This window comes from Diabrotica virgifera, chromosome 1 (genome assembly GCF_917563875.1).
Source record: "Diabrotica virgifera virgifera chromosome 1, PGI_DIABVI_V3a".
Classification (NCBI taxonomy): Eukaryota; Metazoa; Arthropoda; class Insecta; order Coleoptera; family Chrysomelidae; genus Diabrotica; species Diabrotica virgifera.
This window is the reverse complement of record NC_065443.1, coordinates 116,015,266-116,087,354: the sequence shown is the minus strand read 5'-3', so window position 1 is coordinate 116,087,354 and position 72,089 is coordinate 116,015,266. Positions and strand designations below refer to the sequence as shown.

Here is a 72,089-nt window from a genome sequence, read left to right as displayed (position 1 = left end):
CCCGTCCATAAGTGGTAAGTTTGGTGCGCCACTGTCGACGCATGTGCCACTGAAAAGTGACGGCACAGTGTTCAAACGTTTTCTTTTAGGTTCTACTATTTAAGTTATAGGGTCCCATCGTGCCTAAAATGATTAAGAAATTTCACCTATAGCGGCTCTTAGTCTATTATGATGATACTTTATGCAAAATTTAACCAGTGTTCTACCCAGATTCTAAAAATACAATTACCTATCTAAAATTAGTTTCATTTTTCCCGCTAATAACCTTGTATGGTTAACTCGAATAATTACCTACAAATAAAAAAAATGCAAGATTGATAAAGAGTTCCGGTATCACCGGAAGTGAGAGCGATCTGCAAATAAATATTTTAGTATTCAACCAGTTAGCTATAGTTAAAAATTTGCAAATTTTCAATTTATTTTCTACGATAAGTATAATCTGCAGTCTTTGTGAAACACCATTTATATAAATACATCGTCTGCTATTGTATTTTTTGCAAAAACCGACTTGTAGTGACATCTTTACGTGTTTTAGTCAAGTAACATGTATAAAACCGCTGAATACTGCTAGTTTCATCACCTCGAGTAGGTAACGCTAAAATTGGTATAGTAGTGTTTGTCAACAGAGTACGCCACCATCGCATACGGCGCCATTTTTGATGGTCATTTTATTTAAATTTTGATTTGATCCAAAATAACCTATTATAAATATCAGTGTTTATGTTTATTATCATAAATTTATGTATTATCATAATAAAACCGATATACAGGATGTGTGCAATTTACAGAATGCTCATCAATGCTCTTTACACAGAAATCGCAAATTGCCGAAATCGTTTAGTTTTGTCACAATGATGCGAATTTAGAAAAATAATGAGCTTGAGTAAAATAAAAATATAAATTAAATAAAGATAAAGAATATAAATAAAAATAAGGAGGTGTGAGTTAAAAAAGACTAATATTCACATACCTATTCTAATATTCACTTTAACTGCAACTGCAACTAAAAAATCAACATCATACATAATAATGTAGGATGTGACTTTCCCTAAATAAATTACAAAATACACTGCGCGCCAAAATTAACGCATAGGTAATTTTAAAAATTCTGAAAAATCAAATAATTTTAATGATTCGACTTTTGTGATATTTAATATTATTGTTAAGAGAAATGGCAATATAGAAAGATAACAGAAATGCAATAGAAAATTATTTTATTAAAAATAACCCCATAAATTGATAGAGAGACAAATTCTAAGCAAAATTTGTTATACGAAGATATTAAAATATATCAATATTTTTTTGAGTTGGGTATTAAAGACCAAAGATTTTAATTTTCGTGAAAAAAAGCATGTTTTAGGGAGGTTTTTCATAAACTCAAAAACTATAAGCTTTTACAAAACAGTTGTTATGTTATTACCAAAATTGAAGATAAAAACATCGAATAATTCCTTACTTGAAAAACGTTTTAACATTAATTTCAGGTGAGTTATAGATAATTAAATTTACCTATATTTTTTTCCGTGAGTACTCAAATCTAAGTATTCAAGTTTAAATACCGGGAAAACGATGCATTTTATAACATATTATACGCTATGAGCTCGTAGGTAGAGTAGTGACATGTCTGTAAGCTTTTACTGGAAATTTGACATAAAAATGTCAAAGTGATTAATTTAAAACATTGAAATAAAAAAACATTAATAGGAAACAAATTAGTTGATCAAAGCTGTGGTGTATATTTTTACCTTAAATATACTTACCTACGTTTTAAATACTGAATTTAAGTTTTTTTAATATTTCGTAATATGTAATTATAAATTAATCTAAGCGCCATCTACACGATAATTGTGAAAGTATCCGAAGTAAGAAATTAATATTTCATCAATAGAACCGTTGATTGAGGTATTGGAGAAGATATCTCATGTTACGAAAGAAAACGAAACCTCTGCTATATTCGCCTCATAGATGGCAGGCCAAAAGCCATCTAGTGAGCAGATATGTGAATCTCTAACCCTTAGAACGACAAAGAAATTTGTATAAAATTCTACTTGTATTATTTTTGGATTTGACCACAAAACGCTACAATCGACAGCGTTGCCATTTCTAAATGTTTTGGTAATATTCGGTATCGAAAATATTTATTAGTCCAAGCTGTATAGTCACCTCCGTTATGTAAATTATTCCTTTTCGATTATTTTGCACAAATTTACTCAAAAAGAGATCCTTATAACAAATCCACAGGGTACCGGGCGGTACCGCGGTCGGAAAATTGTTTAAAAATTTTTTTTAAACAAATTCACAAAAATATTTTTTTTCACTTCGAACAATTTTTTTTTAGATTCTTTGGGTCATTCTCAGCAAAAAAGGTCTCTTGTTATTTTTCTCTAAAATTGATTGTTGTTGAGTTATACGCGATTTAAAATTTGAAAAAGCTAAAATAACCATTTTCAAGGGTTAATAACTCGGTTAAAAGTAATCATTATGAAAGTCAGAAACTGACCAAATTACCCAAAGATTAAAGTCCCCTCTACAAGATCCTGAAGAAATGTTTGTCATTATTTCATTACTAAGATGTTATTTTTAATTATCAACAATGAGCTTTAAGCGTGTATTGAGGCGGCGCGGCCGTCAATGTGAGTGCGAGTGAGATGCTCCATTGGACGGCTGGAATGGTGCATCTCTTTCGCAATCACCATTGAAGGCCGCCTAATATGCGCTTAGCGCCCATTGTTAATAATTAAAAATGACAGCTTAGTAATAACATAATGACAAAAATTTCTTTATGATCTTGTAGAGGGGGTTTTAAACTTTGATTAGGTCACTTTCCGACTTTCATAATAATTATTAGAGAGCGGAATATATGCAAAGTGCATATAGATGCTATTTTCAGACAACAAACACAACATTGCATATTTAAGCTAAACACGATTTATTTTGCATATTTTAAAAATAAATTATATAAAAGTTTAAAATTTTTCTCTCTTAGTTGGAATTTTATAACTTCGATATGAACGAGCTCGTTATTTATCTATCTATGGCTCATTATTATCTATCTGGACTTTCCCATTACTACCTGAATTTAACAATTATGGGTGTTCCCAGAAAAATATTATTTTATTAGCGTAGCAAGTCGTAGGTACCTACCTGCTTTTAAGGGTCTAATATTTATTTTGTCAGTTTCCGGCCAACATTTGTTTAAAGTAAACGTTGTATCGTATTTAGTGTTTTTGAAGTGATTGGTATATATTAAATTTAAATATGTCTACCATTCAAAAAAGCGCTTAGATAAAGTGTTTTCCCGAGTTAAAGTTAAGTGGAGACAAAGTATTTTGCAAGGCCTGTTCCAAAATCGTAAGTTACATTCATTTTCACATTTCATTTTTTAAATATTGTCCTATAACATCAGTAGATGTAGAACGAACTTTTTCTGTGTCCAAACACGTTTTTAGTGATAGAAGGCAAAAGTTGCTAGTTGAAAATTTTGAAAAATATTTGATTATAAATTCATACTATAATTTAGATTCTTAATTTAATTATAATATCAGTTTTTGTGTCATTTCATTTGTTTTTATGTGAAAAATAAATATGTATTAAACATAGATGTAGGTTGAATTTTTTAAACATAAATGTTTATATTTAATATATTGTTTTATTTTTGAGTATTTTTAATATGCATTTGCATATTTAGACAAATTTAGAAAAAATACCTGCATATTTGTAGTTAAAGTAATGCATATATATGCGCATATTTTGGTAATGTTGTGTTACATATATTCCGCTCTCTAATAATTATATTTAACCGAGTTATTAAACATTGAAAATGGCCATTTTCGCATTTTTCAAATTTTAAATCGCGGATAACTCGACAACAATCAATTTTAGAGAAAAATCACAAGTTACTAGGTCTGGATCCCGCGTACCAAAAAAGTTGATTAATAGCAAGCTGAAAATGTGTGAATAGCTTAATGGTGTCTAGACGGACAAACTTTGATGTATGGGAACATTGGAACAGGAGAAGTTTTAATAGTGGTTCAGGTTAAAGATTTGGACCGTCAGGCTACGAAAACTGTATTTTGTCGGATAGAACTTTCAATTGATTTGTTACGTTTTCATTGAACTCTAATGCAAAAATCAGACTGCTATTTATCACCAACGTAATTCCTGTTATTTGACATATTCTACGTGTCGGACTTAAAATGCCCAGTTGGTGATAAATAGCAGTCTGATATTTGCATGAGAGTTTAATAAAAGGGTAACAAATCAATTGGAAGTTCTGTCCGACAAAATAGATGGGATGTTTTCGTAGTCTAACGCTCCAAATTTTTAACCTGTTCCACGATTAAAACTTCCCCTGTTCCAGTGTTCCCATGCATCAAAGTTTGTCCGACTAGACACTCTTAAGCTATGATCAAATTTCAGCTTGCTATTAATCAACTTTTTTTTGGTACGCGGGATCCAAAATTATACCTTTTTTGCTCAGAATGGCCCAAATGATCTAAAAAATTATTTTTGTGAATTTGTTTAACAAAAATTATTGTTTAAACAATTTTTCGATTATGGTACCGTCTCTCACCCTGTGGATTTGTTATAAGGACCTCTTTTTGAGTAAGTTTGTGCAAAAATTTCGAATTGGAATAATTTACCTAACGGGGGCGACAATACAAACTCGACTATGTCCTAGCAAACATCTTTCTTAAATACCGTTATATGAAGGGTAGTGGTCCTGGCTGGTGATTTATTGCCGGGCTGAGGTTCGCTTTAGAATTAAAATAAAACCAGATGTGCGAAAGACTTTGCTTTGGAAATATTTACCTATACAATATGTACTATATTTTCACAATAATGGATTTAAACTTAGATTATAGAAACGAATCTTCTTCTTTTTGTGCCTATTCGTTTAGAATATTGACGATCATTCTGGCTCTAATGATTTTATTAACTGATGCTTTAAATAGATTAGTTGTTGTGGAGAACCATTTCCTCAGGTTCTTTAACCATGATATTCTTCTTCTTCCAATTTCTCGTTTCCGAATACTTTGCCTTGAAGTATTACCGTCAGTAATCTGTATTTGGTGCCGTTTCTCATTATGTGTTATACTAACTTTCGAACTTTTTAACGATATATACTAACTTTCTCCTTTTAATGGTGTACATCACCTCTCTTTCTTTTCCCATTCTTCGTAATACGGTCTCGTTGGTTATCTTGTCCGTACATGATATCCTTATGATTCGTCTGTATAGTCACATCTCGAAGGTTTCAAGTTTTTTCTCCATCGCTTTAGTGAGTGTCCAGGATTCAACTCAGTAGTATAATATTAAAAAGATATAACATCGTAGGAGCCTTACTTTTATCTCCAGTTTAAGGTTGTGGATTTTAAAGAGTTTTGCCATGTTATTTAATGCATTCCGAGCCTTCTCTATTTTACATTTTATTTCTTGTGAGTGGTCCCATTGTTCGTTTACTATTGTTCCAAGATATGTATACTATACTGTATACTGGTATATTAACTCAGTCCCCTGGTGTATTCTTGATAACCAGTTGGGCGCCTCTAATTTTATTTTTGCTGATGACCATAAATTTAGTTTTTGATATATTTTCTTGTAGTCCAAATCTTTTACTTATACGCCAGGGAAATAAGGCAAAAATATGCCATGTTCGGAACACTTGAGCAGCCAGGTTACAAATGGTTTTTTTGGGTACTATATACTATACATATACCCAGGGCCGCGCCGTCCACGTGTGCAATGTGTGCGGCGCACACAGGCGCCAGCAATTAAGGGGCGCCACTAGAGTTGGTACAAAAATTTTACGCAGGTCACAACAACACTTACCCATTTACCGACCTTGCCACTCCGTATATCTCAACTTCAAAGGAAAGTAGGCCTTTGAAGTTTGCCTACATTACGTATTGATGTATACAATCTGCATAAACAAGAAAAATCCTAATTATTAACTATTTTTTACGGGAAATAAGCCACAATTTTACTAAAAAATATATTTTATTAATATTTTATTTTATTATTTTTTTAGTAAAATTTTGGCTTATTTACCATCAAAAATAGTTAATTACAAAAATGCCACAAGAAAATAGTTTCAGAACAACATTAAGAAAAATCCTGTAAAGACATGCAGCCACCGGTCCAGCAGAATTTATGCTTTAAAGCCATTGTACAACAATTTGACAGAAATAATGATGCTTTATGTGATATAACACATTCGGATTTTGATCTTGATTCAAAATATCAAGCTAGATGTTTAGGAGATAAAATACCAACATTTACATTTATATGCTCAGTCCACATTTATGGTATGAAGTTCTGATGAAAGTTAACTTCGTCAGCAAAAGTTTACGATCAAAAACAATGAATATGCTAAATGCTTTAGAAGAGTTAAGGGCGTAGGTAAAATTTCGCTCCAATGTGTTTTAAATTCATTAATTTTTTTCAAATCCTGAGAAAACTAATAGGTATTTTTGAAAAATTTAAACCCAGAATGAAAGATTGCATTATTACCAAGGGCCGAAAGTCCCTAAAAACTTATATGATGTTTATTTGTTTATTTTAATAAACGTCATAGAAGTGATTTTTAGTTTTAAATATCTCATTCAAATGAAACATTTCGGTTATTCTAATGGACTTTCGGCCCTCGGTAATAATGTAATCTTTCACTCAGCGTTTAAATTTTTCAAGAATACTTATTAGTTTTCTCAGGATTCGAAAAAAATTGTTAATTCATTTAAAACACATTGATGCGAAATTTTACGTCTACGCCCTTAAAACAATTCTCGCTCTAGTTTCGAATAGATAGCAAATTTAATGATGTTATTACTACAGCCAATGAAACTGTAGAGAAACTGGATGCGGAGCCATGGTACAATAACTTTCCCAAGCTTAATTGAAGCTTTATTGTACCATGATGCGGAGCCCAGTTTTCAACCAGCCACACAGTTACGGAGTCGGAATAAAAGCAGGCTGTTCGCTTACGAACGTAAAAACAGACGAACAGATGTTGGATCCTAAAATGTCATACAAAGTTCATTTCTTTTATTGTGTTCTCGACCAAGCATTAATTTCAGCAAATGAAAGATTTTCCATATTGGAGAATCATGTTGATTCTTTCAATTTTCTATATAATTTAAACGACATTACAGAAAACTCACAATTAAAACTGTTGTGTAGAAATTTGTAAAAAAAAATGAGATTCTATTCATAGATATAGGGGGAGTGGATTTGTTTGAAGAAATTATACAGCTTCAGCCTTTGTTAAAAGAATTAAAGAATGATGTTTGTAAAATTTTAAAATTTATATTTTTAAACGAATTTACTGCAGGTTACCCAAATTTAACAATAGCTCTTCGCAATTCTGCTCACTCTGCCCATATCTGATGCCACTACTGAACGATTTTTTCTAAACTGAAAAAATTATTTAAGATTGACCATCAGTCAAGAACGGTTGACAAATTGATCTATCATCCCTATAGAGTCGTCAGTATTAAATCAAATTGATATTCACCATATTATAAAAAGATTTTTCGAACTGAAGATGCGAAAATTAAATTTTTTATAAAATGCTAAATATTTCATGTTTACCTACCTATATCTTTAGTTTTTTAGGCTGTTACGCCAAAGATTTATTTTTATTTAATTATTTTAACTTACTTTATTTTCTTGTTGCATGTGTAAGAATTTTTAGTTTTTTTTGGTTACAATAAATAATTGTTCATTTTAGGCGCCATTAAATGTCTTGCACACAGGCGCTACCACATGCTGGCGCGGCACTGCATATACCTAATACATAATAAATACAAAAATGCCCGTCACCGTTCGGACGAGAATTTTAGTTATTAACAAATAAGGGTCAAAAATGGCAGTTTCTTCGTTTAAATCGGTACAGGTAAAAATATGGCCATTCAATATCTAATTTATAGTATTCTTATTTTAGTAGATAAGCAATTTGGAAGCCCAAATGTGGTGATTTTAATTGTTATTAACAAATTATGGTAAAATTAGGTGTTTTTCAGGAATTATTAGAAGTCCTGTAAATAAACTGATAGTGTTAAGGTCTTCTCTGGTGTACTTTTGGTCGCTGAATCGAATGTGACTAGTCGCGATTAGGTACTCAAAATATGTTCTTATTTTGTTAATAACAAAATAATAGTTTATTCGCCGAAAAGCTCGAAATGCGCTATCTACAGCAAGTTTGTAGTCTTCTTCATAGTATTTTTATACGCTAAATCAATTGCCGCTAGTCGTGATAGCTTAAACCACGTTTCGACTTTGTTATTAATAAATTATTGCAAAAATAACGGTTTATAATACGTTCACTCACGGTTTTTGCTATAAATTTTAAAAAACCACTTGGATTGACATGAAATTTGGCATACACTAGGCTAACATGTCAGATAAAACAAGCGATTTTGTGTCGATGTCTGCTTTTACCCTGGGGGTGAGTGTCACGCCTTTTCGGGGGTGAAAAAAGAAACCTTTTAAATAAGTCCGGAAGTGGTTAAACTGATTAATTTTAAGCAACTTTTGTTCCATACAGTTTTTTGACCAAGTCAATACTTTTGGAGTTATTTGTTTTTTTGTTGAAAAATGAACATATTCACTCACAAATAACTCGAAAAGTATTGAATTAGTGAAAAAACTGTATAGAACAAACGTTGCTTAGAATTTATCAGTTTATCCAATTCCGGACTATTTTAAAGGTGTCTTCTTTCACCCCCGAAACGGGACGAAACACACCCCCAGCGTAAAAGCACACATCGGCACAATATCATTTGTTTTGTTTGACATGTTAGCTACGTGCATGCCAAATTTCATGTCATTCCAAGTGGTTTTTTAGATGACTCCTAGTAGAGCAAAAACCGTGAGTAAACGTACTATAAACCGTTATTTTTGCAATAATTTATTAATAACAAAGTCGGAACCTGGTTTAAGCTATCACGACTAATGACAAGCGATTTAGCGTATATGATTCAATAAAATTGTGTTTTGACTGGGAAAGTTCTGATTTATTTCATTATATATGGCTTTTGGGCTGCTGAATCCGAATATGAGGTTTGCGGACAAAATTTCTGGCAGGAACATTGAAAAAATCGCGAAAAATGCGAAAAATTTCAGCTTTTTCCGCTTTTTTGCTCAAATCTCGAAAACTATTGACTTAGTAAATGGTCTGTTAACAGAAATTAAAGTACTTAAAATTATCTACAAACATCACTAATTACTTTTTTTTTAGACGAACTGTTCGGTCTAAAGTATAAGTTGAAAATTGCCAATTTTTAACGGTCTCGGCAAAACCCACTTTTTACATTCCAAAACTTTATTTTTTATTAGAATGCTGCCATTTGATAAATTTCTCCTAGTTTTCTGTACAAAGTAGTTGGTACAGTAGTGGTTAGTACACTGTAGTTTTCTGTGCACCTGAGATTTATGAAAGTCAGAGAGCTGTTCAACTAATAAATTTTGAAAGGACAAAACCTCAAGCTTTATCAGAAATCAAGATCCGAAGTGAATTTCGACACCAACTGAAACTGTGACTCCATCTGTGCCTGATCTTCTGGGCTCTAAGGTAAGGGAAAAGCAGAGATATTCTCGGTATTTTCGGATGGAATGGATTCATGGAAGCTATGAGAAGAGATATACCATATTCATATTATGAACTAACATTTATTATTTTTACAGAAAACTAGGAGAAATTTACCAAATGACAATATTCTAATAAAAACTAAAGTTTTGGAATGTAAAAAGTGGGTTTTGCCGAGACCGTTAAAAATTGGCAATTTTCAACTTGGCAAATCGCGGCGAACTAAAAGTGCCACGGGACCCCCTATGTTGCGACTAGACTAAATGCCGTTGTTATTTCAATCAACGTCAATATCCAATACGTAGGTATAAATTTATTAAATGTAAACCACGTACAGTACTTTTATTTTTTACTCCTTTTAAACTCCTTTGTATAATATTATATTTCAATCAAGGATGGCACCTAAAAACATTTTATTTAAAATACACGCTAATTATCCAGGTACAGTAAATTGGACTAAAGTTTAATGGCAATAAAGTTTAATATATTCTTCTAAAAGCTTTACAATAATATCACTTAGGTCTGGATCCCGCGTATGAAAAAAAAGTTGATTAATAGCAAGCTGAAAATTTGTTAATAGCTTAAGAGTGTCTAGTCGGACAAACTTTGATATATGGGAACACTGGAACAGAGGAAGTTTTAATTGTGAAACAGGTTAAAAATTTGGAACAGTCATACCACGAAAACGGCACATGTATTTTGTCCGAGAGAACAGACTTAAACTCTCCGAACAGAGATTAAACTCTCATGCAAAAATCAGACTGCTATTTATCACCAATATGGGCGTTTTAATGAGTAGAACATATAGAATATGTCAAATGAGAGGAATTATGACAGGTGATAAATAGCAGTCTGATTTTTGCATGAGAGTTTAATCTCTGTTCGGAGAGTTTAAGTCTGTTCTGTCGGACAAAATATATGTGCCGTTTTCGTGGTCTGACCGTTCCAAATTTGTAACCTGTTCCACAATTAAAACTGCCCCTGTTACAGTGTTTCCATATATCAAAGATTATCCGACTAGACACCCTTAAGCTTTTAACAAATTTTCAGCTTGCTATTAATAATCTTTTTTTTCATACGCGGGATCCAGACCTAACTGTGAATGTATCGGAAACAGGTGTTTGTCCAACGTTCATGTTTTTTTATGCGTATTTTGTTTCTATTGTTAATTTAACCTTGCCCTTCTTAAAAATAACGTTAACTAAAAATTGAAAAACTGAACTAAATTAATTAACAGATACATAATATGTTAATTAGAAACGGTGTCCCAACCGTCTTTATTGTCAAAGCCTTATATAAAATATGCCCTTAAATAAAGGTAGATATGACGACATATAACAAGAAAAGCCTTCTATAAGTGTAATGCAAAGCAACTAATAATAATTATTGTGGGCATATTATGTTTCGAAATTCGTTAAGAATTACAAGAAATATTTATTTATACAATATGTATTCTAATTCAATCAAGGATTTAAATGAATATACTCTTGAATAAAACGATAAACACAAAGTTGGAATCCGATCAATTCATGTAATACAATACATAGGTATTGAAAAAAATCAAATGACAGTAGTTACATTATATCAAACTACAAAAAAGTTGTTTCAAACAACGTAAATACCACCGTTCATTGAAATATTATATTTCAGACCTATAAATATTTACAAAGAAAGAATCATTTAAATTTTATGACTAACTAGAAATTTCTTAGATGTGGCAACAGAGCTGGTGTGTAAAAAGGCTGGCTGAGTCTCTTTCCTTGTCTAAGGTGTAACGGTAAACGAAATAAAACAGGAAACTACAGGCTAACAGTATAGTTTGCGATGAATCCACTGGGGCAGTACCTACCGAAGAATCTATTTTTCAATAATTTTCCAGTTTGTAAGAGACAGAAGATCGTATTCGCGTTTTTGAAAGAAGGATAGAGATACTCGGTGAATGTCGGTGATAGAATGCCTCAATTTTTAGTGAAGCATGAGAGATCTTCCCATATCAATATTTCAATCAACGATAGAACGTCAAAATGATAAGCAAAATCTTAAAAAAATCGATTACAATTCAATTACTTTTTTGCGTTGTTAATATTAAGCGATAACAATTAAATAATAAATTTAAAACTTACCGGTGAAAGTTGCATTAGTAATCCGCTAAGAGCGACACCAGCGAAACTCAGAGCGAATAAGTAATTACTAAACACTTGTCAAAGTCAAAGTACTCAGAAATATCTATCAAATGAGCTCCCGAAGAAGTTTAGGATTATACGCTGTGAGCTCGTACGCAGAGGGGATATTTATAAATTCGCGAGCGCCAGTAGTGGCAAGTCTGTAAACGTTTACCGGAAATTTGACATAAATGTCAAAGTGATTAATTTAAAATTAAAATTAAAAACATTAATTATAAAAAATATTACATTATATATAATATTAATTATAAAAAAATATATACCATAGCGTATACGCTCTGAGCTGCGCTGGTGTCGCTCCTAGCGGATTACTAATGCAACTTTCACCGGTAACAGGGCCCCCGTAACCGGGCATGCAACGCGTGCGACGCACGCGGGCGCAGCCCCAAAAGGGCGCCAAACCGAAGGTTTGGCAAATAAGAAATATTTATTTTAACGAGATACTCATTTTTTATACAATTTTAATTTTACATTTTTATCGAACATCTGTAGAAATGTCAAAAATAAAAAAAATATTATGTTATTAATAAAAAAATAATTAAAATCTTATTTTATATTTGGTGTTAATAATTTACTATTTTTTAAAACAGTATAATATCGGAATACCTATTTTGCAGTACTTATTCGTAAATAGTAAAAATTTGTTTACAGGTCAAAACTTGTTGGGTTGTAATATTCTGTCCAGATTTGAAACTTGCGTGGATTTGAAATTTGACATTGAGGTTTTTGAGACGAGGAATTCAAATTTTGAAAAATAAATTTTGACGGTGGATAGGTTGGATTTTGGGTTAAATAGATTTTTTAATAATTTAATAGAAACACCCAATTTGATAAATAATACATGTTATAAAAAGGCAAAAATTGTAATATAAAAATAATATTATGTACCTTTATATTTATTTCTAAACTACCGTTTTGAAGTACCTATGTATTTTGTATAACACCAGCAGCAAAAAGCTCATTTTGGTGCCCACCAAATAGGGGCGTCCGCCTGTAGTGCATCACTTGCAGGCCCGTTATCGCCGGCCCCTGTGTGGCTCAATGGTAAGAGAGCCGACCTTTGGATCCAAGGGTTCTGAGTTGTGAATCCCAGCTGAGTATAAAATGTTTCTTTATTAAAAATCAGTTAATAGAAATAATTTCTATCCTTGTGGGATATGTGAAGGGAGTGCAGACGTTCGGATCCAATTAGCGTCTCTTTGTAAAGACAATGAAGTCGACTTTACTGAAGTAACAAGACATTTACTTAACACACACATTACACTATAATCTGAATGTGAAATCAACTGTACCATGCCAATGGCCAAAAAAATTACGGAGATGAAAATGTTGTTGAAGGAATAATTACCCAAGCGGGAAAACTGGCCGCTGATGAACAAGGTTTTCCTTCGTTAAATATCGTGAGACGAAAATATAAACCAAAATTTTTCGATTATGAATATAGAAAAGAGACATTTCATGATCCAAAAACCGCATTTAAAATATTATTTTTTTTTAGAATAATTGGTCAAATTCATTAAATAGTAGTTTTGATACAATGTCTTATTATGATAATGGTTTTGGTTTTATCAGTGATATTTTTACATTAAGTGACCATGATATTTTAAAACATTGCCTTGCTCTTCAACAAAAGATTGATCAAGTAAAGATTAATGCAACTGATTTATTTAGCGAGATAAAAGCTTTATAATTAGGATCTTTAATTGCCCAACTCATCAGATTCACTTGATATTCTTCAATATATATTTGAAAATAATCTAACTTCATCTTTACCAAATATCACTGTTTCATGAAGAATCATCCTCACTTTCCCGGTGTCTGTTGCTTCTGGTGAGAGATCATTTTCAAAATTAAAGTTAATTAAAAATTGTTTGAGCTGTACTATGGTACAGGAAAGGTTATCTGGTTTGGTAATATTAACCATCGAGCAAGAGCTCGTCAATAAAATTGACTTTAAAGATATTATAAAAGAATTTGCTGCCGTCAAATTTAGAAAAACGCCCATTTAATTCAATTTAGAGTTAAGGGCGTTGGCGCAAAATATCGCGCCAATGTGTATTGTGCAATAATAGTGCAATAAATGCATTCTCTTTTTTCGGATCCTGAGAAAACTAATATGTAAGAAATTTTTGAAAAATCTAAACGCAGAATGAAAGAGGGCCGAAAGTCCTTGAAAACTTCTATATTGTTTATTTTAATAAATTACAGGAGTGAAAAAAAAAGAGAAAATTTAGTGTAGGTACTTTTTGGTCATTCTAAGGGACTTACGGCCTTCGGTAATAATGTAATCTTTCATTCTGTATTTAAATTTTTCAAAAATACTTACTAGTTTTTTTAGGATTCGAGAAAAATTAATGCATTTAAAACAAATCGGCCCGAAATTTTACGCCTACGTCCTTCACTAATATATCTACATATTAACGTTTTATTTGTTTTTAGCATTATCAGTAAATTAGTTACAAGAAAATAAAATTTGAGTTCTTACAATTTCTGTTGTTTTATTACGAGTAAAAAATACAAAATTATAGATTTATTTCATAATTGGATATAGGTAGATTTAAAGGGCGCCAAAATATATCCAGCACGCGGGCGCTGCTCAACCTTGCGGGGGCCCTGACCGGTAATTTTTAATTTATTATTTAATTGTTATCGCTTAATATTTACAACGCAAAAAAGTAATTAAATTGTAATTGATTTTTTAAAGATTTTTCTAATCATTTTAACGTTCTATTAATGAAATATTAATTTCTTACTTCGGATACTTTCACAATTATTATAAAACGTAAGTATATTTAAGGTAAAAATATACACCGCAGCTTTGACCAACTAATTTATTTCCTATTAATGTTTTTAATTTCAAAGCTTTAAATTAATCACTTTGACATTTGTGTCAAATTTCCAGTAAAAGCTTACAGACTTGTCACTACTGGCACTCGCGAATTTTTAATTATCCCCTCTACCTACGAGCTCATAGCGTATACTTATAAAAAATACTTATAGGAAGAAGTACAGGAAACCTGAGAGACTGAATAAGGAGTGACGTGATTAGAACAAAATGTAATTAGGTACAGGGTATAAACGAGTGGACACTAAATAGAAAACACAAATGGAACAATCACATCAGTAGAATGGCAAACACAAGAGTCGTTAAAATTGCAAGGGAAGAATCACCAAGTGGTAGAAGGAGTATTGATTGATCGCGCAAAATATGGAGTGCCAATCTTCCATAGAGACAACAACCTGCCAATGAACAAGCAAAATTGCGTATACCTATAAAGAAAAAAGAAAAAGAAGTTTGGTTTAATACAAGGCACATCAACAACAGATGTATAGCGGTACGCTTTAATTACTATTTTTGCTAATGTTATTTTCTTAATTTTTGATAACTTTTCTCAAAACGAAACGGCATTGGTCATTTAAAATCCACATGTGATATACAAACCATATGCGGTTGATTTCGAGAAACGAAAGGTTATCCCTTAAACAGATTGTGTAAGATTAATGTTTCTTTCAAGGAAACACTAATAGGTTACGATGCCCCAGATCGCCACACGCTTTATGTCAATGTCAACTTCTTAAAATACAGAAAAGCTTCTCATCTCTTAAAAGGCAGAGGCAGTAATTTATGGGCCATCTGGCCATTATAGCACAACCGCAAAACCAGTTGACATAAAAGTGGTGGTCCGGAGGCCAGTCACTACACAGCATGCAAACGATGCAGACAAACTCTCGGTTCGTTGACAATCAACCCTCGTTCGAGATATAAGCAAACAAACCGCTTGTTCACCCAAAATAAATAAATATATTACTGTTCGTCGTTACACTTATTTTATTATTTTTAATTAATTCCGTCAACTCACACCTACCGGAATAAATGCAATTTTCAATATAAGGCAGCTAATGGAAAATTACAGGAACTGGAACAAAGGAACATATATGCTTTTATTGTATTCATTGATCTTGAGAAAGAATATGATTGAGTTTCTCGAAGGATCCTGTGGTGGGTGCTTAATAAGAAAGGAGTTACCGGTGAATATGTCAAGATTGTGAGGAGGGACATGTAGGTATGAGATGAGGAAGTAACAACTAGTATTAGGACAGGTGTGGGAGAGACTGATAAATTTCATATGAAAGGAGGATTGCACCATGGCTCGGTAGTTCGTCCTTCGTACTATTTATTGTCATTAGTGTTGGCGACAGCAACAGTGATGTAAGATCTAGAGGAAAAAGGATTAAAACTATGTAGTAATACAAAAACATAGTAAGTATGTATATTACGAGGCATAAGTTAGGGATACATATAGGAAATTATGCTCATTTTCATAATTGATTTTTTTCGTGAACAGATGAACGGATTCCGCTAATTTTTTTTTATTATTTTAGATTTTTCTTTAGTATTTACACAATTATGCAAAGGTTTACTCAAACTTCTTTTTTGTAATTATACCGGGTGGAAGAAACGAAATGTTTTTCTTATGTTAAGTTTGTGACTTGACCCTATAGGAAGGACGAGGTACAAATGTTAGTATACATCAGAATCGTATTGTAGTCTTATGTTTTGTGAATATTTTGTTTTTTAAATGTCCCTGATATCTTTAGAAACGAAGAAAACAGGTGGTTTTATTCTTTAACGTGTGTTTTAACTAAAACAAGACTAAATTAACAATAAAAGATAACAGTTAACAAAACTTTAAAAACAGAAAGGCACATAACGTAAACAGTTCTTATCGACACCTATAAGAGTTATTTGTCGACCAGGTAAGCAGTATGCACAGCGCAACATACGAGAGACGGAGACGAGATTGTTTAATGGAGGTTCTGTGATGTTTAGGGGTGGAATTAGAATTTCCTTGAGAGTTAGTACGGATTTGGTGTCTACGTGAAAGCTCTTAAAATAATAGTGAGAGGAACATTACACAGATTCTTTTTAACACTCTTTTTCCTTTCGCACTATATATAGGAAATAATTTCATCGTAGTGGAATGATAAGACATATCCTCCTCACGTATCGCATGTCGTCAGTTAAAACACATATTAAAGAGTAAAACCGTCTAGTTTCTTTGTTATTAAAGATATCAGAGAAATTAAAAAATAAAATGATTACAAAATATGAGACTAGAACATAATTAATATCGATGTACACCCACATTTGTACCATTTCCTTCCTACCGGGTGTCTCAAACTTTTGTTTCGGTTAAAACACATGTTACACTACAACACCGTCTATTTTCTTTATTTCTAAAGATATCAGGGACATTCAAAAAACAAATGTTCACAAAACATAAGACTCACATTTGTAGCTCCTCCTCCCTACAGGGTGAACTTAACATAAGAAAAACATTTCTTTTCTTCCACCCAGTATAAGTACAAAATAGAAATTTGAGTAAACCTTTCCACAACTGTGTAAATAGGTACTAAAGAAAAATGTAAAATAATAAAAAAATAGCGGAATCCGTTAATCAGTTCACGAAAAGATCAACTATGAAAATAAGCATAATTTTCTATATCTATAACTTATGCCTCGCAGTATATAGTATATTTGGAATACCTAGTTATTTAAAGGTGGACATATAAATAAAATGATAACTTTGGTTGATGAAATAATGATCGTGTAAAGTAATAGTTATCAGTACCTAGTATCTAGTATTGTTATTACAGAGTAATGGGAAAATATATGGAGATGTACACACACAGATAGAAGTAGGATGGGATGGATGAAGTGAAAGGAAGTAAGAGTAGTATGTTGTGTCACAAAAAAATTCCGATGAAACTGCGATAAGACCAGCTATGCATGATGTACGGAACTGAATGTTAAGCAGTCAAACTGGAATGTGGCGGAGATGGGAGAGGTTTTTGATTAGCTGGATGAGTGGAGTGACGAAAAGGGATAAAATTAAAAATGAGTACACATATTAGGGGAAGTCTATGGTTAGTAATAGTTGACATCAAAATGAAAGAGCATATGTTGAGACGTTTTTTAACAAGGCAGGCCCGCCGAGAGGACGGTAGTACCGCCAGATTTTACCGGGTCCACTCATGCAAGGGGCCCGGCCTCGACCAAAGACGTTTATAAAGATAGTAAAATCATTTAACTTTTTTTTGTTCTTCATTTTTTGCCAGGTCCCGATCTTCACTTTTTTCAGGAACTCGGTCATCCATCTTAACAGCCCTGTGTCTAACCATCTCAACAGGTAGAAAGGAGAATTAATGATTTACATGTTATTGGAAGAAGTAGCAGAGGAAGACCAAAGAAGACCTGGAGGGAGATGCTGAGGGGACCCCACATAGGATATATTCATATTTACATAAATACCATATAATATAATCAAACATAAGTATTTACATATTCCTGTTTTTCATCTGGTAAGAAGCTATCTGGTAAGAAGCCGAGCCATCACCTCATCGTGAGCCCGTTATCATTCGCCATAATTAATACTCATCCATAGACAAATTTTTTACGCCCTCACTACCAATTCAAAGACGCAGATCTACTGAAGATTTTAACAGCTACGACCCGGATCCGAACCATAGACTCCATAAATCTACACACATCAAATGAACCTGCCAACCAATAGAACAATGAGATGGACGTGTATTATCTTTTAATAAAAATGAAAGACGTTATATTGATAATAGACAAAATCTATGATAAAAATATTTGATGTTAGAAAATACCTAATCCTAACGAAGGTTTGATATCACAATAAACATGGTATCATATCATATTCAAAGCAAAATAAGAATTAATATTATGTGTGCAAGCCAATAAATACACTCGAACTTTCAAATAACTTACCTGGTATCCTGGTAAGTATGAAATGGGGATGTATGAAACCATAAAACACCAAAATTCTGCAGATATACTAATACTTATCAACCGTAGACTCATATGTATATCTTGGAACAGTCGTCAACTCGAAATGGGATCAAACAACCGAAATACGATCCGAGTTCAAAAGGCCAGAGCAACATTTAAGAACATGAGAAATATATTCAACCATTGCGACATATTGTCTCCCACTAAAAATACGGTAACTAAAATGCTACGTAACTCCAGTCTTGCTGTATGGCGCAGAGGCCTGGACAATGGAAACACTAATGAAAAAGTTAGAGGCATTGGAAATTTGATGTACAGTCACAATCACTGAATAGTTTACACCTTTATTTTTATATTGTAATACTGTAAAATCCCAGTGTCGTACGGATTTATTAAATGTCAAATTGCTTGTCAAAAATTTTAGTGCGTATTGAAAAATAAAATAAGAAGCTATTAAAAGCGTCCAAAATGCTGTTTATATCACGCGCAAAACCAAAAGTAATTGCCAAAATCAATAATTTTAACTCAATTTTATTTTAAAAAAATGCCTTTATTCTATACTTTCCGTTTTGGTAAATTTTGTAAAATAGATTTATTTTATTTTGATTTTTTAATTTTAATCATCCTATTCTGGGTCCGCCACTGGCAACGTCACTTTGACGTAAAAGGTGCGTTTAAACGAGGTAAAAATTCAAAAATTGGCCACTGGATATTAAAGGGTGTAAACTATTCAGTGATTGTGACTGTACACTGTACCTACGTATCCTCAAAATATCCTGGAGGATTCACAATTCACACCACCAACGTAGAGGTATTTTGCGCCGAACGGGAAAACAGAAAGAAGAATCTCTTTCACAATTAAGAAACGGAAACTTGAATATCTCGGTCATGTTATGAGACATGCTAAATATCGTATACTGCAACTGATAATACAGGGTCGAGTGGAGAGCAAAACCCGGAAGCAGAAGACACTCATAGCTTCAAAACTTACGCCAGTGGTTTGGACTAAGCGCTGTTAGTAGATAAAGTTATTCAGAAACGCAGCAAACAAAATTAAAATTGTTCTGATGATAACCAGCGTCTGCAACGGATAAGGCACATGAAGAAGATTCGAATAAAAAACTTTAAGAATCATAGCAAATGCACCCTTGTATATTTCAAACCAAATATTACATGAGGACTTAAAAATATCATTCATAAAACACGCAATAGGAATAGGACCACATGCGACCAAACATGAAAAAAGAAGCTTTAATCATAACAACGAGCTGATTTCTGCGCTTGCCAATAGTCCATTACCAGGTCGAAGACTCAAGAGACAGTGGCCAGAAGACTTTGGGTGAATAAGGTGAACAGGCAGTGGCAACACCTACAAAGACATTACATAGTTCATCAATTTTACTTAAAATACTACTTTGTCACTACTATTTTGTACTCTAAATACTACTTCAAATAAAAAAAGACTTACCTGGTAGCACAGACCCACCAACACGTTCATCGTCTCACCATCCTTATAACTGAGGCGACAGAAAAATCACAATTATCACTGCGACTGCACACTAATGTCTGCATAACGGAGCCTGAGCAACTGAGCACTAATAACTGTATTTTAACTTAATTTAATTAATCACCAAAGGATTATTAAACACTTAAAAAATTAAACACTAGTTTTAGATTTTACCAATAGAGTTTTGGAAGCTAATCCATAACGTTTGAACAAAAGAGTCACCTTTATATATGCCATTTACCTTGTCCAGAAAAACAATAAAGCTCCGGGAGTTGACGAAATACCAGCAGAACTGTATAAGGTAGGTGGCGACCACCTAGCAAGTCACATCCACTCGCTCATCAAAGACATATGACAAGAAGAGAAAATACCCGACGACTGGAAGAACAGTATAGTATGCCCGATCTACAAAAAAGGAGACAAACTCCAGTGCAACAACTACCGTGGAATCTCTCTACTATGTACAGCATATAAAGTCCTCACGTATATTATAAACCAGCGGCGCGGCTCCAACCACTAGCAGAAAATATTATTGGAGAGTATCAGACGGGCTTCCGACGGGGAAGATCGACACTGGATCAAATATTTACAGTCAAACAGATCTTGAGCAAATCATGGGAACACGATATTGATGTTCACAACGTGTTTGTAGACTTCATACGACTTAGTCAAAAGGAACAAACTATACTATATTGGCTCAATTGGCAATACCACACAAGCTAATAAGACTCATTAAAGCCACAATGGATGAAACTCAGGCATGTGTACGAATACAAAACCACCGGACAGACTTTTTCAAAATTTCGCAGGGACTAAAGCAGGGAGATGGGTTGGCCCCAACATAGTTTAACCTGGCACTGGAGTATGCGGTTAGGCAAATGTAAACTGGATGAGGAAACCTACTGACCAACCGACCGGTTCAACTGGTCGCTTATGCCGATGATATTAATATTATGAGTAGAACATCAACAGGAGCACAGGAAACATGCTAGGTCTGGAAATTAACACAGAAAAAACAAAAATAATGACTCAGACGAGAAGAAGTATAGTCCCACAAAACATTATACATGAAGATGACATTGAAACGGTTGGAAAGTTGGAAAGAAGATGGAGAAATACGGAAGAGAATAACGCAGGAAAAGAGAGCTTATTTTGCCCTCTCCCATATATTTCGGTCTAAAAGTGTCCACCGAAATACAAAGATGAGAATACATAAAACCTTAATTCGACCAATAACATGCTATGGCAATAAAGCCTGGGTCCTGAAAGAAACATCCAAAAACAAACTCGACACATTTGAAAGGAAAGTACTGAGGAGATTACTAGGGATGAATGATGAAGAGAATACTGAGGAGAATACTAGGGAATACTAGGAATACCTGTGAGGGAAAACGGAATCTTCAGAAGTCGATACAACGAGGAATCAACAACGTTATCAACTTTATAAGGAAACACCCCTGTCAGACTTCATTAGAATACAAAGATTGCAATGGGCCGGATATGTGATAAGAATGGGAGAGGATAGGCTACCAAAAAGAGCACTGAATGGTAGAATGCAGGGAAAGAGACCGGCTGGAAAGCCAAGAAAGCGTTGGGAAGACACAGTAAACAGCGACGCACAAGCCCTTTTAGGAGTCCGTGTATGGAGAAGAGCAGCCACAAAAAAGCAAGGGTGGAGGCAAAAAATAAAGGAGGCTAATTCTCAATTTGGGCTGTAGTGCCGTAGAAGAAGAAGATTTACCTTGTCACGGGTAGTTTAATAAACATTAATAATTTTACCAAAAACGTGAAGCTATAAAAAAATCCTTCTATTAGACATGATTCAGCCTCTAGCCTAGCACATAACACATCTTTTATCAAAAACTTACAGCATTCCCTACAAAAACTAATACAAATAGATTATGACTCCAAAAATATGCTGGTCAGTATTGACATTACCAGTCTTTTTACCAATGCACCACTGGAGAGAACTTTAAATAATAAAAGCCAAACCAGAAAGGAATGATACATTGAAAACAAAAACAAAACTGAATTTATCAGCCATCATGGATCTAATAACACTTTGCACAGATGATACTTATAAGACCATGACTTCTATAAAGAAAATTTCGGATTAGCTATGGGCTCTTTCTTATTTCCATTATTAGCTCATATATTCGTGGAGAATTTCCAACACAACACAGTACATAAACAAGACAAACAACCCATAGCATGGTGGAGATATGTAGATAATGTATTCTCCATTTGGCCCCATAGATCAAAGGTATTGAACAAATTTCTGATGGACATCAACAATAAAAAGAATTCATCAAATTCACTAAGTAACAGGAAAACAATAACACACTTCCTTTTCTGGATGTGCTAATCACAAAAGAAGACACAGAAGATGCAACCAAAGTTTATAGAAAACCAACCCACACCAACAGATATTTAAATTACCACTTCAACCACAACGTAAATAGCAAGAAAGGAATAATCAAATCTCTATGTCTCTATATGATATACCCAAAGCGTCTGCTCCACTGAAAATGCATTCCAGGAAAAGGAAAACCTGCTAACAGAGGTTTTGACAAAAAATGACTATCCGTTGTCTCCTATAAACAAGGAATTCCACAAGATTGAAGAAAAGAAACAACGGAACACTACAAGCACTCCAGAGACATTCACAGGAAGTGATTCAAAAATGACAACAATACCATATGTAAAGAACTCATCAGAACAATTGAAAAGGATAGGAAACAAGTACGTCACAACAACATTCAAAACAACCAACACTCTTTTCTGTCCATCTATCCTGTCCAAAACCAAACTTACCAACACATAAGAAAGAACCAATAACTGCATCTACAAAATACCCTGTAGTGGTTTTACTTTGATTGATGATGCTACTAAAGACACTACATTAATTTGTTCACTACATTTTTATGGAGAAAGATGTCCAACAGAAACGAATCTAGATCCTTTAAGCTATCAATAATTTCAAGAAATTGATAAATCAATTAGTTAGGTAATGTATAATTATTATTTATATACAAAAGTAAGTTGTTTGGAGTTGGACCTCAAATATGTGTTCAAGCGATTAAAGTAAGGACTATGTAGTTGATTTGAAAAATACATTATTCCTGATTGCAATTTTGACCCTGAAAAAAAAATGAATTTATTTATAAACTTGTAATGCCATATCTACACTATTTTATTGATTATACAACATATTATAAATATTGGAAAATGAAATAGACTCACACAGGGAAATGGACTCACACAGGCAACATGTTCATTCAATAATAATAATATTTTTGTTAACTAATAAGCTCGAAAGAGTAAATAACCATATAAACCAGATTATAATATAAACCACGAGTAAAAAGGAAAGGAAAATGTAGAGCATGATAAGGCAAAGAACAATCGAAGAAAAAAGAAACAGGAAAACAAGTAAAAATGGGTTTTAGTAAGATAAACGATAGAAGGAGAGGTATGCAGGTGAAATAAAAAGAATGAAACATGTGAAACAGGTGAAATAAAGAGTTAGAAAGTATAAATAATAAACATAATAGACATAAGGAAAAAAAGAGAGTCGATAGGGGAGCTTAAAAAGAGAAAATTCACAAACAATATGATACTAGAGACCTGGAACATTAGAGGGTCCTTTTATGGGGAAGTGTTTTAAAGAGCTAGTCAATGAGATAGAGAAATACAAAATAGATGTTAAGGCTTTGCAAGAAACTAAACAAATGGGAAATAAAACAGTGGATGTTGAGGGCGTAGGGCAATTTAATAGTGCCGTGAAAGGTAGGATGCTGGGAACAGGTTTCTCATTTGCAAATTTGCAAAAAATGTTATAATAGAGAAATTTATATTTTTTTAATTTCAAAATTTTATGACCTCCCGACTTATCGCAGACAGAATGTACGTAATACGGATGAAGGATAAAAAAGAATAAAAGATCACGCCCCATCCGAGGAAAATGATGATTAAACAAAAGACCTATTCTACGAGCAACTAACGGACCAATGTGAGCAATGTGAGCATCTACCAAAACATGATATAAAAATAGAAACAGGTGATTGCAATGTGAAATGCGGAAAGAAGCTATGAATAACGTAGTAGGCCTGGATCGCGCGTACCAAAAAAAGTTGATTAATAGCAAGCTGAAAATTTGTTAATAGCTTAACGCTGTCTAGTCGGATAAACTTTGATGTACGGGAACACTGGAACAGGGGAAGATTTAATTGTGGAGCACAGCAATATAAAAAATTGGAACGTCAGATTACGAAAACGTCCCATGTATTTTGTCGGACAGAACATCCAATTGATTTGTTACCCTTTCATTAAACTCTCATGGAAAAATCGGACTGCTATTACTAACCAACATGATTCCGGTCATTTGACATGTTCTTCGTGTTCCACTCACTAAAATGCCCAGTTGGTGATAAACACCAGTCTGATTTTTGCATGAGAGTTTAATGAAATGGTAACAAATCAATTGGAAGTTCTGTCCGACAAAATACATTGAACATTTTCGTAGTCTGACGTTCCAAATTTTTAACCTGTTCCACAATTGAAACTTCCCCTATTTAAGTATTCCCGTACATCAAAGTTTGTCCGACTAGACACTGTTAAGCTATTAACAAATTTTCAGCTTACTATTAATCAACTTTTTTTTGGTACGCGGGATCCAGGTCTATAGTAGCTGAAACACATAGCAAGCATGAAGTGACCAAAGACAAATCAGTTAGAACAAAGAGAAATACATCAGGGAACCTACATGTTTCCTGATAGAAGAACAGTTAACCATATTGATCACGTATTGGTGAAAAAAAAACTACATAAACTTTATGATAAGATAAGAAGTATGAGAAGAGATGAAAAGGATTCGGACCATTTTTTGGTTAAAAAAACAAATTCAAAAAAGAGAAGAGCAGAAAGAGAATTTTAATAATTTGATGTACAAAAGCTCTAGCAGGGACGAAGAATGGGAAAGAAAGCAGACCAGAGGGAGTAACTACTGAACTAATAAAGAATGGCTCAGACAAATTACACAGAATGATCACTGGGATATTTCACGAATATATTAATGGACATTAAACATCAGATGAATGGAAAACAGCATATTATATGACTCCAATATATAAAAAAGGTGACAGGAGAAATTGTAAAAACTATAGAGGGATATCGGTCACAAGTTCAATGAGTCGGAATGGTCGAATACTACGGAACCTGATAGAGGACCAAATAAACAAATATACAAACAAACATACATTTGGAAAATGTACCGAAAGAAAGAGTTGATAAATACCTAGGATCCTGGATTTCAGACAATAATGATCAAACAACGGAAAAAAGGGCCAGGATAGAAATAGCAAGAAAGGCGTTTGTAAAAATGAATACAATTCTCTGCAACAGTAGTTGTACCTTAAATTAGAACTGCTTTTGATCAAAAATATCAAAAATATGAAATAATAAACAAAATAAAAATAAGTTACAATATCTGGGACACGTAATGAGGGGACAGCGATATGAAATACTAAGACTGATAATACAGGGAAAGATAAGAGGAGGAACGAGTATAGGAAGAAAGAGAGTGTCATGACTTAGATACCTTTACAATTATGGGCTTAAACCGAATTATAAATAAGTGAAGCACCATCAACGATTTTTTCTATTGATTAATTCAATTGTGTAGATGATATTATGTAATGTACTGCCCTTTCAACAATTCTTTAATCTAAACAGTACGAAACTATTGAATTGCCGCAGTTTCAACATGGCTGCTGAGCTTGCGCTCGTTACATGATGAAAAGATTTATCGATGACGTCATATTTTAACAGATGCAAATAAGAAAACTAAATCAATTTTGTCAAAATTTAGAACATGTAAGAGAAAAATAAATTGACATACTCATTGTCATTTTTATAAATTGACACGAAAAGATCACCAAATTATTAAGTGTACCTACCCCGTAATTTTTTCCACACTGTATAGGTATTAGAGAGCAGAAAGAAAGCAGAGACGTAAATAATAAAACAAATAAAAACTAACCAGGAGAACAAGCAGAGATGAACAAAATAATTTTAAAACTAAATAACCGAACGACATAATATTATCAAATACATAATATCAAAATCTTTAAAAGAATTACAATATAACAAAATAAAACAATTTCATAAAGACATCAACACAACTTTTATAATTAACAAGATACAAAATTAGCGCATATAATGAAGAAATTCAAGTTTTATCTTGTCTTATGAGTGGAAAATTTTAATACCCTTTGACGCTTCCTTTTTTAATATTATCCTAGTTTTCATTTTTTATAGTAGATTACTAGATATCTTTTTATTGCAAAATATTTAAATAAGTAAATAAGGTTTTTGACACGAACGGAATGTTCTAGAAAAAGATGCTTTATGTATTAAAACTGTATCGAATTGAATAACCAACCTGTATTTCAATACCTATATTAAATATTACACAATAGATGCAAATGAAAATCGTCCAATTCACTGTAATTTTGATAAAGAAAATGATCTTATAAAACAAATTTTGAAAATCCTGACACATTTATCGAAATGAGGCACTTATCATTCACCACTTTCACTTCACCGCTAATATGTATATTTATAAAATACCTGCAGTATAATCTTAAGTATGCACTTTTTTAACTGAAGTACCTGATCAATCGCAAAATCCGAATACACTGCACTATGACGTTTATGACTATGATTCATACTCGTACTCGTACTACCTCAGACGGTGACCAATGAAAAACTGTTCTGGACTGAAGTGACTGAAGCTGTGTCTAAAGTTACGTTGCGCGTGAGGTTTAAAATTTACTTATCATACAATCATACCTATATTATTAAATAATTATAATTAAATTAATTACGTTTACACTATCACACCGTTTCATAAATGTATAGTTTTTTGGCCCCCACAATTTATTTTTTAATCAGATCTATACATATTTATTTTTTGTACTGAAATGTAGGTACCTACTATGCTTTGTATTTAAACCAGGAGGAGTAAACTAAAAAGACAGATTCACACCCAAAAAAATCACTAGAAAAATCTAAATACTAATACGTCGCTGTAAAGGGCTCTAAAAACAACTATTTTTTATATAAAAGCAGACTAAAAATCTAAAAATTAAAGAAATAACGCAGAAGACACAAAGGCCTGCGGTTGGACCAAATGATTTTTGTGGTGTAAGAAACCAATGATATCTTTTGTTTGCCATACATACATACTTGTTTCTGTTACTATTTCACATTTTCTTGATGGTAAAAAAACCTCTGGTATTTCGTCTTTGTTCCTCTTGAGAGTAGGTACCAATACAGGTCAAGCCTTTTTGTTTTATGAGCTGCACCAAATCAATCGAAGTGAACCAATAGGGCTTTTCATTCACAGTCATTTGTTTCGAGCTTCTGTCATGTGTCGTTTAATCCGTGTATATTAATATTATACACAGATTATACAGCATATGACAGAAGCTCGAAACAAATGACAATCGATGAAAAGCCCTATTATCAAAAGTCACTGATCTAATTGAACCAAAAAGAGATAGACAAAGCGCATGACGGCCAGTGTTTGTTTCCTGAATCTCCTTTAATTTTTCATCATTTGGTAATCATAATTTTCAACCGAATTTTTGCCCGTACAGATGTATGCATTTAAAAGGTAATTGGTTCTGGCATTAGTTGAGTACATTATCTGTATACCACACTTCACAGAATTATTTGGGATATACATTTTAAAATTGCACTCACTTCAAAATCCCGCACGCATTTCTCCAATGCATGCTGACTTAACTTTGGTGTAACAATTTTGTCAACTTTTCATAAAAATATCGAAAATTTCTGACACTGGAGCGTCTGGGTAATACTGGGTATAAAGTTTTTCTGACTGTCCTGGTTTTTGGACCGTCCAACCTTAAATGTATTAAAAGGACAGCACATCTTTCTTTTGACATAATGCACCTTATTATCTCCCTTTCGGTTCCATTGGTGGTAAATATTGTATTTAGATTTTTATTATTTGATTTGAATAAGGACGTAAATGCTAAAAAGCCCATGAAAGCGTAAAATTCATGTCAATCTCGAGATCTCCAAGCTTTGCTGAATTTTGATTTTTATATTTAGCCCCCTCTCTTCCAATTCTAACGTTTGTTCATTTTACAACCATTTGGCAGACATCATCACTAAATAAGAATGTCCAACACGAGTTTGAATGTGTACCTATAATCTAGAGCAAAGTAAGCACGTTTTACGGTATAGAAAAAATAAACTTCCATATTCCTAATATTCTTCCATATCCTCAGTGCCGGTTTAACCTAACTTCGGGCCCTGGGCGCTGAATATTTAGGGGCCCCCTTAATTGCTACTCGTTGTCAGATTTTTTTACAAGAAAACACATTCATGTATTTATACCCGTAAAATCCATACACAATTTTTAGAAAACAAGAAGAATAGCCAACGTAAAAATATTCCAAAAAATACATTTAAAAATGTATAAAAAAAAATAGAAAGTTACACAAAACAACATATGGCAAACAAAAAAATATATTCTAAAAAATACATATGACAAAAATTAGATCACTTTTTTGCTTGATTAGGCATTAGCAATCTGTCAGATGATACTATCACAATTCAGTTGCTCTAGGTCTTCATTTTCTATAATACAATAGTGATATGCGTCTAGATTTTCTTGACCCAAATTTGGCGTTAAATATATGTTTATTCTTTTTAAAGCCGAAAAAGACCGCTCGCCTGATGCATTAGAAATGGTATCGTGAAACAAACTCGCAGTAAAGGTAAAATATTGGGAAATGTTACCTTTAGGTACAATATTTACATCCTGGATGATACCAAATTTTATAAATGTTTATTTAACTTTTGGCATAATGTTATAGAATGGGTAATTCCATTATGCAAGTTCTCTTTGGTTTCATCAACACATTTTTTTACATTTCACATATAAAGTATTAATTGACGTCTTGACTGCTTCTTTATCTAGCGTAGAAAATCATCTAACAGCTGATGTAACATCTTTGTAGCATATATCCTCGTCTTCGAAAAAAAAAAAAAATTTTTGGCTTCTAGTTCAATTTCACTTGACATATTTCTTACGTCTCCAACAAATCTCAAAATAGATTGTCATTAGTCATTATTTCTACTCCAATTGACCCGTTTAAGTCCACAGTTTCTTCACGTTCACGTATTGCTTTTGCATTAACTCGTTCCAAAGTTTTTGTCAAAATCAGTGTCAATAGAGCTGTCTCAAAGATTTTATTCTGCAGTGTCTTGGCTTCATTTTTAATTGCTAATTTTTCGTCTCTGTTATTGCTTAACTGGAAAAAATAGGTTTGATGGATCCCTAGTTTTTAACTAAAGCATTTACAGCGTCAAAAGTTTCTACAAGCTTTGATTTCATTACTTCCAAAAATTCATTGCAAATTTGGTGAGACAGATAGCTAACTGAACCTTTTCATTTATTCGCATTCCGTTGTAAATGCTCAGCTAAGAAGTAGTCAAATTTAGCCAAGTATACAAGACAACTGTAATTTCCTTTATGATAACTCGTTAAATCCTCATTGCATCAACGGAAAGCTAGTCCTTGAGAAGCAAGTCATTTAGTATTGACAACAACTCTTCTTAGGACGTTTATCCAATAGTTAGCTTCGCATTTTACTTGCTCTTTCAAGACAGCGTCTATAACTCCAATCAATGATGATCTTGATATTAATGTAACCATAGAGTTCAGATGAAATTTACTTTCTTCGTGAGATTTGAGCAAAATATTCAAATGTTTCCAGTGGGTCCATCCAAACTCAGTTAAACTATTTTTTCAATTGAAAATAATTTGCATGGGTAACAATAAACAGCTTTAACACTTGCGTCGTATATTAGCCAATCTCTCGTTTCTTTGCCTCCATTGGGTTTTCATCTATAAAAGTTGCTTTTATGTAATCTTCTATAATAAGCTTTTTCTACATCTTCAAACATGTTTTTATAACGTTCTAAGACATCACTTTTTGGTTTAAAAGTTTGCAGTTTTTATAAAGTCATCAGTCTTAAAATCAGACCATTTCTAAATCGCAGGTATTTCGTCGTTTTTTTTTCCATTTTGGAAAATACGTAGATTATTTAGCGGACTTTACTTTTTTTATTAATAAAAGGAAGGGGTCCGTACGGGCCCCTCCGGGGTCCGGGCCCCTGGGCGCCCGCCCCAAGCGCCCAGTGCATAAACCGGCACTGCATATCCTTCATATGCTTCTACCTTGTGTCATCAACTTCTTATTCCTTCCAGGGTTCAGCATCTTTTCCAATCTTTTTTGCCAACAAATGCCAAAAACACAGGACCGTCCTACACTGCTAGAATAGAAATATGCTTTATTGTCACTGAAAATTTTACAATTTTATGGACAAAGCTTACATACATAGTCCATTCTTTAACGGTAAAATATTGCAAAACCTCTAAATTTTAAAGAACCGCTTGGATTGACATGAAATTTGGTATACACATAGCTAACAAGTCAAAGAGAAAAAGTGATATTGTGCCGATATGTGCTTTTGTCCTGGGGGTGGTTTTCACCCCCTCTTCGGGGTGAAATAATATTCGTCCAAAGAAAGTCAGGAAATGAATAAACTGGCTAATTTTAAGTAACTTTTCTTCTAGATAGTCTTCTATCTTCTATATATTTCACTAAGTCAATACTTTTCGAGTTATTTGGCAGTGAATATGTTCATTTTTTCAACGAAATAACCACGCTTTTAGACGGTTTTTCGTAAATAACTCAAATAGTAAGTATTTTGTCGAAAAAACATTCTTAGGGAAAATATAGCCTGTAAAAAATTAAAAAAAATGGTGTATATATCACGTCTCTACACCTAGTAGAAGCAGAGTTATAGCTAATGAAAAATAGGTTCATATTCGTCAAATTCCAAATGGAATACTTTAACGTGAAATAATCAAAAATTAAGCACATTTCGGGGAAAATTCATTACAACTTATTTAAAGTGTTTAAAAAAAGCTTCATTTTTGTTTTATAAAAAAATTTCTAACATCAAAATTAAACAAGTTACGCTCAAAATAAAGTTAGTCCCTTTTGGTTTTGGTAAAAAAATCGAGAAAATCACCCCCTAATTAGTATCTTAAATGAACTTAATCGTTACGACTTCACAAGTTTTTTGACTCGTGTACAGTCGGAAAAATGAAAGAATACCCATGAACGAACATATAAAACACGCTGTATTTTCCTGTCACCGTGTCACAAAGAAAATTGTCCAGTGCAAGTATATGTAACAATAATTATTACATGTACTTACGCTGGCCAATTTTTTGTGTGACACGGTGACAGGAAAATACAGCGTGTTTTATATGTTCGTTCATGGGTATTCTTTTATTTTTCCTACTTTATATATTGTTTATACGATCTGTAAGTCTCATCGGCTCAAAGTCCTTATTATTGAAAGGGCTGTAGTTAAAAGGGGTTGAACAAGTCACTGATCACGAATGTATGCACATTTAGAAACACCAAATCTTAATCAATTTTTGTCTAAAAGAAAAACAAAAAAATACATGATATCCAGAAAAGCAAATCTGACTTTTTTGTTTTTCGAGATTTTTGGTATCTCTAACAATTTTTAAGTTATTTTGAAAAAAAGCATATTTTTCAAAATTTAAATTTTTAAAAATTTAACTTTGAAACCAAATTTTCAAAAATAAGCACTTTGAATCGATGAAACTTACAGATCATATAAACACAACATAAGTAAAATAATTTGTGGAGCGGTAACGCTTAATTTCATTTAAGTTGTTAATTAGGGGGTGGTCTTCCCGATTTTTTTTTGCAAAAACCAAAGGGACCAACTTTATTTTGAGCGTAACTTGCTTAAATTTAATGCTAGAAAGTTTTTGTGAAAACAGAAATAAAGCTTTTTTTAAACACTTTAAAAAAGTTATATTGGGTTTTCCCCAAAAAGTGCTTAATTTTTGGATATTTCACGTCTAATTATTCTATTTAAAATTTGGTGATTTATGAATCTATTTTTCATTGGCTATAACTCTGGTTCTACGAGATCCAGAGACCTAACGCGTACACCATTTTTTTTACTTTTTAATATTCAATATTTTTGCTAAGGACGTTTTTTTCGACAAAATACTTACTTCTTGAGTTATTTGCGAAAAATCGTCTAAAAATGTGGTTATTTTGTTGAAAAATGAACTTATTCACTCGCAAATAACTCGAAAAGTGTTGACTTGGCGAAAAAGCTCTATAGAACAAAAGTTACTTAAAATTAGTCAGTTTACCCATTTCCGGACTTATTTTGGACATATATTTTTTCACCACCAATAGGGGGTGAAAGTCACCCCCAGGGCAAAAGCACACATCGGCACAATATTACTTTTTTTCTTTGACGTGTAAGCTATACGTATGCCAAATTTCATGTCAATCCAAGCGGTTCTTTAAAATTTAGAGCAAAAACCGTGAAAGAATGGACTAACAGTCAATAAAAAAAAACAGTAACAAATACAATTTACTAAAATTAGATAAATCGTCAATATGCAGTATATAAGAGTATTAAAGTAATGCAAAAACAAAACAATATATTGCATAAATTGTTTCCTTTGGTTTTTTAATTTAATAATTTAATTCGTTTAATTAGTCGATTTTCTCCCATTTTATTTAGGTACACGCTGCTTTTATCTTGTTCTGCTCTTATTACATCTTAGTTTGGATTCTAGAGAGATTTCTCTACGTTATTATCCAGCTTTCATATTATATCAGCGTAGGTGTGACCAGTTTCTCATAAAATTATATCATTGCATCGAGTGGTTCCTCAGCTCTGAGCCTTCGAGGACGTGAGAGTAGGATTTGTTGACAAAGCTGAATTCTTTTACTAAAACCTCTCACTTATTCACTTAAACCTAAGTCTCGGGGATCATTGGAAGTTGCTGTTTTTCTCTACTAAAGTTATACTTTATAAAGTTATACTAAAACTAAAGTCATACTTTAAGTATTAATTTTCGTGATAGGCTCACCTAACTGCTCACAACCAGATTTTTCTCGCCTTCCTATAATATTGCTTTCAAGATTTTCTATATTATTTAATTCAACATTGATGAGAACAGACATTTCTCATTATCTATCATTTTTATATACTTATTGGTACCTCCTTCATTCCATACTCGTAAAAACATCTTGGGGTAAGTATTTGATAATACAAAAAAACAAACTTTATAATAAAATAATTTTATATATGTACAATAAAAAAACAAACAGGTACACTAATTTTTGTCCAAAATATTTTTGGTGTTACAATAAAAAAAAAAACTATACCATAAATATCTTTTTGGCTCAATTCGAGACATATACTAGGCTTACAATAAAATTCAGTCTTCAAATTTGTCAATAAATGATATTTTGAATACTATATCCTCACATCCTAATTACTGTCAGACTGAGTATAAAGATATTGGTAATTAGGAGGGTATAGTTCCCAACAAATTATTGCAGCCAACCATATTTCAATCCTATTAGAAAGTCATTTGTACTTGAGTGGTGTCTTTTCGAGAGGTAAATAAACTGAACAGTAGGTTATTCATAATAATAAATTAACATTTATTTCTTTCTACCTGTGCCGGAAACTTAAACACACTACTCAAATGCAAATGACTTTGTAATAAGCATAAGATTAAGGTTTTCTGCAATAATTTGATGGCAACTATACAGCTACAAAAACGATAAACAAACGCTCATTATTGTGAAGTCGCTCAAAGATTAAAAGAACCTTTTTAGCAGTTTTGGTGGTGAATAAGTAAGTTATTATTAGATAACAGTAAGTAACACTTGACAGATATGCCACACAACGAATGCTGAGTTTCCGATTGTTTCAGCGTAACAGAGGCAAATTTGCAAACTTCATAATAATTGGGGTACTTTGTAACATAATCAATAATTAAGTGTATATAATCTGCGTTTAGTTTATGGACTCAAGAGATGATTATCTATAATATAGATAAAGTTATTTTAATTAGTGTTTTTAATCATTTAAAAACTTTTTATACTATGAATTAGGAACTAGGAGTGAAGAAACAATTAAAGAATAAATAAAGCAAATAATATCACTGCTTAGAATCAAAACAAAAAATAAAATCGAGACAAATACAAAGAAAAAACAAACACACTGCGTGGATAAGAAAAGGAAACATATTAGAAAATACTATAAAGGACCTTCTCAATAGTCAAAGGATTAAAGCAAGGAGACTGGCTGACACTATTCAACCTAGCTCTCAGATATGTGATAAGACAGTTGAATATAGGAAGAGCTAATCTCCTAACAATTAAATCAATACAGATTATCGCCTATGCCGACGACATCAGAATTATGTCTCGCAGAACAAAGAAGGTGGCAGATATATTATCACAATTAAAAACAGGGGCAAAACAGACCGGAATAGGAATAAATATTCAACAGACAAAAAAACTAACACAGGCAAGAATAAGGGGACGCAGACGCACAGTTGACTAAAGGCCGATATTCAAATTTCAAAAAGTTTCACATATTTGGTAGTTGCATTAAACACGAATGGAACAAAGGAACCAGAAATTCAGACAAGGATAATAAAGCTTATTTTTTGCTCGCCCATGGATGCCGCTCTAAAAACACCCACTGGAGATCGAAAATAAGTCTTTGAAAGAAAAGTAATAAGGAAGATATTTGGATTAATGAAAACAGAATATGGTTATCCAGGTACAACCATGAACTCTACCAACTGTTCAAAGAAGCACTGATCTCAGAATTCGTTAAACTTCAAAGACTTCGATAGGCTGGTCATGTAGTGAGAATGTAGACAGAAAGATTGCCGAAAAGAGTCCTAGATAGCAGGGCTCAAGATCAAAAGGAAGGCCATGGAGATAAATGAAATTATTAAGAAAAACATAGAGGCACAAAACAAAATTCAGAAAGCTAAAGTGAAGAAACTCAATGAAAATAATTCAAACACAAAATGGGAAAATAAAATATCTTTATTGGGAATTGACCACAATCTTATTTAATTGATATTTAAGTGATATACAGAATATTTTATTTTTGTATAAAATAAAAGTTCTGCCATTGCCTGGACGAATAAAGGTTAAAGTTAGGGAACAGGTCAAGGTCTTGGTGGCAGTAGCCACCAAAGACGGGATGGGCGAAATCGAGTTCCCAGCAACGGCGTCACCAGGATAATCCTAAGGGGAGGGGGGTTACAACTACTCGAGGGTCGCTAGGGGGTATGGAATAGTAATGGTGTTAAGCGTATGGAGGTCAAAGTACATCCCAATGGAGAGGGGGGAGGTTACAACCCCCAAAACCTTCCTAGTTATACGCTACTGGTTTCCATCGGAGGTTCTGATAAAATTAAAACTGCGGGCTAAGGTATGGGAACTACAGGTATATAGGGAAATGGTTCCCTTGAAAAAATAGAATCTATCATGTATTAGATACAGCTGTATTGAATGCATAGTCAATACATAGATGGAGTGGCCTTGTAATTAATTTTAAAACCTACAGCCAACGAGCATGTACTTGCTTTGACTAAAAACCAAAGAAGACCACTGATCGAAGACTAAAAACAAATTAAGAGAAGACACAAGAACAAGTAATGATATTCAATTACCTAGGAGTAGAGATCACTACTGACAGGAATATTAGAACAGAGACCACAAGGCAAGTAGCAAAAGCAGCAGGAGTAAGTGGTTGCCTCAGAGAAACCATATTATGGAGAAACAAATATCTGACCACGGAAAGCAAAATGAAAGTATACAAGACAACAGTAAGACTATCCTAACATATGCAGAGAAGATATATTACCGATAATAGAACGACGAAACAACAAATCAACCATATCGAATTGAAAGTAATAAGATCAATACCGGGATAACATTAAGATAGAGACAAAGCAACAGAAGTATACGTGAACAATGCAAAATTTAAAATATTAACAGGTGGATAAAAACAAGAAAAAAAACTGGAACGAACATGTAAACCGAATGGGACCAGATAGATTAGCGAACATCTGTAAAACAACAAACTGTATAGCAGAAGACCCGTTGCAAGGCCGCCGAAAAGCTGGAAAGAGAATGTACAGTCAACAACAAGTGAATCAGAATAAGAGGCAGATAAACAGGAGTAATCCTAGTCACACGAAGAAGAAGAAGAAGAAGAGAACACAGAATCACCTTCTAGAACAAGTCTATAGATGTCCCCATTTAGCGACAATGGTTGCGATAATCCCTGTTTAACTTAATAGTGCAGCAGCACTAAACCTGATAGTCGCTATCAGAGAAGAAAAAAAGAAACACCTATTTTGAACATCCACAATGCAATCTGGATCTCCTGTGACGAAAAAAAAAAAACAAATCAATTGATCACATCAAAAAATATTTAAACACGGGTCAGAAGTAATGAATTGCAGTACCTACTCATAGCAACACAGACTCGGACCATTTCTTAGTGATCTCAAATTTGAGGCAGAAACAGTAAATATTGATCATGAATGAGAGAAAATGGTATATATTAGAAACCTACATTATTATAGAAAAGAAACCTACATCTTCTTATACTAGAAAAAACTTCGACAATCTGTTAGGAGATGCAATAGACAGATAAATTGGAAACTCATGGGAACACAAGAGAGAAAGAGAAAGTCTTTGGATCAGACGGGATGATAGTGCTGAAGAAAATGTTGGAACAAGGATGGATGAACGTATCAACTGCGTAGAGACCATTCAAAGAGACAAGGAGAGAGCTGTGTCCAAATATACATAAGATACAAAACAATATACAAAAACAGATATAAAACTGAAAATATTACAAATAATACAAAACCATGGTAAATACGATTACTTTAACATATACATGGTTTAATCTCGACTTCATAATTTTCTATACATTCAGTATTTTCTGGAAAATTAACAGCAATATATGTTCTAAACTAAGATATATTTAGTTTGAAAGTGGCTGTAGTTTATTACCTAAAAGTGTCTAAGTACCTGAAAAATCTAAAACAACCGACAAACTTGCGCACCCTTCTTAAAAAGAAGAATTTCTATGACACGACGCTTTTTAGAAAATAAATCATAAGGCTACTATTCTCCATTGCTGTGCATATAATTTAAAGACAAACCCATCGTTGGTATACTACTCACGACATTTGTGGTCCGTTTGTGAACTGAATCAAACACAGAGTTTCCATACTTCACTGTATTAGTCACAGCTCCTAGAATACCTTTCATGAGATTTTTCCTCGATCCCTCAAGGTCTTTATCGATTTTCAACTCACTTTTGTCAACTAAATATTTCAATATAGTCCTATTGAAACTACTAGGGTTTTCTTGGTGGGGAAAATGCCCAGCATTTTGTATTATTTTCATGAAGAACTTCTCACAGTACTCGGTAGAATCCACTATGCCTTCTAATTTTACCAAATGATCTTTTGCTCCAGTAATTAGTACAACTGTATTTGTTATCTCTGCGCCATTTTCTTGGACTTTAAGAAATGGAAGATTTCTGTAGTAGTTTATGGGCCCAGTCCAGTCTTCTTGCCGTGAAAAGACGTATTTATAAGCTTCTAGGTATATATCGTTTTGTGGAAGATGCTTGTGGTACTGATTGATAATCTTAACATCTTCTTTAAGAGCATCGATTTCTGGTAAATAGGGAATTTGGACAAAATTTAGCCATTGATAGGCCACCTTACTAGCACTAATCAAATTCTTCCAGTAGACGTTGGGATGAGGACAAGAAACCGCTATAAATTTCTTCACTAAACCTGGATGTTGGTGAACTAAATACCAACCTATTAAACCACCCAAATCGTGTCCAATCAAATCACATTCACTGACGCCTAGCGCGTGGATAAAATCCTTGATTTCCTCAAGGATTATTTGGATCCTGTAGCTGCTTCGCCATGCTGGTTTATCTGAATCTCCAAAGCCTTTGAGATCTAAGGCTACAACTCTGAAATGCTGGCTAAGAGCAGGTAGTTGGTAGCGCCAGCTGAGCCAGCAATCCGGGAAGCCATGTAACAGGAGTATCAGTGGTTGATCCCGTTGTCCTGCTTCCACATAATGTAGTTTTATTCCCTAAAAGATAAATAAATTAATAAAAAAGCGAATTAAATTAGAAGGTAAATAAATTAACAGTTAACAAGAATGACGATTACTACGATTAAAAGGGCACTGAAGTTCGAACAAAATCAAAGATCCGGTAGAAGAAGAGAAACCAATTGGATAATTATCCTGCCGTATATAAAGGGCATGATATATTATAAGACATAATAGAGACTATATTATTTAACAACGACATGAAAATCTCAACCATGTTACCATTCACAAAAACAAAAATTGTATTGGAAAATCAAGAAGTATACATGACCTCTTGTGAGGATTGTGACAAATTGTACATCGGACAGACCAATCAAAGAATATAGGTTACACGAGAAGAACAGAACGAAAGAAGAAGACGTCATCCCTAGTACATGTCATAGTCATAAACACAGGGCATAAAATTAACTTAAATGAAATAACGATGCTGAATAATATTGAAAATATGACCAAACGGACAAGGGCGGATCCAGGACAGATTTTGGGGAGGGGCCATGAACTTTTTTTTGAGAGGGATACCGGAGGGTCTGGGGGAAATTTTTAAAAATGAGGGTTATAATAATGAGTTTTAAGGCATTTTTTACAGACTTTTGAGTGCCATAAAGACATTCCAAACTTATAGTTATTAAAGTATTATTAAAGTCAGGACACATTTCTTCGGATCTAAGTGTAGTTCTTTCAACAAGTTTAATACTATTTTTTCCAGTGCTTCACCTGTCAGGCCTTGTTCTTTCCCTCTTTCTGATTTTCACTAATTATTTTTATGTTCTCATAAGCGTCAATGAACTTGAAGACAAAGTTTTCACGAATGTTGTTATTGTGTAAGTATCTCACATTTAGAGAAAGCTGTTCCACGTGGGATCCATCGGTCATTTCATCAAACATGACAGAGTAATAATTTGCAATTTGAACCTGATTCATTATTTGTTCAATTATTTCTTCACCACAACATGTTATATGTTATCATTGATTTTGACTGATGCTACTAATGTATGTTGCTCGGGAAAATGCGGTGGATAGGTGTTGTTTGAGTCTTATCTCCTGATGCGATTTTAAACCTTAACAATTTCCGTCATTGTTAGGTCCAGCCTCTTCGTCCAGAAGCAGAAGGCTATCATCACGATAGCCTCTTAGAGGAGTATTTTGTCGACTTAAGAACACTATAGAGTATAGACTCTACTATTAGTCGTAGTCTTTCTCTATTTTCTTGTACCTATTTAGACCTCTGAGAGTATATCTGGTTAATGACTGACTTTTGCAGGTTGCGATAACTTTATAGAAAATCCAGCCCAACCTGAACGCATTCCTTGTGGTATGATGTTTTTTCATGGGTTTGTATGGCTCCATCTTTGACGATGAGTTTGGTTAAACATGTTAAAGGTTTCGTGACAAGACTTTGAGCTGTCATTCCTTTATTGTGACCATGTTTTTCGTTAGAAAAATAAAACGCAATCTTGATAAACAATCTCTTTTGACTGTGCGAAAGTACCAATAAACTCCTTTGTTCTAAGTGCTGTTGACCGAAGTAATGCTTCATTTCTTTTCTATGTGTATACAAAATATGGAAATTGATACGAGTTTGATGGCTGCCAAGTGCCAAGGTCGTTCTAAAAATTGGCGGTTTGTAAAATTATCAACATTTTGATTTGCAAAACATCCTATGTCATTCTTGAAGCTTTCGTTACTGCTTTTGTTCAATTCTAGTCCAGACAACATATTTATCTCCTATTTTGTACATATACATGTGTTTGAAACTAAAAGCATTTGAACTACAAATATTTAAGTTTATATTTTTTTAAATTTTCGGAGGGGGCCATGGCTCCCTGGATCCGCCCTTGCAAACGGAAAAACCGAACAGAGCTCTGGAAGCTGGAATACCACAGAGGGTGACCTTTCCATTCCTTCTGTATAGCATATACACAGCAGATGTTCCAAGAACACCCGGAACACTACTCAGCATTGATGCAGACGACTCTGCAATCGCAGGAAAACACAGAAACCTGGATGTTATAAGGAGGAACCTGGATGAATGGAGTATCCAATGGAAAATAGCAATATGTATATCCAGTATCTTGCGCACATATAAGTCAAAGCAACAAAAAGAAGATACAAGCAGCACATAATTGTAAGAATGAAAGAAAAGCTAGAACAAAATTAGATGAGCTAGAAGACCACACTTTTACCGCGCTATACACGGTACAGGTGTAATATCGTTACTATGGAACAAATCTCATACTATTGCTGGAATATATGGCCTTGCACTATCCTGTATGTAACAAAAATTAGGAACTTAGGAAATTAGGAACACAGCATTGACAAACGAAAGGATAACAGGTTCTAAGATGTCGTCAATATATTGATTGACCGCATCTTAGCTAACTAAGGTTAATTAAAATAATTTGATAATTTGTCCAAAGAAGAACATTCTGAACACGTCTCCACAGTAGGACACTACACATATAAGCAGTCCCAAAAATTCATAAAGAAAGTGTATACTTGAAACCAATTTGTAGTAGCATGGGTTCACCTTGAAGCAAACTGTCTAAATTGTGCTAGCACACAATACAACAACATACATTAAAAACTCACAACAATTCCTGCAAAAAGTAGCAAAAATAAACTATAATCACTATAAGAATTAAACTAGAGAGGGACAATACATTGAGAACCAGAACCAAACTCAATGTATCAGCTATCGTGGAGCTACTAACATCATGCACAGACAATACCTGCTTCCAACTCAATAACGATTTCTATTAGCAAAGCTTATCGTTATCTCCATTATTAGCAGATATATTTATGGAGGATTTCGAACAGAACATACACAAACAACCCATAGTAAACAGTATGGTGGAGATATGTAGATGATATACATATGTTTTCCATTTGGCCTCACGGACCAGAAACATTGGACAAATTCCTGACCGGCATCAACAATAAAGAAGAATCAATCAAATTCACCATGGAAAACTACCTTTTCTGGATGTGCTAATCACCAAAGATGTTACAGGATATGCAACCAAAGTTTACAGAAAGCCATCACACACCAGCAGATATTTAAATTTCCACTCAAATCACAATGTAAACATTCAAAAAAAGGAATCATCAAATCATGATACGATGGAGTCCAAGACACATGTTCCAATGAAAAGGCATTTGAAGAATAAAAACCTGCAACAAATGTTTTAATAAAGAATGACTACCCATTGTCATTTAAAAACAAGGAGAGAAGAAAGAAAACCTGATAATAGAGAGTTATTATTATAATATAAAGGATCCTTTATTACAGGATACTTTAATAAAGGGCAAATACAGGACGGGTCTAAAAGAAGTGGTATTGCAAACGCAGTTAAGGAATCTTTTATTTTGACAAATGACATGAAATATTTTTGTAAATATAAAAATAACCTATAAAATTCCATTTGTTGATAAAAGTTAAAATAAGATAATTGAAAAGAGTAAAACGTTAAATTTAATTATTTTGTCATTTAAAGATGTTTAGACAACAACTTATATCCCATAATACTCATCGTTTAATAATATGGAAGTGCAATTGGAAATACCTACTATTTTAGGAGTTTTTAAATACTTTTGGATTATGAGTATATAAAATGGGGAATTTCTGCAGAATATATTATTAGGGAATAGTGGATATCCAGTCCTCAACTACAACTACCTATGACACCATTGCAGAATATTAAGACAGAAGTTGTGTTTTATAATCAATCACAAACCCCTTCAAGAATTGTTATTGAAAGAACATTTGGTATTTTGAGGAGATTTCCCATTTTAACATATATAATGAGATGCAAGTTACCTTTTGTTCAAAGAATAATATCAGCTTGTTCAGTTTTACATAATATTGCAGTAGATAATAGAAAAAACGTTGAAATACTGGCAAATGAGTGCTATTGATATTGATATAGAAGCTGTGGCAGTATATTTTCAACCAGGAGCTAATCTAATGCAACTAAATTGTGCGTGTGTTTGTTTAACCCTTAACTGGTGACCATGCGTCTCACAGACTCTGCACGTTTATTAACGCGTCTGCGTTTCTCGCCACAAGTACGTAGCAAATTCGGTGTACCTTCCTAGCTTTTAGAGTATATTCGAATGTGTTAATGAGGGGTACCTCGCTTGTCCCGTTTTCGAAATATTTACGTCACGGAGTCTACTAGACGCAAGGTCACCAAGTGTTATTTTAATATGGATAGTTTTCGTAAAGCTGTAAGAGTATTAGACGATGATTTCGAACAAGTATGCACAAAATGGTATAATGAGGCGAACAGTGACATTACTGATGATGATGTGGAAGAAGAATATTATATAGAAAGTGATGAAATTTGTATAAATTGTACCGGGGTAGAATAGATTTTTAACGTTTTTTTGTGATTTGCAGGTTTTGTGCAGAATTGCAATTATGTTGTTTTTAACAATTTTTTATATAAAATGTACCTATTGTTAAACATACATAATATACTATATTTGTTTGTATATGTTTAATTTTTTTTTTGGATATGACTTTAAAAATTTTGTGTTATAAAACATGTTACCATTTTTTCTGTTTTTGTTATAAGTCCTACAGCTTGATTTTTTTCTTTTTGGCTAAATAAAAACGACATTACAATATTGTTTTATTATTAAAAACTGTTTTATTGCATTTTTTAAGTGCCAGCTTGACAAAAACAGCTTTTTTTAGCCAGGAGTCTGTTAGACTCATGGTCACCATTTATGTAATTAAAAATAGGGTCACCAGTTAAGGGTTAAAAATATTGTTTGACATTAAACTAATTTTATTTTTATTGGACTGCAGTTTGTTAATAAATTTATAAATAAATATTATATTGGTGACTGATTTTAAGTATTGTAGCGTGACTAGTGTAATTACTTCTAATTACAATAAAACTAGCGGTTCGTAATTTATATACGACTTTATTTATATAAGTTACAGACGAATTTATCTTATACACTAAACTTATTCACAAAATATGCCCGTATTTATACCCAGTTGTTATTCTGGAACAATCGACTCCCATCTCGAGCTATCGGCTTGTTCCGCCTACGTGACGTACCTTCCAGAATTCTCCGGCGAGGCCTAGCACATCCGATTACGTCATTCTCGAGGTGTTTACTGTTATACGGGGATCGGCCAAGATTTCTCTTCCGCTACACTGCTCCCCTCTTAAGATCTGAGCGTCTCGATCAGCAACTCTAAATGAAGGCCCAGGATGGCGGAATCTACACGACTCTCCAGCTCTGCATACACCCTTCAAGAAGAAATAACAGTCTACTGTCTTTGAAGGGTACGACATCTTCGGGTTCATGCAACACACAGTGATTTGTACACCAGTTCCTCTGAAGACCACTTCAAGCATGCTTCTCACAATCTTCAAATCCAGATTTTCTACTGCATGGCCTATTTTTGGTAAAGCCAAATTTTTGATGTCATAATTACACACGATTTTCTTCAAATTAGTTAGAGCACGCCATATGTTCTCGTAGCTTGGCGTGTCCGTATAAGACTTTCTGGTCACCATATACAGCAAAGATCGAGGACCATCTTCCAATCGCAGTACTCTTCCAATTTTAGGCTGCTGATTTCTTAACTCGTCCAGGCGGCCGAACTTTCTATTGAATACGGACGATATTCCTTTAGTCATCTCGAGGTCTTGGGCAACACAGTGGGCCAGAGAGACGTTTTCTGGAACACCAAACAGATCTTGCTGAACTTCTGTGGTCACGCCGAATCTAGCACTCTTTCTCGCTGCGTAATTTGACATAAATTGATTAAAACTTGGCTGTGCGACATCTTTCATCTCCTGTTGGAGGACTCGTGCTTCTTCTGTTTCATTTGAGCCAGCATATGGTGCAAGACGATTTATGTGAATAACTTTTGGTTTACCGTTTGGCAACTTCTTAATTCTATATATTACGTCATTTATTTTCTTCTTAACTTCATATGGACCTTCCCATTGTCTTTGCAGTTTAGGACATAAGCCTCGACGACGTTGCGGATTATAAAGCCAGACAAGATCACCTACTTCGAAGCTTTCATTCTTGCATCGAGAATCATATTGATCTTAATATATCTGCAGCATCACCTCGCAAAGCAGCAGTCAAGGAAACAGCCTTTTCTTGTTCGGTCCAATGGTTGGCGGTCGCAATAGCTTCGAATTGTCTAAGGTATATGGACCAAGAGGACTTCCCATCGAATGGTGGTAATTTAAATCTCATATGATGCGATGTTTCGTCTCTCGGTGTTTCATCCTTCACTACAAGATCTAAAGCTACTGCATTAACTGATGGTTGTACTTTTGTATCAGTTATCATGCTCTCTAGTTGTTTGATCTTCTCTTCTAGCATTTCTTTATTGTCGTCTACACTTTTCTGTATCTTATCGAATGTTCTGGAAACTTCTTCAAATTTCTCGTCGGTCTGTCTACAAACGTCTTTTATTACTTGAGAAACACTTTCAAATTTCTCATCGCTTTTTCTAGAAGTTTCATCGATCTTTTGAGAAACACTTTCAAATTTCTCGTTGTTCTGTCTAGAAGTTTCATCGATCTTTTGAGAAACACTTTCAAATTTCTCGTTGTTCTGTCTAGAAGTTTCATCGATCTTTTGATAAACACTTTCAAATTTCTCGTTGCTTATCTTAGAAGTATCATCAATCGTTTCAGAAACAGTTTTTAATTTCGATAAGATTGCTTGTTCTGCTGACTGGAAGTGGAACGTCTCTGGATCATCTCCGTTCTTCGTTAGGACTTCCTCGAGTCGTGCTTGTAGGACTATCTTGAGCCCACTGCTGTCCAGATCCCGTTCCTCTAGCTGTACACGGAGCTGTTTTACTGTAAGTTCTCGTAGCAACATCTTTGGTCGGCACACACGTACTTTCCAAAATGTCTTTTAAAAGTCTTTCCGAATACCGAACAATCAACGCACTTTAACTATTCCCGACGAATAAAGTCCAAAAGTCTTTTAAAGTCTTTCCGAATACCGAACAATTAACGCACTCCGGTTATTCCCGACGAATAAAGTTCAAAAGTCTTTTAAAGTCTCTCTGTAATTCACTTATTTATATCGCACTAAGTTTACCGAACACCGACACCAACTGTAGCGTGACTAGTGTAATTACTTCTAATTACAATAAAACTAGCGGTTCGTAATTTATATACGACTTTATTTATATAAGTTACAGACGAATTTATCTTATACACTAAACTTATTCACAAAATATGCCCGTATTTATACCCAGTTGTTATTCTGGAACAATCGACTCCCATCTCGAGCTATCGGCTTGTTCCGCCTACGTGACGTACCTTCCAGAATTCTCCGGCGAGGCCTAGCACATCCGATTACGTCATTCTCGAGGTGTTTACTGTTATACGGGGATCGGCCAAGATTTCTCTTCCGCTACAGTATTTTATGATCATTAGCAGGTTTTAAATAATAAATTTAAAAATATATACATGCTATTGGCATTTGATCTTTTATCGTTTAAAATATGTTCAATTGTTCATTAAGATCCATTATGGCCCTCTCTTTTCACCTCTGGATAACTAGTTATCAGGAAGTTTATCTGACAAGATACTAATAGATATCTGGCAGAGAAAAACTAACTAGTTAGAAAAACTAACTAGAAAAGTTAACTAGTTATCCGGAGCTGAAAAGACAGATACTAAGGATACTGTTATATAAACTTCCCAATAATTAGTTATCTGGAAATGAAAACACCTCTAATATCTAATCTGTCAAATAAACTTTCTGATAGACAAAAATATAATAGAAGAATTGAGCTTTATGGTGGTTTTTTATTAATTTTTTTGGCAGTGTCTCTAAATAAACAAACACTGATGGCATGAAATGGATCACAAATAAGGAGGTTCTAGGAGGAATGAAGAAAGAATTGGAGATTGTGTTTACCATTAAACGCATAAAACTGCAGTATCTGGGACACATATGAGAAATCAGCACCGTTACTCCCTGCTGCAGTACATATTGCAAGGTACAGTCAAAGGTAAGAGAAGACCCAGTAGAGGGAGAATATCAATGGAACTGTTTTGAATTGCTGCTAGCAAGGTTATGATTGCTAATATGATTTCCAACATTTGAAACGGATAGGAACCAAAAGAAGAAGATGGCATGAAAATGAAAGTATATTAATACTTTTGATTAAAAACTTTATAGATTCTAATCTATAAAAGACTAAATTTTCAAAAATAAATAAGTACTTAAACCTTTGTTTTATTTTGTTAACCTAACCTGTTATAGGTATATCTGTTGAATTGAAGAATTTTGAATCTAGAATTTTAACAAATCCTAACCTTCTTTAAAATATATTGAAATTACCTCTTATATCTATAATAAATATTTATTTCTATACAACAATGTAAAATATATTGAGTTTAAATGAGTTAATGATAATCTATGTCTGATCGTTGTATTTAATAACACTTTAAATTTATTTACATAATATTCCTTTTTACAACTTTTTGTAATCACTCAAGCTTCAATAAAATGTTCTTTTTTATATTCCTGTGGGTCAAAACATCAATAATCTATATCTGAGAATATTACTTAGAGTTCTTTTTAATAAATAAAACCCAACATACAACTTTAATGATGAAAGTTAATCAAATACAGTCGGAAAAATGAAAGAATACCCATGAACGAACATATAAAACATGCTGTATTTTCCTGTCACCGTGTCACAAAGAAAATTGTCCAGTGCAAGTACATGTAACAATAATTATTACATGTACTTGTGCTGGCCAATTTTTTGTGTGACATGGTGACAGGAAAATACAGCGTGTTTTACATGTTCGTTCATGGGTATTCTTTCATTTTTCCTACTGTATCAATCGCACAATAAAATTATCAATCAAAAGAAACGACAAGATAAATTCAAAATACAAGTGAAGTTAGACTTTTCTTCACATTTTTGACACGTTATGTCAAAATAAAGGAACTTTTATTAAAAGAAGGGTGTCCTCTAATTTTCCTTAAATACAGGCGGCCTGTATTTTATTAAAGGACAAAAATAAAAGACGCAATACTGCACATGCTTATATGTCAAAATAAAGGATCTTTTATTACAGGCCGACTTAAAAGACGTTGGCAATAGAGAGATATCGAAACTGTGAGTTAAAAGTTCCTTTATTACAGGATCTTTTAATAAAGGACAAATACAGGACATGTGACATGTGTAATGAGAGTTATCGAAAAGCAGTTTTAAGGAATCTTTTATTTTGACAAATGACATTAAATATTTTTGTAAATATAAAAATAACCTATAAAATTCTATTTGTAATCTCTTATAAAAAATAAGATCTTATTATATTATAGAGATAAAAATTAAAATAAGAGTAAGAACAAGACAATTAAGAATAAGATCATTGAAAAGAGTAAAACGTTGAATTTAATTATTTTGTCATTTAAAGAACAGCATAACCCATAATACTCACTGTCTCACTGTACAACATGAAAGTGAAAATAGAAATACTATGTTATAACTATAAGGGAGTTATAGGAGTTGTTAAATACTTTTGCATATTATGGGTATACGAAATGGAGATTTATGGACAATGTATCTGTTAGGGAGCAATTGAAGTGCTGTGTAATTAATCACAAATTGCTTCAAGAGCTGTTATTGAAAGAACATTTTGTATTTTGAAGAGAAGATTTCCAATATTAATATGTGAAATAAGATGCAAGTTATATTTAAAGAATAATATGAGTTTGTTCAGTTTTACAGTTTCATTGAAATTTGTACTAACAAATATGAAGGTGGTGCGATTTAATCGAACAAGCTTTGTTGTTTATTTGGGTTTATATGACTGCGGACACTAAATCCATTCGCCAAATCGAACAAGCTGTGGCAGTACATTTTCTAACAGGAGCAAATCTAGTGCAACTACATTTTGTGTGTGTTTGTGTTAAAATTATTCGCAATTTAAGGCAAGTTTAAATGGTTAATGTTGATAATTTTATTTTTATTGGACAAAAAGTTATAAATAAATAGGTATAGTATATATAGTTTAATATTGGTGTCTGATTTTAAGTATTTTATTATTAGCAGTTTTTTAATAAATTTATAAATACATATTGGTGTTTGATTTTACGTATCCTTTAAAATATGTTATATCACTTTCCGTTAAAAGGACTTCCACAACTAGCAAAAATGTATGAACAAATTGTTTTATCGGGTTTTGTAGAACCGTTGATACACAGATGCGTTGCAGAGCACATATAGAAAATTAAACAAATTGTGGATGAGTGGAATGCCCTATACAAAGCTTGAACGCCACAAAAGCGACTAAAATCCAGGAAAAGCTTCCTTGGAACAGTGCAGGATGAGTATTTTCCTCTTCCCTAGGTTCAATGGACCAGACAATCTCTAGACCTAGACTTTAAAACACGGAAAACTATAAATAGGATATGACCAGGGGTCGCTCCAGTAAAATCAAACATTATAAAATGGGGGAAAATAGACCAAGATGATGTGAACTGTGACTATGGAAAAATACAGAATATGGAACATCTTCTTACATGCAGAAACTATCCTTGTACCCTCGAAGATTTGTGGCTCGGCAACAAAGATGGAGCCGACATAGCCCAAAACTAAAGTAAGTGTTTTAAAGGACAAAAATAATAGATGAATAGCTTTATGGTGGATGAATTATTTTGACAGTATATTTAAATAAACAAAAGCTGATGGCACGAAAATGAAAGTGTAATACTTTTGGTTCAAAACGATATAAATCAAGGACAAAAAATTTCAAAAATAAATACTTAAATCTTTGTTTTATTGTATGAACCCGTTTATATTTTAATACCATTTATGTTATATATCTGTTGAATTGAACTCTACCTTTGAATGCAGAATTTGAACAAATCCTAAACTTTTCTACAATGTCTCAAGTATGATACTTGTGCATTCAAATTAATTGAAATTAGGTAGGTACATCTTATACATCTGTAATAAAAATATTTATTTCTATACAAAAATGTCTGGAGTTTAAATGAGTTGTAAAGAAATTCTATGTCTGATTATTGTACCTAATTATTAAAAACTAAAATTATTTACAAAAATTATATTTAATTTCCTGTTTACAAACTTTTTCTAATAACTCAATGTTCTTAAATATTCTTTTTTATATTGATTTGGGTCAAAACATTAATAATCTATATCTGAGAATAAACTGTTATTCCTTTATTTAGGAGTTCTTTTTAATAAATAAAACTTCAACTTAGATCAAAAATATCCAGATGTGATAAAAACATAAATATAAGTGAAGTTAGACGCCTTTCTTTTCTTGTTTCTTCACATAATTTGACAAATATGTCACATTTTTGACACGTTACGTCAAAATACAGGATCCTTTATTAAAAGATTTTTGTCCTTTATTTTTCCTTAAATACAGGCGGCCTGTATTTTATTACAGGACAAAAATAAAGGATGTGATACTGCGCTTGCGTATATGTCAAAATAAAGGATCTTTTATTAAAGGACGATGTTAAATGGGGTTTCGATATCTCTCTAATAACTCTCTAGTTACTCTTACTTTTATTACTAAAAGTTTTTTCTTTCTTCTTTGTTATGAATCTAAAATATTTATAAATGATAGGTTTTAGTTTTGTTTATTGCAAAATATTACGACCAGAAATATATTCGGAAAATTTTTAATTATTATAAGGGACGAACATTTTGGATTTAAAAAGTTGTGTTGTTAGAAAACCGAGACCGAGCTAAAATCTAATCTATCAACCAAATAACCAATGCTACAATGTACAATGCACAAGTACTGTTGCAAATGTTTCTATGAATGTTTTTTTGCGGAGCAGATACAGACTGAAAATAATTTAAAATTTACTTATATTTGGATAGAATATGACGCCAGAGGTGTAACCAGGATGATCCTAAGGGGGAAGGTTACATCTACTTGAAGGTCTCTGGGGGTATGGAATAATAATGGTGTTAAGCTTATAGAGCTCAATGTGCATCAAAAAGGGGGGAGTTATAACCCCCAAAACCACCCCCTGGTTACGCCTATGTATGACGCAGGTCTTATTGACAGTTTGATTAGTATAGCACAAGACTTTTGGAGTGAAAATATTTTCCCCCATCTATTTGGCTCTGCTAATTATTAAAAATAAATGGAATAAAACTTTGATAAAATATAGTCCAGGAACCAAAGCTTTTCACCACGCAATTTTTACAGAGTGGATCAATTTCCTTGAAAATTTGAGAATAAGTAGTGGATAGTCCATGGATCAAAATCTATATGATGCCGACAGGCGCTTTTACCATGGGGGTGGAAATTTTTTATTATATTTTGACCGCAAAAGTTAATAGAAACGTTCATTCTAAGCAAAAAATATTCTATACATGTTTTTGATAAAGTTAATAGTTTTTGATTTATTCGCTATCGAAAGTGTTAATTTTATATCTAAAAAATCAATGTTTTTCGATGGTATACTCATTTACGATTCACCCAAGTTTTGCCGTAGAACAAATTTTATCAAACCAAGTTCCTGAGAATTAAATTACCTACAATTTCATATTTAAACATTTTTTCGTATCTCTGACGCTAATCTTTCTATTCTGAAGAAAATTGCATTTTTTACCAAATTGCAAACATTCGTTATTCGCTTTAAATTTCAGTTTTTTAAAAACTAATCATTCTAAGCCAGTCAAACTTCTAGAATCTATGAATAATACATAAATAAAGAAGAATAAATAAGGCCAATGACTAAAAACACCGCCAACTTACAATATTATGCTTCCAATTGGATTTCTCCTTTTTTTTTTCAAAAAAAATTGATTTTTTAACCGTAACTTTTTATTTTTTTTTATCTTGGAAAGTTCGTTGAAAAAGAATTTTGTAGGTTTTTACAAGATCTATAAGGCTAATAATATTAAATTCTTTTAAAATTCTCAGTCACAAAAGAGGTAGCATTGAAAGGGTTGGTTTTTGCATGATATTACAAGATTTAGTTGTCAATAGATAACTCAATTTTTGCCGCAAAATAAAATTTTTGCAAACCAAATTCTTGAAAATTAGATTAGCTACAATTCCATATTTAAATATTTTTTCGTATCTCTGATGCTAATCTTTCTGTTCTGAAGAAAAAGGCATTTTTTACCAAACTACAAAAACTCGTTATTCGATTTTCATTTCATTTTTTTAAAAACTAATCATTCTAAGCCCATCAAACTTTTAGAACCTATTATTAACAATACATAAATCAAGAAAATTGAATGACAAATTTTAATTAGGGTGGCGATTAGGCGGTTGCTTACGATCACTTTTTTGCTGAATAAAATAGGGACTGACATTCTTTTCATATAAGTCACTTAATTTTTTTAGCTAGAGATTTTTTTTATTTTTTGAGATACATATTTTTAAATACTTTTAATTAGTTTCAACAAGTTATCCTTGAAAAATGCATAGTTTTCCCGTCCTTTGACTTTGAAACTACAATATTTAGCATTTGACGAAGAGGAGCCAACATACAGGGTGTTTCATTAATAATTGTCCATATAGTAACTGGAGAAACCTTAGCACAAAATACGAAGATTTAACCTAAAACATTTAAATAAAATGTGGTTCCTTACTGAGTTACAGGGTGTTTTATCTAAAAATTTAAAAACTATTTTTGCTCAGCATTTTAAAACTATACGACGTATCATTTTCATAATTGGCAGAAAGTGCGACTACTAGACATCCTACTAAATAATGATAAACAAACGTTTCTAGCTACTACCAGAGGCGTACGACAGGGGATGGTGAATGGTTGACCCTTCTCAAATTCTACGCCACTGGAGGAATTACTATTTTAGTGCCATTTTTATATTCTCTAATACTTTATACGTAAATAATATACTCTTCATTGGTAACGATAAAGTCATGAGTTTTCGAGATATTTGAAGTTAAATATGAAACGGCACAGTTATTTTGATTAATTTATATTATTCATAATGATTAAAATTTAAAAATTATTTGTACCCAGTACTTTAAGACTATTTGGCGTATCCTTATCATACTTGGCGGAAAGTGTAGGTACTGTACACCCTACTAAATTAAGATAAATAAACGTTTCTAGCTACTACCAGAGGCGTACGACAGGGGATAGTGGCTGGTTGACCCTTCCCAAATTCTACACCACTGACAAAATTGCTATTTTAGTGTAATTTTTTGATTTTGCAATAATTTTTATGTAAATAATATACCCTTCATTCGTAACGATAAAATGATTAGTTTTCGAGATATTTGAAATTAAAAATGAAGCGACACAATACATTAATCAAAATAAACGTGTCGTTTCATTTTAAACTTCAAAGATCTCGAAAACTAATGACTTTATCGTTGCGAATGAAGAGTATATTATTTTCATAGAAAGTATTGGAGAATCCAAAAATTGAATTAAAATAGCAATTTCGCCAGTGGCGTAGAATTTGGAAAGGGTCAACCATTCACTTTCCTCCGTCGTACGCCTCTGGTAATAGCCAGAAACGTTTCTTTAACATAATTTAGTAGTTTGTCCAGTACCTATACTTCCTGCCAAGTATGAAAAGGATACGTCGAATAGTTTTAAAATTCTGAGCAAAAATAGATTTTAACTTTTTAGATAAAACACCCTGTAACTCAGTAAGGAATCACATTTTATTTAAGTGTTTTAGGTTAAATCTTCGTATTTTGTGCTAAGGTTTCCCCAGTTACTATATGGACAATTATTAATGAAACACCCTGTATAATGAATAGTTCGATTACTATTGGTTTTAAAGAAAATAAAAAAAACGGTTTTGTTTATTTTTTCAAAAGGTACATTTTTGTTAAGTAACGTTGTTTTGATAAAACGAAAACTTTTTGAGTTATTAGCAGAAAACTGATTAGAAACATTGATTTTTTCGAGATAAAACTAACACTTTCGATAGCGAATAAATCGAAAACTATTAATTTTACCAAAAAAATATGTAGAACGTTTTTTGCTTATAATGAATGTTTTTACTAACTCTTTCGGTCAAAATATAATAAAAATCGCCACCCCGAGATGGGGTGTCAACCACCCCCATGGTAAAAACGCCTTTTGGCATGATATAGATTTTGATCCTTGGACTATCCACTACTTATTCTCAAATTTTCAAGCAAATTGATCCATTCTGTAAAAATTGAGAGGTTTTGTCCTATTTTAAGCTTCATTACTTGGACTAATAAAGTTTTATCCATAAATTATTTTTTATTTCTTTATCTGAGAATGAAATTCAAATTTTAAACTAGATATTTTATATATTTTAATAAAACATCCTTTCTTTTTATTAGTAATTTTTTAGTAATATCTATGTACATAGTTACACAGCCTTGTAATATAGTTTGGCATTTTACACCAGTTAATAGGGAAAAAAATCATCGATTTCACGTAAAAATGTTAAGCAGGGTTTTCAAGGTTTTAAACGATAGATGAGGGATAAATGATGATAATTCCGTGAAGACGTACAGCTAATTTTTCTTCTTCTTTTTTTTAAACAGTTACAAAGAATGAAAAATCAGTTTTTTTACCAGAAAAATGTTTCAAATAAATATTAAAGACCCTAAAAAGTTTTTTAATTTGGTGGGACCCATATTGAAATATATAAACAATTGACCGAGATAATTGTAAAAAACTCTCATTTCTGCACTAATTTATAAATATTAATAACTGTATTTTTTGCACAACGATATTTAATTTAACTACTTTAAATTATGCCAATTAATGGGTTATTTCAATGTGCTAAATTTCAAACAGATCGACCAAATAGTTTATAAGTTATTCAATTTGTTTATCCCAGAGAGCAATTGTTTAAACAACTGTTCTTGCCCTAACAGAGGCTGTAGAGGTATTCTACAAATCGCAATCGATTATTTGCGACTTTAGTTTTAAGAAGTATTGAAAATGTTTTAAGATTTTACCAAAATTGTTATTAAAAAAACCGTCTGAAATAGACCCTACTTTTTAGGTTATAAACAATTAGAATAACTTAGACAGTTTTTATGTTACACTCTTGTATGTAGGCTCACTAAAAAGCTGGTGAAAAAATACACATTAAAATAGTAAAAAGGATTTGTTTATAAACATTAAGAGCTGAAAATTAAATGAGTTGTTTAAGAAAATCTATATTTTATGATCCACTTCATAGATTGTATATGCAGTGAAAAAATAAAAAGTCATGACCCGTTAAACTGATGGTGCCCAATTTGAAACACTTTAAAAAAATTGGCATTTTGCTATTACTTACTTTAATTTTACAATAATTTCATAAGAATTACTTATATTTATTTATGACTAAAAGCTGTGAAAGAATAAGACGCAATGTAGAAGCTAGCTCAGGCACAGAAATTAAATTGGTTGAAAACACGATCTTTTCCATAAAACAAAAAATACTTTTAGCAGTTAGTAAAAATAAAAAGCAATCGATTGAACTTTTATGAGCAGATCTCAACAAATCTAGGTACCGAACTAAAGTAGCAGATGAAGATGCAAACGTATTAATAATGCAGACAGCTCTTTACGAACATACATACTATAGTATTATGAACCTGACAAAACCGTTGTAATAATTGGTAATGATACCGATATACTCATAATATTGACGCAACTCTCTGCTCCGGACGATAACATATATTTTGAAAAAACAAAGGCGAAAAAGGAACATATATCTATTATAGTTGTAATAGTTTTAAACATTCTCATCTAAGAAAATACGTTGGGTTCTTATATATTTTTACTGGATGTGATACAACGTCTTCTTTATTTAATCAAGAAAAATTCAATTTATTAACTGCATCGTCAGAAATTTTAGATCTGATAAATATTTTTTATGACGAGAATGCTAACAAGGAGGACATTATGAAAAACGGATGCGATATCATTGTTGCTTTATATTCCGCTGCAATTGATGTTACATATAAAAAACATCACAATAACATTGACATTAAATGAGTTACGTTTTTTACAATTTGTAAGAAATAAAGGGAAAAAATCTTCTAAATTTAAAAATTTGCCCACAACAGAAGGTGCAGGCTATCAGCATTTAGTTCGCGTTTATCATCAATTACAACACTGGTTAGGTAAAAAACTGGATGCTACCCAATATGGATGGAAAAAAACTGATATGGGTTTTAAACCTATTTACACCTTAGATTGTTTGATTCCTGAAGAGATATTAAAACAAATAACATGTAAATGTTCAACGGGTTGCAAAAGTACAAGATGTGGCTGTAAAAAATATGGTATAAACTGTACGGATCTTTGTACAAACTGTGCAGTGGAAGAAGAGGAGAAAAAATGTTGCAATCTGTTGCAATCAAATGTTGCGCTGCAGTGGTTCTTGACGATGTCGAGTCAGATTTTGTAGAGGATGAACTGTAACTACAACTTGCCGATAAGAGATTTAGAAGTTATAGACGTTCACTAGAATAATCAAATTAAAATTCATAAACAATGTTTTATTCTTTATTTTTATACTTAATTATATGAATTTATTAAAATAATATATTACTATCAAAACAAATATTCAACTTTAATTCTAATTATTGAACTTAAACATGCATCATTAAATAGTGCAAAAATATTATTTCTACTTATTAGATGCCTACCTAGACAAATATTAATAGCTTCATTAAATTAAATCGTAATAAAACAAAAATTAGTTTTTTAAAAACTATTAAGGGATTTTAATACTTTTTAATTGTTTCAAATAAAAAACTAAATAAAAATAATGTATTGTAATTTAAATTATTTTATATTTATATAAAAATATACTTTATTTAATAAAATTTAAAGAATTTTTACGAAATACTTGTAAAATTCAATAACTTTTATAGTAAAATTGAATCAATTTATTTTAACAGGATTTTCGAATTTTTCCAGAAGGTGAAATTTGCATAATTTTTATTATTTTCTTGACCTACCCCAGTTAAAAAAAGAAGGTTGCGCGCGCTATGGAATGTGACATTAGGTTTGTTCTTGCATCAGTTTCAAACGGTTTGAAACCATCAGCGAATAGCGGACCAGTAGAGGGGATAGCACTGGTGACTGTATTATGTTCTCTCACTGACCAACTGTTTGCTGACGGTTTCTGACTAGTTTGACTGTTTGCTAGAACAAACCTAATATATTGAAGTTTTTTCCAAAAAAGGAAGCGAAGCTCGAACAGTTCCCACCTTCACTTTCGTTGGTGGTGTTTCACGAGTACCATCTATTTAACGGGTCATAAGTTTTTATTATTTCACTGCATATGCAATCTATAAAATGGATCATAAAAATAAAGATTACCATATATACAATATTATGTTCAATTTTCAGCTCTTAATGTTTATAAACAATGCAAAGTTTGATTTACTAAAAAAAACTTGATTCCTATTTTGGTCATATAAAATAATTTTTTCTTTTTTAATATGTATTTTTTCACCAGCTTTTCAGTGAGCCTATGTGCAAGCGTTTGACATAAAAACTGTCAAAGTTATTCTAATTGTTTATAACCTAAAAAGTAGGGTCTTTTTCAAACGGTTTTTTAATAACAATTTTAATAAAATGTTAAATTTTTTTAACATATCTTAAAAATAGAGTCCCGAATAATTGACTGCGATTTGCTAAATATCTCTAGAGGCACTGTTAGGGCAAGAACAGTTGTATAAACAATTGCTCTCTGGGATAAACAAATTGAATAACTTATAAACTATTTGGTCGATCTGGTTGAAATTTAGCACACTTGAATAACCCATTAAATGGCACAATTTAAAGTACTTAAATTATATATCATTATACAAAAAGTGAAGTTATTAATATTAATAAATTAGTGCAAAAATGAGGGTTTTTTGCAATTATCTAGGTCAATTGTTTATGTATATTAATATGAGTACTATCAAATGAAAGATCTTTTTAAGATCTATAACACTTATTTAAAACATTTTTCTCTAAAATGAACAAGAAACCTTTTATAGTCAAAATACTGAGATTTTCATTCTTTGTAACTGTTTAAAAAAAAGAAGAAGAAAAATTAGCTGTACGTCTTCACGGAATTATCATCAGTTATCTCTCATCTACCGTTTAGCACCTTCAAAACGCTGTTTAACATTTTTTCATGTTTTTTTTTCCATTAACTGGGGTATTTGAGATAGGTTGTAAAATAAAAATATATTTCCGTAAACTAAAAACAATATAATAAATGAATGAAAATATTTAATATTTTAAAATATTGTCTAAAAGGGAAGTTCCCTAGGTTGGCTGTAAACCAGGGGTGGGCAAATACTTTTCAGCGCGGGCCAAAATGAAATTTCCAAAATGTCTCCCGGGCCGGAGGACTGTAACGCGTAAGTACACTGCACCCGCGAATGCTTTGGTGGAGTTTTTTTCCTGTTTTCGATCAAATAGAGAGCAATCAAGATTAGCTTTTTTGAAGATGTAACCAAAGAGTAACCTTGAGTAACCAAAGACTCGATCTGCAAATCCGTTATCGGATGGTAAAATCTTATATCCCCTCTATCCTTCTTTATAGTGCCGAAGCTTTAACTGTCTATGTGGACTTAATGAGAAAGCTGGAAGATTTTGCGACGTGGTTTTTTAGGAGAATTTTGAAAATACCACGGACCGATCATATTATGAACTATATGGTGTTGTACAGAATAGGAAGAGATAGAGAACTTTTGACCACCATTAAAAGGAGAAAGACAGCATATTGGGGACATATACTTAAAAATCATTAGTACGAGTTGTTGCAGCTGATTATGAGGGGTATAATAGAAGGAAAAACCGGTCCTGGTAGTCGACAAATGATATCCTGATTGAAAAACATACGCGACTGGACCGGGTTAAACACACAGACGCTTTTAAGAACAGCAGAAGATAGAGACAAATTCGCAATGGTTATAGCCAACCTTCATTAGTGGAGTCGGCACTAAAAGAAGAAGAATATTAAAATAATGGTCATTAAATCAGTCAGTTAATGAAAGATTTTATTTTACTATTTCTTTATAGCTTAACGATTTCTACAAATTAATTTAAAATGATGTTATACGCACACTAATACTAAGAGAAAAACAATAATTGCCTGTTGGATTTTTCAATGGGCCGGATAAAATAAACAAAAGGGCCGGATACGGCCCGCGGGCCGGCTTTTGCCCACCCCTGGTAAACCATATAGTTAAAAAACTCTAACATGAAGTAAAACACTTCTATGTAATTGGTATATTTATTAAAATTTAAAAAATCCCAATGGATTGAGTAAAATATGTCCAATTCAGAACGTTTTTAGACCTATCGGTCCATCATCAGTGAATGTGCATACTTGCTAAATAGCCCCAGAACCAAACAATGGTTGAATTTTTAATTCGATTTACATTATTTAAAAATAATGTTAAACAGGCTAAACGCCGATGTTACAGGATAGAACCTAAGGGAACATGGTGAAACCCTACCACAAACTCAATCAACCATCTTAGGCCAAAGTTGACTATAAAGTGGACTTGAATAATGCATAATTTTCCCGTCCTTTGACTTTGAAACTACATATTTAGCATTTGACGAAGAGGAGCCAACATATAATGAATAGCTCGATTACTATTGGTTTTAAAGAAAATAAAAAAAACGGTTTTGTTTATTTTTTCAAAAGGTACATTTTTGTTAAGTAACGTTGTTTTGATAAAACGAAAACTTTTTGAGTTATTAGCAGAAAACTGATTAAAAACATTGATTTTTTCGAGATAAAACTAACACTTTCGATAGCGAATAAATCGAAAACTATTAATTTTACCAAAAAAATAAATAGAAAGTTTTTTGCTTATAATGAATGTTTTTACTAACTCTTACGGTCAAAATATAATAAAAATTGCCATTCCGAGATGGGGTGTCAACCACCCCCATGGTAAAAACGCCTTTTGGCATGATATAGATTTTGATCCTTGGACTATCCACTACTTATTCTCAAATTTTCAAGCAAATTGATCCATTCTGTAAAAATTGAGAGGTTTTGTCCTATTTTAAGCTTCATTACTTGGACTAATAAAGTTTTATCCATAAATTATTTTTTATTTCTTTATCTGAGAATGAAATTCAAATTTTAAACTAGATATTTCATATATTTTAATAGAACATCCTTTCTTTTTATTAGTAATTTTTTAGTAATATCTATTATTGTGTTTTCAATTTAACAATCAAAAGCAAAATGAAAATTATATTAAATTTTTTTTTAATAACGCGGGCACATAAATTTGATACACCCTGTATATTGAGCTGTAAATATTTATTAGAATTTAGTTTGGATGTAAGTGGATTTCTCTTTTAATGAGCTTTCCGATGAACCATTAAAGACTTTTGTGAATAATTAAAGTGAAAAGGACGATGTATTTAGATTTAAAATGGAAATAGATTGTTCATTACGCGAACTATAGAATCCACAGGTAGAGGTAATTATCAATTTCTAGAAAAGGTGGTTATAAAAGAAAGTTTGGAATTTTAATATTTGTTTCAACCCGAGTAAATGTTGTAGAGTTTCCCCGAAAGTAATTAAGGATGGTCGGAATAATTTTGAAAATGAATGTTTGTTTGTCGAATGGAAAAGATTGTTTCTGATTCTTGGCAAGTTGGAAGGGGAAAGGTAGTTTGAATGATTGAGAGAGTTTGAAAAAGAAGTCAGTATGTTATTTGGCAGCGCTGAGGAGCGGTCGACGTTTTGGTGGATAAGTAGTTAGCAAATACCAGTGGTTGTGTGATAGTGGAGAATAGTGTTGAAAAGTGGAACGAGAGACAGATCAAATTGAGACGAAATACCTCTTTGATTCTGTATTATTGTGAGAAGGAGAGCAGAGAATTTTTGGAGTTTTGTTTGAATCGAGTACGTGTCAAAAGAGGCCCGGCTTGTTGGAGAATTGGTGCTGGTACGCTGATAGTTTTGAAGCTGGAGAACGGAGAAGGCTTTGATGAGTAGCCTTTAACATAGTCAACGAGGGAGAGCTGTTTTGGGTCACGAGAAGACATCAGAGTGAGTGAAGCAAAAGGTCAGTCAACTTATGTGAAAGATATTTTTATGTTCAGAAACTAAAATTTTGAGTAAAAGGCATATGAATTAAAATTCCAATATTTCTAAAAGTAAATAGGAAGTATAGCTAATCTTGCGAATACATAAATTTGTTTTGTTTAGTTTGTTTTACCAAAGTCATCGGGAACAAACCGATAAATTGTTTTTTTTAACTATAATAAATTTAAGTGGTAAAGATTTCATTCGGACATCTGTGTCCACAGGTTTTAGATTGGATAGATTTTAGAGTATTGATTTTGACAAATAAAAAACAATTCTGTACGTTTATTTTAATATTTTGCTTTATTTCTTTTCCCTATTTTATCCCGATTAGGACCAACTAAGAGATACTGAACCCACGAGAGAAGATAAGTATAACGTGAGATAATTTAGATTTTTTTTTAATAGTATAAAAAGGCACCCTGAGATTTTTTATTCATTTTTATGTATGATTTGCGACAATTAAATAATTAATCAGATAAATAATAATTAATATAAAACTAATAAAAAGCAGATAATAACAACATGGCGAACCAACGTAGGACATTAAATTATCTATGGTTGTGATTTTGAAGCGAATAGGAAGCGGAAAAACAGGTGAAGGAGAATTTATTTGCCCGTCGGAAAAAGTTTGATATATTTAAAATTTTTGAAATATTTGTTTGACTTAATTTTTTTATCTAGGTACAGTTTTTACATGTTTATTTTATTTTTGATTGATTTGAATTTTGAAATATTTAAAAATGTGTGGGATAAATTGATTATATTTGGGGAGAGAAAAATTTTCGTCTCGACAGCATACAAGGTATTTTCGAATTTCATATTAGGCGGGGATAAATTTTAACTACATGTCGATAACAACCAGAAGCAAAAGTAAAGAAAACAAAAAACAAGAAGAACATTTCGAACAAGAAGAACATATAGAACAAGAAGACATTTTCGAAACAACAATCATGGCATCAGAACAACAGGAATTATCAGGAATAGATAAATTATTACAACTGATGCAACTCCAGTCACAAAAAATGGAACAGAAAATGGATGAAACACAACAAAAAATGGATGAAATACAACAAAAAATGGGTCAAAAAATGGATGAATCACAACAAAAAATGGATAAAAATCAGGAAGAAACATCAAAGAAAATGGATACACTGCAAGAAAATCAGGAAGAAACAAAACGAGTAATGAAAGAAATTCAGGAGGAAACAAAACAAGCAATAGAAGAGAACAATAAGAAAATAGAGGAACGCATAGAAAAGTATGAAAAGGAAATAAAAGGATGTTTGACAACAATGAAAAACGAGATAGAAGAACAAGAAATGAGAATGAAGGATCACATGAAAGAACAAGAAATGAAAATTCAAAATAGAATGGAGGAGTTAACAAATTGCCAGAAAAAGGAACTAGAAAATTTGGAAAATAAGTTGGAAAACGCATTATAAGAGGACAGACGAGAAATAGAAAGACAAATGGAGGAAATCAAGAATCAACAAAATTCCGGACAAAGAAGGGAAACGATTATCCATAGTACAGAGGATGTGAAAATAAGATTTGGCGGGGATGTAAAAAAATTACACCCAGCAATTTTCATAAACAATTTAAAGAAGAAAATACGATACATCGGTAATTTCGAGACAGCCAAAGAAACGATAAGGAACCATCTTAAAGATGAGGCAAGTTTATGGTTCGATAGTAAAGAAGAAGAATTGAACAATTGGCATAAATTCGAACAAAAGTTCCTGAGTTATTTCTGGGGGAAAATACAACAGCTAGAAATAAACAAGGAATTGCAAAATGGGAGGTACCATGATAGAATGGGTATTTCAGAGAAAACATATGCACTACAATTATATAATAATGCAAAACATCTACAGTACAATTATTCATCCGAACAGCTAGTAGAACTGATAGCCAGACATTTTGAAGATACCTTAGAAGATCACATAACTCTACAAAACTACAAAGATATCGACAGTTTGTGCCAATTCTTGCAAATACGAGAAGCAAAAATGAGAGAAAGAGAAATAAGAAGATCGCAAGATAATTATAGACAACGCGAAAATCGAGACTATAGAGATAGAAGACAGAACTTTAGGAGAGATTATACAAGAAGAGAAAACGAAAATAGAGACAATGGAAGAGGAAACTATGAACAAAGAAATCGGCAATGGAACGAAGACAGATATCGAGAAAACCAGAATAGAAATAACACCCGCACAAATCAAGAGGACAGAAATGATAATAGAAGGAATGAACAGGAAAATCGTGGAAACCGATACGGGTCCGACAGACAAAGAGAAAACAGAAGAGCGGTAAACAACACGCAAATATATGAATATGAGGATGAGAGACAAAGCGACGGAAGAAGAAGCGAAGAAGAACAGCAAGCGTTTTGTTCACGAAAGCGCTCACTAAAAACAAAAGAACAAACAGGAATTTTTTGTCACCCGAAGGAATTTATTAAATTAGCAGGAAAAAATGATAAAGGAAGTGGATCTAATTTAAAATTTGTAGATGGTTTTATCAATGAGAAACCGATTAAAATTATGATTGATACTGGTTCAAAAATTACTTTGATTAACAGGAAATTAATAGAAGAGGTTGATTTGACGAATTTGATTTACAAAATTCCCAGGGTAAATTTAGTGGGCGCAAATAAATGGACTTTGGCAACAATAAATGAAGGAATACGAATAAAGGTTCGATTGGGGAAGAAAATTTATGCACTACAATGTGTTATAATGCCAAACATGATGCATGATATGATCGTAGGAGTGGATGAATTGTCAGAAAAATATGTGGTGATAGATTTCAAAAATAACACGATGAAAATCACAGATGGAAAAGAAGAAGAACCGAACATGCTGAAAATGGACAAGGAACATGAGAAACGAAAAAAGGAAAATGTAGACAAAAAACAAACGGTGGAAATGAATTTGGCAATGAAGCAAGGACAGGGAAGAAGGAGGAGAAAGCAGCAGAAGATAAGTAAAAACAATGAAGCCTGGGATTCCTCGAAAAAAGAGATGAGCCCAGAAGAAGAAAAAAAAAAGAAAAAAGATTGATAAAAGAAAATGAAGATTGGGATTCCTCGAAAAAAGAGATGAGCCCAGAAGAAGAAAAAGAAGAAAGAAGATTGATAAAAGAAAATGAAGATTGGATTCCTCGAAAAAAGAGATGAGCCCAGAAGAAGAAAAAGAAGAAAGAAGATTGATAAAAGAAAATGAAGATTGGGATTCCTCGAAAAAAGAGATGAGCCCAGAAGAAGAAAAGGAAGAAAAAAGATTGACACAGGAAAATGAAGCTTGGGATTCCTCAAAAGATGAGATGAGCCCAGAAGAAGAAGAGATCAGAATAGAAAAAGAAGGCGGAAAAAATACAATTGAGACTGCGGCATTTAAAGAGGAAGTATGCAAAATGGAGAAGACAGAATACACAATAAACATGTGTAGAGAATCGGAGGAAAAAGAAAGAAAATTGATATGTGGAGAAGAAAAGGAGAAGGAACTGCGTGTAACATTGAGGAAATGTGAAAATTTAATAAATGAAGAAAACAGAGTAGCCAAAAAGTATGAAAATTCATTTGAGACTAAAGACTTAGAAAATTTTCGATCCAAAACTTACCCTATCCCATCTAAGTACAGACACAGGGAAAAAGAAAGCAATTGTTTTTCAGGTGGGACTAAATATTTTGACACAATAGAAAAGTGTTGTTTTCGAGAGAAAATCATCTTTTTGTTGCACTTATTTATACTGATTTTATCTCAAAACAAGGCGGGGATGTTATTGTGTTTTCAATTTAACAATGAAAATTAAATTAATTTTTTTTTTAAATAACGCGGGCACATAAATTTGATATACCATGTATATTGAGCTGTAAATATTTATTAGAATTTAGTTTGGATGTAAGTGGATTTCTCTTTTAATGAGCTTTCCGATGAACCATTAAAGACTTTTGTGAATAATTAAAGTGAAAAGGACGATGTATTTAGATTTAAAATGGAAATAGATTGTTCATTACGCGAACTATAGAATCCACAGGTAGAGGTAATTATCAATTTCTAGAAAAGGTGGTTATAAAAGAAAATTTGGAATTTTAATATTTGTTTCAACCCGAGTAAATGTTGTAGAGTTTCCCCGAAAGTAATTAAGGATGGTCGGAATAATTTTGAAAATGAATGTTTGTTTGTCGAATGGAAAAGATTGTTTCTGATTCTTGGCAAGTTGGAAGGGGAAAGGTAGTTTGAATGATTGAGAGAGTTTGAAAAAGAAGTCAGTATGTTATTTGGCAGCGCTGAGGAGCGGTCGACGTTTTGGTGGATAAGTAGTTAGCAAATACCAGTGGTTGTTTGATAGTGGAGAATAGTGTTGAAAAGTGGAACGAGAGACAGATCAAATTGAGACGAAATACCTCTTTGATTCTGTATTATTGTGAGAAGGAGAGCAGAGAATTTTTGGAGTTTTGTTTGAATCGAGTACGTGTCAAAAGAGGCCCGGCTTGTTGGAGAATTGGTGCTGGTATGCTGATAGTTTTGAAGCTGGAGAACGGAGAGGGCTTTGATGAGTAGCCTTTAACATAGTCAACGAGGGAGAGCTGTTTTGGGTCACGAGAAGACATCAGAGTGAGTGAAGCAAAAGGTCAGTCAACTTATGTGAAAGATATTTTTATGTTCAGAAACTAAAATTTTGAGTAAAAGCATATGAATTAAAATTCCAATATTTCTAAAAGTAAATAGGAAGTATAGCTAATCTTGCGAATACATAAATTTGTTTTGTTTAGTTTGTTTTAAAGTCATCGGGAACAAACCGATAAATTGTTTTTATTTAACTATAATAAATTTAAGTGGTAAAGATTTCATTCGGACATCTGTGTCTACAGGTTTTAGATTGGATAGATTTTAGAGTATTGATTTTGACAAATAAAAAACAATTCTGTATGTTTATTTTAATATTTTGCTTTATTTCTTTTCCCTATTTTATCCCGATTAGGACCAACTAAGAGATACTGAACCCACGAGAGAAGATAAGTATAACGTGAGATAATTTAGATTTTTTTTAATAGTATAAAAAGGCACCCTGAGATTTTTTATTCATTTTTATGTATGATTTGCGACAATTAAATAATTAATCAGATAAATAATAATTAATATAAAACTAATAAAAAGCAGATCATAACACTATGTACATAGTTACACAGCTTTGTAATATAGTTTGGCATTTGAGATAGGTTGTAAAATAAAAATATATTTCCGTAAACTAAAAACAATATAATAAATGAATGAAAATATTTAATATTTAAAAATATTGCCTAAAAGGGAAGTTCCCTAGGTTGGCTGTAAACCATATAGTTAAAAAACTCTAACATGAAGTAAAACACTTCTATGTAATTGGTATATTTATTAAAATTTAAAAAATCCCAATGGATTGAGTAAAATATGTCCAATTCAGAACGTTTTCAGACCTATCGGTCCATCATCAGTGAATGTGCATACTTGCTAAATAGCCCCAGAACCAAACAATGGTTGAATTTTTAATTCGATTTACATTATTTAAAAATAATATTAAACAGGCTAAACGCCGATGTTACAGGATATAACCTAAGGGAACATGGTGAAACCCTACCAAAAACTCAATCAACCATCTTAGGCCAAAGTTGACTATAAAGTCCACTTTATGTTAGAGTTTTTTAAAATATTGTCTTCACAGTGCACGTCTGGCATTAGTCAAACGAGAACAGTGGTAAACATCATGGTTGGTGACGTCAGACCCAAGCGCACGATTTTGAAGTTGTTTAAAACGGTAAATTTTGGCGCGCAACTATTAGCAGTTATTGTAAGTTAACTATTAATTATCGTTAAAACGTATTATTTTGAATATAATATTTTTAAACATAAATTAACAATTTTATGCAAAAAAATTTTTATGTGCAAGTTCCCTATTGAGAAATAACATAAAGAAAAATACACATGTACACAGACAGATAACATAAACATTCAGAATAACCCAAATATAGACAGGAAGTGACAAGAACTGAAATATGCTAAAATAACAAGGAGAGCATAATAATGATAATTATTAATAATAAATAATTATTGATTATTGAACCCAGAAACTGTGATGAACCCATTTCTAAAGGTTAACAAGAAGAGAGGATATAATGAACCCATTTCTAAAGGTTAACAAGAAGAGAAGAGAATGTTCTGATAGTTCAATAGGCCGTAAAAAAGTTGAAATGATAACATTATATTGTCAGCAGTAGGAAATAGCAAAGATCTTTTAAACAGTGAAAAATCTTAGAGATAATCATAAATATTGTTTTAGAAATAAAAACATAGATCCACCTATAAGTACAATCACAATACAGATGCACTAGAAATAAACAAACCAAGACACGTTAAATGTTACGAGGAGCACTCTATAATCATGATTTATAATGTATAGATATACATTGTACATCCCAAATCATGATTTACAAAGTTTAATATATTGAAAATCATGATTCGGGAGTGATCCTCGTAGCATTTACCGTGTATTGGTTGATTTATTTCTAGTCCATCTTGATTGTGATTTTAGTATAATATAATTAAAACTATATAGGTACGTATGTAGGTACATACTAAGAAATAATACGAAGAGTTTGTTTGTACAATAAAGGAAGAAACGTATTTAACTATTTTGGACACATTTTTAAGACACCTTAGAACTGTTGATCTTTATCTTCAGTTAGAAACGAAAAATAAAACTGACCTTCAACTTGACGTACTTATGTTGTCCTAAGGATGAATCCAAGAGGCAAGACGGTGGACTGTCTCGTAGTTGATGGCTGTTCAATCTCTTCGGATCCCAAATCCACTTGAGCAGTCTTTTACAAATGACCCAAACACCAAAAATGATCGACAAAACGTGAATTCTGATGGAATCGACCACCGAAATCGACTGAATACACATGGTGGCCATTACTGGTACTTATCGCTGGTACTACATTGAAAAAGTGTTGTAAGTAAACACTCGGCTTCCTCTATTCGAGCACGCATCGAAATTTTGAAGATTCTTATTGTTATCAGGCGATAGTAGAACAGAGCCGTATCAAAAATTAATTGTTATTAGACGTAACAATATACGATTCACCGAAAATGTGGTTCTCGTGGTTATTGAAATTTTTGCTGCTTCATGTTTTTTTATATTGTAATTTAAGCAAAAAAGCTACTTTGTATTCATTTCAATATTGTGAAAACACTAAACATTATAGGTGAAAACGTTTAACGGACAACTTTTTGTGTAGTTACTAAATGTGCAAAAGATGGATCCGATCGGTCGAGTAGTTATTCTATTTGTTTATTCCATTTCAGAAAAAAGGTCATTTTCAAAATGGCAGGACCATATTAATATTTAGAAGGGCAATTTTGGTTTCATCCTCTTAGTAAGATCTTAAATTGTCATGTTTTTAAAAAAGTATATTAAAAATTTGTAAGTTAAGTTTACTTACAAATATAATTGATGCAGAATGAACTACCATTGTTCGTCTTATAAACAATTAAATTATCTGCGCCATTTTAACCTATACAAAAATCAAAACACACCATATGAAAGGTTATGAAAAAATAGATCTTTAAAAAAGGGAAAGTGTGTACGACCCTTAGTACCGATGAAATTGTTTTCTTTTTTTTAAACACAGCTAGTTTTTCATCTAAAATATAATCAATTCTAGTATGTGCATGACTAACATTGCGAAAATTTGCTAAAGTTGGTAAACCAAAAAAGGGCACAATTCAAAAAAAAATCCTTTCAAAAATTTCAATTATATAAGATTCATTTTCAATACAAACATTGCTTCGAAATCACTTCAATTTGTTTTTTTTTAATAACTTGGGTTATTTTACGACAAAAGTTGTTGTTTTGATTTTTCCGTAAATGCTTAACTTGGGCGTAAAATTTAAATAAACTATTAAAAATGTCGAAAAACGCCAATTTTAACGTTTTTGAATTTTTTTCGGGTATTTTTTATTTGGTTGGACATCGAATTTAATAAAAACAAACAGTACTTATAAAGATCAAAGGGCAGTCAAGTATTTTCAAAATGCGCAATTCCATTTGATTTTATATGGCATAAGTCAGTTGAAAAAATAGATTGCGTATTTTGCAACTACTTGCTCTAACCTTTCATCTCATTTTTCAAATTTTTTCAACCTATTGAGAAATAGCCTGAATAAACGCTAAAATTGGATTTTTTCAGCATTTTTAATTTATTTACGCTTAAAGTAGACATTTTACAAAAAATTACAATAGTAACTTTCGTCTTAAAATAATTCAAATTATCTCAAAAAATGAACTTTCAGGCGAGGAAAGAATTTTTTTTTATAATTTATTAACCTTTTTTGACAAAAGACCTGCCTAAAATTATGCAAAATTTTGCATAAATTATTTTTAAGTAAACAATTAAAAATAAATAAACTTTTAAAAGACATGAAAATCTTACGAAGAGAATCAGATTAAAAAATTCCTTCAAAATGTTGAAAAGGCACCTGCAGGACCATTTGAAAATGGCGATTTTTTTTCTTAATTGGGGTAAACAAATATAATTGTTTAAAAACTACTCGACCAATCGGGACCCATCTTTGGCTTTTATAGTAACTACATAAAAACTCAAATTTTGAAATATTTTTGAAATATCATTATTGTTGATTTTAGTAATAACAAAAGCTGAAAATGCGAGCAATATCACAACGAAAACTTTTGTTTATTTACGTATTTTAATTCATAATATGGAAAATTGCTATTATGAAAAGTAGTTTAGAATTAATAATTATGTTTTAATGTGCAATTATATCACTCTAATTTAAATGTTGTGAACTATAAAGGTAGTTTTACTCTTGATCGAAATTCATATTTTTTATATACCTCGTATAAAATTAATAAAATTTTATATATAAATCTTAGAACATGAAGAGCTTTTTATGAAGAATAAGTTTTCTTCGTCAAATTAAAAATAAAAGAGTTATAAATGAAAATGTTGTTGGTATCCATAATTTGAGAAAAATCTTCAAATATTTTTTTCCATTAGAAGGATGTAATTGCACATATCAGACCATAATTTTTTATACCAAACAATATTATTTCATATACTGTCGGTTCGCTAAACTCAACTGGCTAGTGATTTTAGTCAATCATAATTTTGCCAATTGGCCAAAAAAAAAAATGATTACTAATTAATTAATAATTACTAAATAATTAGTAGATTTACCAATTTTTACAAAATTCACAGAAAACAAAAAAATTACCTACTAAAATCACTAATCAGTTGTGTCGAGTTTAGCGAACCGACTATATTTTAATTTCATAGCAAATGGAACAGTCCATTTATCTTAAAGGGGAGGCCGTATACTCGTATAAGCCTTTTTAAAGCTGTTAATAAATTATTGCTTTTAAAATATACTCAAATTGTATTTTTGAACATCTCATTTATTTTATATAATAATTAAATTCACTATCAAATGTCATTGATGTTTTATTAATACTTAATTTAAAATTTAGTTTGACATTCACGAAGTGTCAAACTCAAATGTAAATAACCTATGCTTTGCTTAACAAATCGAGATTTAAAAACTAGACTACTTAATAGCAACGATTTCAGCTAGACGTGTAGTGTGTCGGCAGAAAATAAAACGATTGTGACGTCACATTTTAGACTTGAGGTCGATTATCTCGAAGACGGTTAGAAATATCGAAATGCCGTTTTCAGATTTGGATTCAGAAGAAAAAACTTCATAAGAATCCATTGATAAATCTGATCTGAGTATTGCAGGAGCGGCAACGCAATAACACACAGACTTTTGCGAATTTATAAACGAAATTTTTTCGTTGATAAAGAATTGAAAAAATGCTTATTTTCGGGTTTAACTAGTAATAACTTTTTTTTTATAAACATTTTTTTAATTTAGAAAATCTCATTTTAAAGGGCATGTATTTTCAAGGAAGTCGTCTGTTAAACGTTTTCATCTACAATGCATAGTTTTTTCACTATATTGAACACTAAGATGGTACTCTACTCCTTTTCCATTGATTAAAAAAAAATTAGCGGTCAGTAATTTTTCGATTTTCAAAGTGCTTTATGAGCTTCGTTTTCCGGGGTAAATGTATTTTCATATTTTCGTTGGTAAGTCCGGACCTCAACTAATATTAAATAATCTTTATTCAAGTAACGAAAGGTCAATTCCGATACGGTTCCATTACTTTATCACACTTCGTAGGATCATACGAACATAAATTGATTAAAGTTCACTTTTACGTATTAGTCACTAACATTATCTACCTATTGACAAAATAGTTGATAAGATCAAAACTCTACATACAGTAGTACCTTCCAACGTAGACGTTACACATTTTACATAGAACACATCTCATTTTTGAGTCAAAGATAAGGACTCGAAGTAGTTTTTATTATTATGGAATCATCGTTAGGAAATTCCTTTGAATTGATTTTTATTTTCCTTAACAGGTTAAGTATAATAGTGCGGCAGATTCGTGCAAATATTATAAGAATTGCACATTTAATGATACAAGCATGTAAATTGGTCCACATATACTGCACATATAAAGGTTCAAATTTAGATATGAGGCCGTCTCAGATTTTGCCTTTTACAAAAATGGCGGTCATTCAAAATGGGCGACTATACATATGTGACTAATAGCACGATATCTTTTGAATGAAAAGTCCGATTTCAACCAAATTTGGTATATAGGTTCTTTTTGTAATGTACAAGATCTATGTCGTGAACTGGAAGAATTGGTTTCCCAGAAGTTGTGTTTTTCCTGGTTTTTTATGTAAAACTATTTTATATTATGTAAATAATTTATTTTCAATTTTTTCACCCCGTATATATTAATTTTTCAAAATGGTAATACCACCATTGAAAAGAGCGCAAGAATATGTTTTAGAAAATATTTTGAGCTTTTTAGTTGTTTTAATTACCATTTAATAAATGCATAACGTATCTTGACATGTACCTATATGTGGCAGATTCGTGCAAATATTACCTATAAGAATTATTGTGCATTTAACCGTAGAAGCATATAATTTGGATCACATATACTACACATACAAAAGTTCAAATTTAGATATGAGCTCATCTCAGATTTTGCCTTTTACAAAAATGGCGAGCATTCAAAATGGCGGCTATACATATGTGAGTAATAGCACGATAACTTTTGAACGAAAAGTCCGATTTCAGCCAAATTTGGCATTAAGGTTCTTTTTTTGATAAATAAGATCGAAGTCTTGAACCGGAAAAATCGGTTTACCAGAAGTTGTGTTTTTACTGTTTTTAATGTAAAAATATGTCCTAGACGAAGAGAAGGTAAATGCGTGGCCTAAGTGTCCTCTATTTGCTTTCTCCTATTTTCGTCGTCTCTACGTGATTATATATTGTAAAATCCGGAGATATGGGATGCAGCCAGAAAGCAGTTTATTAACGAAAAGTCTTAGATTTAAAATATTGTTTATTATATTTTTATTTCAATTATTCTAATTGTTTAAAAAGTAGTAAACTTTGTATCTGGGGCTTTTCGTTGTTTTCCTCGTAATACGAGAGATGTCGCTGATTTGCGTCTCAAAAGGTGGGTTCATTGCATCGCGATGTTTTGCCTTAAAAGAGGCAGAATGTTTATATTCCCTTCAGAGTTGTGACTGCATAATCTTCACTGATGATGCATAAGGATGCTGAAATAGTTGCTATATGGAGATGGTAGTCCAACTCTGAATCGAATATAAACAAAACCTGCCTTGAACCCTTT

General features: G+C 32.3%; 1 protein-coding gene and 1 long non-coding RNA gene across 2 annotated transcripts; both read right to left on the bottom strand.

Annotated features, from left to right (window-relative positions):
• Positions 1 to 23,092: 23,092 nt before the first annotated feature.
• On the bottom strand, positions 23,093 to 26,864 carry LOC114335600 (uncharacterized). The gene is made up of 2 exons (XR_003653292.1): positions 26,724 to 26,864; positions 23,093 to 23,233 (listed from the first exon to the last, which is right to left on the bottom strand). It is a non-coding gene; the product is annotated as an uncharacterized LOC114335600 (long non-coding RNA).
• Positions 26,865 to 33,330: 6,466 nt separating this feature from the next.
• LOC114335597 (epoxide hydrolase 4-like) lies at positions 33,331 to 67,362 on the bottom strand. Its single transcript, XM_028285848.2, has 2 exons — positions 67,047 to 67,362; positions 33,331 to 38,221 (listed from the first exon to the last, which is right to left on the bottom strand). Exons 1-2 carry the CDS (start codon positions 67,254 to 67,256, stop codon positions 37,226 to 37,228), a joined length of 1,206 nt encoding a protein of 401 aa, XP_028141649.1. The 5' UTR covers positions 67,257 to 67,362; the 3' UTR covers positions 33,331 to 37,225.
• Between the last annotated feature and the right edge of the window lie 4,727 nt (positions 67,363 to 72,089).

What these genes read in the sequence shown, in the direction of transcription:
- LOC114335597 (XM_028285848.2), bottom strand. Translation starts at nt 67,256, where the DNA reads ATGGCCACCATGTGTATTCAGTCGATTTCGGTGGTCGATTCCATCAGA. An exon ending in ATAAGTACGTCAAGTTGAAG is followed by an intron (nt 38,222 to 67,046) that starts GTCAGTTTTATT and finishes TTTATCTTTTAG; the next exon opens with GGAATAAAACTACATTATGT.